At 38.2% G+C, this 72,089-nt stretch overlaps 4 protein-coding genes across 6 annotated transcripts in view; 2 read left to right on the top strand and 2 right to left on the bottom strand.

Moving 5' to 3' along the window:
• LOC133860632 (transmembrane 9 superfamily member 12) overlaps positions 1–723 on the top strand; it is a 3,179-nt gene extending 2,456 nt beyond the window's left edge. Inside the window, exon 2 of the mRNA XM_062296202.1 lies at positions 1–723. This exon is cut by the window's left edge and continues 1,795 nt beyond it. Within this exon, the coding sequence (XP_062152186.1) occupies positions 1–282 (282 nt within the window). The 3' untranslated portion in view covers positions 283–723.
• Positions 724–3,453: 2,730 nt separating this feature from the next.
• Positions 3,454–4,869, bottom strand: LOC133861131 (chlorophyll a-b binding protein 8, chloroplastic). Its single transcript, XM_062296847.1, has 3 exons — positions 4,584–4,869; positions 4,403–4,464; positions 3,454–4,256 (listed from the first exon to the last, which is right to left on the bottom strand). Exons 1-3 carry the CDS (start codon positions 4,734–4,736, stop codon positions 3,641–3,643), a joined length of 831 nt encoding a protein of 276 aa, XP_062152831.1. The 5' UTR covers positions 4,737–4,869; the 3' UTR covers positions 3,454–3,640.
• Positions 4,870–13,607: 8,738 nt separating this feature from the next.
• On the top strand, positions 13,608–19,775 carry LOC133860734 (DEAD-box ATP-dependent RNA helicase 53, mitochondrial-like). Of its 3 annotated transcripts, XR_009898928.1 has the most exons (10): positions 13,608–14,157; positions 14,377–14,504; positions 14,603–15,014; positions 15,448–15,546; positions 15,756–15,980; positions 17,272–17,433; positions 18,296–18,811; positions 18,949–19,069; positions 19,407–19,476; positions 19,552–19,775. XR_009898928.1 is itself a non-coding variant. In XM_062296341.1 (8 exons), exons 1-7 carry the CDS (start codon positions 13,789–13,791, stop codon positions 18,797–18,799), a joined length of 1,899 nt encoding a protein of 632 aa, XP_062152325.1. In that variant the 5' UTR covers positions 13,608–13,788; the 3' UTR covers positions 18,800–18,811; positions 18,949–19,213. The 3 variants fall into 3 exon arrangements, 1 of the variants encoding a protein (XP_062152325.1); XR_009898927.1 differs by having other exon boundaries at positions 19,407–19,775; XM_062296341.1 differs by lacking the exons at positions 19,407–19,476; positions 19,552–19,775 and having other exon boundaries at positions 18,949–19,213.
• A 6,694-nt stretch (positions 19,776–26,469) lies between these two features.
• On the bottom strand, positions 26,470–41,634 carry LOC133860631 (heat shock 70 kDa protein 17). The gene is made up of 15 exons (XM_062296201.1): positions 41,496–41,634; positions 40,467–41,246; positions 39,491–39,723; positions 37,110–37,269; positions 35,840–36,085; positions 35,586–35,719; positions 35,127–35,466; positions 34,797–34,958; positions 34,414–34,488; positions 34,235–34,335; positions 34,026–34,095; positions 28,386–28,442; positions 28,205–28,266; positions 27,147–27,219; positions 26,470–27,058 (listed from the first exon to the last, which is right to left on the bottom strand). Exons 2-15 carry the CDS (start codon positions 41,226–41,228, stop codon positions 26,852–26,854), a joined length of 2,682 nt encoding a protein of 893 aa, XP_062152185.1. The 5' UTR covers positions 41,229–41,246; positions 41,496–41,634; the 3' UTR covers positions 26,470–26,851.
• Positions 41,635–72,089: the final 30,455 nt, after the last annotated feature.

The raw sequence follows: 72,089 nt of genomic DNA, 5'->3' as shown, positions 1-72,089 counted from the left end.
GTGTCAGTGGTCCTCACCTACATGCATCTGTGTGTGGAGGATTGGCGATGGTGGTGGAAAGCTTTCTTTGCTTCAGGTTCAGTTGCTCTTTATGTGTTCCTATATTCAATCAATTACTTGGTTTTTGACCTGCAAAGTTTGAGTGGGCCGGTGTCAGCTATACTATATCTCGGGTATTCACTCATCATGGCAGTTGCAATCATGTTGTCGACTGGCACCATTGGCTTCCTTATGTCTTTCTACTTTGTTCATTACCTATTCTCATCCGTAAAGATTGATTGAAGGTTATCGCCAGTATATTCTTCTTCAATCATTTGGAGAAGACTCCAGTATGTAGGAAGAGGAAATTTTCTTGGTTAAAGTTTTTAGCTTTACCTGTCTGAGGCTGATTGTTTACAGCACATATTAAGAGGCTCTCAGATGATTGCTGATGCTACCAAAGCCTGTTATATTTTCCGTGCATCTCCAGTTTAGAGGACTTCATAATCTTATTTTGCTCTCTTTCCCTACATGATCTGCAGCACACAATCCCCTACCCCCCCCCCCCCCCCCCCCCCACACGTCTTTTTGTGCCCCACTTTGTTTTTTACACTTGCTAGTTTTGAGGTTCATTTGCATTATGTGTTTCAGTTTAATCAAATTGTTCGGAAAAGTTGTAATTGTTTAGACTTTCTATCCTTGTATTATCTTTCCTGTTATAACTGAATAGAAAGATTGTTACAATCCTTGTGTCTCATATGGGTTAGTTTAAATTTGACATGTGTATATAGGTTTTTGGGCACTCTCTCCTTGTAAATTGATTTTTAAGGGTGGGTTTTACTTAAAAGTTTGTAACAAGGTAAGTATTAGAGCCAGGTTTTCATAACCCACAACTTCAAGTTATTGAGGATCGTCTATATCAACTTGTTGACGATAGTATGCAAGAATTCCAAAAAAAAGTGGATGAGTTGTTTGCCAGATTGGATAGCAGTTTAGCTGAACATAAAAATGGAATTCAGTGTTGTGAGCAGCAACAAACGGTGGTAGCTCCGTATCCTTTGCCATAAAAAATATTAGCTGAACTTTCACCACCAAAAATTCATTCGCACCGTTCAATCCACCAACAACCACCATCTCTCTGCACCAACAACCACCATCTCTCTGCACCACACGGGTCTCTGTAGGGACAACCCCAACTGGGTTTTCTCCACAACACAGGAACAAGAAATTTGTTGGTCCGATCCAGGCAGCCTTGTTTTGTGGTTAACCGTTAAGAAGAAAAAGAAGAGTAGGCCGTTAGTGAATCTAAGCATGAGAGCATATACGCAAAAGGTGCATCTACTTGACATCTTAGTCAACAAGGTCAAGTCTGTTAGGAGACTGATCAAGGATTTGACTATTAAACTTACTCGTAGCACAATTTCAGTCAAGGTTGTGATCCGATCCCAATTATTCCCACAATTAGAGTCCTTTTGTTACTTTCACCAAATTTGAAGAGCTTCAGCCATCAAAGGAGTTTTCAACCCATCTGTCCGGCTACATTTCCAGAATGTGGCAAATCCAAGACTACAATTTTCTAAGCTTGATGCAGAAATTATACAATGAAATTTAAGAGCAGGAATTTTAAGACCTGGAGGACAAGGTCCGTTTTAAGGGGAATGGAATGATACGTGTGCAAGCTAGTGGATGGATAGAATTTGTTAAAGAGTTTGAAGTCCTCTAGTCCTTATCATGTGGGTTTTTAGTTTATGTCAGTAATGTTATTTTGCAATAGTGTTAGTTTAGAGATATGATACATTTACAACTTTTGTATAACTTTTTTTTCAAACTAACTATTAGATCTATTTTTCTAACATTAGTTTATAGAAAATGATCAAAACACTCACAATGCACAACAATGATACAACACCAATGCACATTGGGGTCCCACACATTGGGTTCCACCCCAAATGTGACTTGGTGTTGTACCATTGTTGTGCACAAAGAGAGACAACTTTTAATTGTACAACTCCAACGTATAACTTTTTTTCAAACTAACAATTGGATATATTTTTTTACGTGTGGGTCCTACATATCTAATTATGGTTAATTTTAAAAAAAGTTGTTGGAGTTGTATAAGAGTTGTACGTATCATATCTCATTAGGATCGATTTTATTATTATTAGTAGTTGTTATCTCCTTTATTGCTTTAGTTATAGCTGGGTGTTTAGTATTTGTATTTGAGTAGAAGTTGTTTGCCGCAACATATGAGAGTTATGTTTTAATTCTAAAGTCTTAGTGTCAATATCGAGTGTTAGTAGGGTAGGAATAAATTTCTTTACGTTAGTAGTTGAGTTGTAGTCCACCTTGAAACCTCATGTGGGACTCTTTTATTTATACTTTGTTTCCTTTTAAAAAATAAGAAGAAAATAATTAAAAAAAAATCAAGAGAAGACAAAGGCATGGAGGCTACTGCTTTGAAGGTAAGCTTAATTGAAAAAAAAAATGTCAAGGATATATAACGTATGTAAGACTCTAAGTTCAAATCCACTTATTGAGATTTCAAGATTTTTAAGACCTTGAGGACAAGGTTTATTCAAAGAGGGGTGGAATGTTATGTGTAGTCATTGTTTTATGATTAGGTTATTCAGTTTAATAGTGTTTTGTTGTTTTACTAGCCAGTTGTTCAGTTCATTATTTGTTTTATTATTGCTGTGGCGTACGTAGGACTCTTAGTATTAACACCGGGTGTTAGTAGGAATAGATTTAATTATGTTAGTAGTTGAGTTATAGTCCATGTTGAAATCTGTTTCTCATGAGACTCTTTCATTGTATTTTGACGTTATTAAAGTACAACATTGTTATGGAATAAAAAATGAATGAAGTAAATTATCAAACTTTGTATTTGTGAGTTGAGAGCACTTTTAATTGCTCATAGGAGGTCAGGATTTCTCAAAAATCCTACAATTAAATATATTTTTCTTGTTAGTTTCTCATCCAAATATTAAAAATATGAAAAATTGGAGAGCATATATAACCCAATTGCTGTAGGAAGTTTACATCGATCTCCGGTGGGAGAGGAAGTGATTGAAGTTCTTGAGTGGCGAAGCTCGTATTTGCTACCAGCACTTAATTGAGATGTAGACTAAGGTGTGGATAATCTCATTGGTTGATATAATTCTGAGAAACCATTTACGTATGGCCTGGCCTTGAGGTGTCCATCTTAAGATATGGCCTCTCATCATATAGTACTAGACTAATTAAGTCGTGATGGCTTAGGACTTATTCGATCTTATGTGGATTGAAAATTGAGTCTTTGTTGATTTTGTTCCCAGTAATTTCACTTGATCACTCACTCTCTCTCCAATGTTTGGATTGCTTGCCCCGCCAATTCAAGAAAAATGCTCATGAATATTTCTCGAGAAGGATCAAATGCCGCCTGATTCGCTACATTCGATATATGATGGTCCACTCAAGGAGGCATTAAGAGGTCTATTTTCAGTTCTTAACATGCCATTTCTGAGAGAGTAGAGTTACACGAAGATCACAAGTTTCTAACATAACGTTACAAGAGAGAGAGAGAGAGATAGAGACAGACAGACAGACAGACAGAGAGATACACAGGGGTTGGGTTGGTTGTTCCAAACAACGAAGCTAGGGACATTATGTATAAGCCTCTTAATTAATGGAACTTGAGGCTAGTCAAGACGTTGTTGTTGACAGGGTCAGCTAAGTGATCCAGGAGGTTTTGGAAAGGGCCAACTCCTGTGACAAGAGCCTGTACAAAGTAACCCAGTATGGCCAACATGGCCAACCTCCCATTCTTTACCTCCTTCAGCTTCAAGTCTTTCAACGACTTCTCGTCCTTTCCAAAGCCAAGAGGGTTAAACAAGGGTCCCCCAGGGTAGGGTGCCTCCCCAGACCCTCCCAAATACTTCTCAAACCCCAAAAAGTACTGTTTCCCCATCGATCCTGGCTTGGCCCAGTCTTGAAACCTCCTGTGCTCTGCAAATCCCATCAGTGCCATCTCAAACACAAAAAGAGTGTAGTTGTCTGCCCAGTAATTGTATGTCCCAGCCGGCGGAATCACGCCAGTTTTGAACCAAGGGAGGGCTGTTTCCGGAGGGATAAGGCCAAGCTTCCCAAATATCTCCGGTGCTATTGCTCCCACTGCACCCAACATGGCATAACGTCCGTTGATGACCTCGCCATAGGCCAACCATTTGGGCTCGATGAATCCTCCTGTACCTTCAGGATCTGAGAGGCCTAGAGGGTCGAATCCATAGTCACCCGGGAGGCTGTAAATTTATATATATTAATTTTCAAGAAAAGTGAATCAAATTAATATGAGTATATATAGGACGTACATCGAAAGCTGCTGCATAATGCACGCATGCAAGTCTAAATTAATCACAAGGAAATGGAAATTGCATGCATGAGTTACCTGCCGTCCAAGTAAGAAAGGCTCTGCTTGGATGCAAACCACAAGGGTCTATCTGCTCCTTGCTGAAATCAAATTAATCAAGCACATAAACATAGAATGTACATTATATATCCGTAACAGTTTGGACAGAAGAAGGATCTACACTAACCGAATGCTAGTAGATAATAATCAACAAACAAACCTTAACAGGTGGAGTGGCTGCTGCCCTTACTGCAAAGGAAGCTTTTTTTGAGAACCCAATTGGAGATTGGAGTGGTCTTGCTCCTAGTATCTGTCTGGTAGCCTCCACTGACGAGGTAAGAGATGATGATGATACCAGCGCCTGCGTTGCCATTTCCTTCTCTCTCGCTCTCTAGCTACTGCGGTTTTATTATCAAAGTAGTGAGCAGATCGACTGCCAGAAACTGATTATCTAAAGATTGAGATCCAGTTTTAGAACGACAAACAATTTACAGCAAATATGGGCCAAGCTGAGCCACTACTTGTGGGGCTCGGTGGCACTGATTTTCTGGCTGTTATGTTAGCTGACCCGACTTTCAGATTAGGTTAGGATCTGATTCTCCAACAAGCAGTGTACACGTGGCATCATTACTTGGATAAGGGATTTGAAGTACTCCCACTCGATCTCACGTGGCGGCCTCTGTATCATATATTTATATATTTATATTTGCTAGCGAGATTTTTAAACGTGCAATTGTTTTTTTTTTTTTTTTTGGTAATTACTCTAAAGGCCCTTTGAGATTGCATGAAGTTCTGCAATTAATGCAATACGATCCTACAGTATATTAGATATTATCATATTACTGACCATTAAACTCATGCAATAGGATCCTCGATCTTCAATTGAACTCAACCGGAGAAGAGCAAGTTATAAATAAAAGCATTTTGATAATTTTACACAATATAAAATTATTAAAATATCATTTTATATAACTAATCGGCTCTTTTTCAGTTGAGTTCTAGGTCCTAAACTCATGGATGTAGAAGAATATTATATAAAAAATAATGCTTAAGACTAGTGGCGGAGTAAGAATTTTGGCTCAAGGGTCAAGATTTTTAATGAAAAAAATTTAAGTTGAACAAAATTTTATTAAAAATATTAAATAATATATTAACAAAATAAATAAATAAATCAACAAAATTTAACTATTGTTTAAATAATGGTTAACCGGTTGATAAGGTCATTTTCGTAGATATGCTATTTGGATTTGGTCTCTATCATTATGATGGAAATATAATAATAATAATAAAAAAAAAATCTAATCAAAGATCTAGTGACAGATTTGTTAAACCTAAATTGACACGAACTGGTTTAGAATTTAATTAGAGCTCAATGAAATCATTATTGTTTTATATAATCTCAAGTAATTAATTACAATTATATATATATATATATATATATATATATATATATATATATATATATATATATATAAACGATTAATATTAAAGAGGAATTTAAATATAAAAGTTGTTTAATCAATTAAAAATTTAATTGCACATGTTAAACTTTTTTGACAAATTTGGCCAGTTACATAGTATTTATGGTAACTTAGGTTTAAAGTCGGTGACTCAGTGCTTTAAAAAAGAAAATGAGAAAAAGTAAAAAAAAGAAAGAAAGAAAAAAAGGTATAAATTCGGCGCTAAGAGGCGTCAAACAACAGGTCTTTCCTTATTTTATTTTTTTTATTTTTCCTAAGCGGCGTCAACGGTTCTCTTGTAAACAAAACGAGTGTTTTCTACTTTATTTAAACTTAGCGTTTTACCTTACTTAAATGTTGCATTTTGTAAAAAATAAAAGGTCGTCTTCCCTTCTTCCTTCTTCTATCTTCGTTACATAATCTCCTAACCCTAAACAGACTAACAGTTATAAGGAAAAAAAATAATATCGGTGGCTAAGCTTGAATCCTGGTCTGGTGTAAAGTCAATGTCCCTTAATGAGCAACTGGGGGGAATCCGGACATTTGATTGAGAGGTGAGGGGGGCACTTGACCCCTCTCGATTCTTTCTGGCTCCGCTCTTGCTCAATACGTTTATTATTCTTTTATCCTTTTAAATGTGATATTTAAAATTATAATTGAATTAAAATTTAATAATAATTCATTTTAAATTTAATGGTAATTTTTAAATATACATTAACAAGTAATAACTAAAGAACATAGGGACGGCCACAGGTTAATGCTTGGAAGCCCTTTAAAACTTAAAAATTTCTTAAAATTTATATTTTTTATAAGGTGAACTCTCAAAAATTTATTGTTTTCCTTAAAAAATAAAAAAATAAATAAAAAGAAAGAAAAGAAAAGAAATAGTTTTCCCCATTTCTGGTTCCGCCCTGAAAGAACATGTTAAGTCTTAGTCCCCAAAAGGCCAAAACACACAACAAAGGTCAAGAGTCTTCTACTGCTGTTTATTTTTTTTTATCTTTTTTTTTAAAGGAACTTGTGAAACTGCTGTTTAGATTGAAAGACAAATGAAGAATTCGAATTTCCTTAAACACTCAATATGCGTGTGGCCGGATGACAGCATTAGCAATGTAATTCGATGAGTTATATTATACCACTCACTACTAACAACCAAAAAAAAAAAAGTTTTTATCCTGACCAACCGTTGATGCGTTAGAGGGCCTAAAACGTCACTAAATTTTAGTAACGTATTATTTTTTACACGTGTACAACGTTAAGAATCAGAATGTCAAAACTGAAAATTTATTGATGTTTTAGTGTTTCACATGTCAGGAATTTAGTGACGTGGCAAATTTGGCGCGTCAATAATGTTATTGACGTGACAAAAATTTTAACACGGCAATAACTTATTGACATGTCAAAATTTTGCAACGTCAATAATGTCAAAAAATGACACGTCAATAACTTTCTTGACGTGCCAAAAAAAAAAATGACACATCTCTAAATCATGAACAAATTGATTATTATTATTATTTTTGCTTGCATGAATACAATTTTTGGATTTTTTGTGGTTGACCTGATAGACAATTTACATATTTACTTCCAAACGTACATTTCCATCAATTCATTGTGTACAACATCAAAATACTCATTTCCATCTATCTTCAACAATCACAACTATTCAAAATGAATGAAAAAAAAAAAAAAAAAAAAAAAAAAAAAAAAAAAAACTAGTTTTAACAAACATACAATCAAAGTATCTCTGTCATTACCAACAAAGACAAAATATACAAGAACAGATTACAAAATATGGAAGTATATAGTTACATCTAACTATATAAGAGTGTCCATAACACACGTTAAAGAAGAGAAAATGGAAGATGCAGTTAGTACAACATATGACCAAGTCCCACAAAGTGTTCAGCCCAAGTTGTCACCCATCGTAATGATCGAACAACTGTGCAGCATGCTCTGCACTAATTGTGAATGACAAAACAAACACAATTAACAAACAATATGATAGAATCATATTAAGTCCTAAGCATTGAGCAATGTGTGAACGTAAACAAACGTCACCATACTAAAAAAAAAAAAAATCATTATATTAATTATTACCTGATTCGCTGTCGACAAATGATCTCACATTCAAAAGAAGTGGGGAAGCTCTATCTGGCGCTGCGGTATGCTAAGTGACCTCGAGCTCGGATCTTGTTCTAAGCATCATTTCCTCAAGCTGGCGAAAACGGGCCTCATATGTGCCCAATGTTGTTGCCAACTGAGCATCCTTTTCTACAAGTCGTGCCGTCATCTGAGTCTGTGGCGCCAACAACACATCTATCTCTGCTCCGCGTTGTGCCCGCTCAGCCTCTAGTGCTAAGTCGAATAATTTTGAGAGATGGTGGAGTGCCTTGGGTTCTGTGACCGTGCTTGTGAGGGTGTAAAGTATGAGTGTATGGTTCCCTGCACAGGCAAAACATTTGGTCCAACCTGTCGAACTCTACCAGCATACTCGGGCTTATTTTCGTGCGCCTGGGCTTATGCGTCGTTCGGTGCCCAGCGTACCGTCCCTTGTGTCACACTCGACGATGCGGCAGGGTTGGTTGGTAGTAGCTCTTTCATCCTCTCCTGTATGTTGTATTAAATGTTGGTGTGTCAGACAAGTATTAAGCGTAAAGAATTTATCGCACATATAAGTAAAACAAGATATGAAATGTGAGTAGCATACACATCTCTCATTTACTATGTCATTCGGATAGTTTCCATCCTTCTTCTTGTGGGTCTTTATGTAAGCCTCAGCCGAAAAAATAAAACATAAACACATGTTTATATATATATATATATATATATATATATATATATTCAAATGTTTATATCTATATGTATAAGATGTTTACACCTATATGTATAGGGTAAATTACATACATACACTCTCATGTGTCAACCTTGCAAAGCTCTTGGACCCGGTGCAGTGGGGAGTATCGTGCAATGCTCGCAATCTCTTCTTATGAGCAACATACTCCTACACAATTAACATTCTTAATATGTGAGCACTAACACAATTACATGCAATTAATCAAATTACACAAAATAGTAATATAAATCATGACCTACCTGATTTTGCTTGCCACACCATTTATCCAACAACACCTCCAAGTCGACGAGGTCGTACTTAATTGGAGAGATTTGCTTCACCCACTTTTGCTTGTACTATGTCAGGCGTATCGTCCAACTGAATGGCAAGCTTGAGTTTTAATGAGTGTGAAAATAAAATATGACTTTTAAACAACCCAAGTGTGTGTGTTTGTGTGCAACAAAATATCTTAAATGCGAAATTTAAATAAGACAAGATATTTGTTACGAAGTGAAAACTCTATGAAGAGAAAAAACCACTCCAAGGCAGCCAAACCCAAGAACTCCACTATCCAAAAACAAAGCTAGTTACAAGATACTCGTACTCACATACCCTTATGCAGTAGTCATACCTTTAACTTTGATACGAAGCCCATCGTGAATGTTTCCCAACTAGATCTTCCACCTAAATGGGTTTTTGATGGATTCCTTTACCTTAAGGCTGACCCTTAAGATAGACTTCACACGAACGGTTGAGCACACACTGGTAACGGCTTAAGAGCTAGTGGATCTTCAATTCTCCCTAAACACCCTTTCAAAGCACTATGGAATTCACTGTCGAATTCTGTACAAAATACAAGCATGGGGCCCTCTATTTATAGGCTTACAGGAAACCTAAAACTGCTAAGATCGGGCTCTGGTTGTCGAGCGTCTGGACGGAAGTTAGCCACGTATGGACGGTTTTTTGCGATATCCTTTCAGAAACAGCGTAATTTTATCTTTATCAGGTCCACGTCCGGACGGCTTGACCGAGCGTCCGGACTGTCTTCGCTATAACTCGTAGCGTTCGAACTGAATACTGGAATATTCTGAAATGCTGGATAGCATCCAGACGGCTTGCAGAGACTTCCCAAACAATGTTGACTTTTGAAATTCAATTCCGTGTTGAATAAAGATTGACCTATCGTCCGGACGGTGTTGCTCTGACGTCCGGATGTCTTCAATGTTATTTGTTAGACATTGCGGGGCGTCCGGACGCCTTCAAAGGCTCGTTCGGACGGTTACACAGGAACCGGTTGATTTGGCTTGAAATTTGCAAGGACTCTTCATAGACATCTTCTAGAAGCTTGTGATCAGTCACATGCTTTAATTTGAACACTGTTTGAATACATGAAGATTCTGAATTGAAAATCGATCATCCTGTTAATTTGCAACCATTACATAAAGTGTTTTTGTCAACCAGAATATTTTTTTGATAAGTATTTTTGTCAACCAGAATGTTGCCAATATAAAATACTAACAGAGTGCTTCTCACATGTTAATTAAAAAATTATATGCTTTTTACATGCTAATTAAAAAATCAAGTGCTTCTTACATGTTAAGAGACACATAACAGTTTTATAAGAAATAAATTTCCTCCAAACTAGGTGGAGGGATTTTTTTTTTTTTTCTAATTAATGAATAAATTTACATTTCTCTCTAGTTTAAAGACTAGAACACTTGCAAAAAATAATTTGCAACTCACCTAGTGGATATAAAAAAAAAATGCATAACCCACAAACCAATCCCAATCCAAAACCACAAACCTGTAGTGCCAAAAAACTACATGTTACAAATCTGCAGAATCATAGGGAGAAACAAACCAGAGCTAAACACGTACACTTATACACTCACATTACAATAAAAAACCAAATATACACACAAATCAACACAATATCTTTACATGTATTCCCGAACTTTCACAAAAGGGCTTCATATATTTTCCTGTGTCCTTTTAAAACTCCCAATAGAGATGAGCTTTGTCCTAACTTCCCATCTGATTTGAGCAACAATATTCTTTTCCTCTGTATAGATTTGGCTATCATGCCTAATATTATTACATTGCTTCCAGATGTGGTAAATTGTAGCTTCCCATCCAAGTCAGCAAAGAGTATAATTCATATTGTTCTTCCAACTCTTTAAACCCTAATACAACATGCGTTAAAACGGCTCAAAATATAATTAGAGCTGTTTTTTACAGTGTTAGTAAAAACGGCTTAAATTAGATCCGTTTTGTTAAAACAGCTCCAATGAAAACGGCTCAAAAAATCTCTTCTTCTTTTTATTTTTTATTTTTTGGGGGGTAATGACATCTCCCCAACATGTATGAACCTCATCCACCAAGCAGGTTTGCAAGATAATCTGCCAAATGGGTTTACTAAAACCACATCGGAAAAATAAGTGGCCTCTCCCCTCGATCCATACAACTCATACAGAAAACACAAAGAACATACACTTCCATGGTTAACCCATCTTTCCATCCTCTCCCCCGGACCGGCCAAGACAGTCTCTAACTGCAAGCCGTGTAATAAAAGCATGCTGGGGTATGGCCATTGAAGACCAAACAATCTTCCATTATTCGACTTCTGTGCTCTTACTCCCAATATAATTATTAGGCTGCTTCCAGGTCGAAGGAAATTTCTTCAAACTACCTTGGTAAAATTAACCTGTGTTTATTGAGCATGTGCTTTTCACATGTTAATTAAAAAAGTTAGTATTTTTCACATATTAATTAAAATAATTGTATATTTTTCGCATATTAAGAGGCACAAAATTTTTCAAACTTAGTTGAAAAAAATTTCCTCTTAACTAGTTTAGAGGAAATTTATGCCCTTAGCGAGTTAGCGCTAAATGCTACGTCAAGGGCCCAAGGCAATGTATCACTAATTGCAAATGGATCCACTGAAAAAGCAAATACTGAGGAAGACTTTTCCTGCAAAATTGAGACTTTTATCGTACATTATGACCTGTAAAATAATGGATTAAATTGGATTAAATTTTTTTAACACAATATTCATCAATTTTGTTTTTAACACAATTTATAAAATTATTATATATTTTTTAAGCATATAAAAATCATGTGATTCTTACATGCAAATTAAAAAAAAGGGATAACTTTATAAAAGAGTATTGAATTATATACCGTTTTGAGATAAGGGCACTGAACTAGCAAACGTTTCAAATTGGGTATTCAAGTTTTCAAACGTCTCACTTAAGGGTACTTTGTTAGGATTTATTGTTAAATCCTGCAAAAATTTTCAAAATACCCATGCGTTTATTTTTTTTTAAAAAAAAGGGGTAATTACCTTTTCCCCCCATGAACTATCGGCCAATGTCATTTTGCCCCCACGAACTACCACTTCGACCAAAAGAGAGCATCAAACTACCATTTTTACACACTTTGCCCCCTTCTGTCAGTCTAATTCATGCAAAGACGAAAATGCCCTAACTCAATTTTGAAAATGACTGAAATACCCTCATTTTTTTTTTTTTTTTAAAAAAAAAAAAAAAGACTGAATGAAAGGGGTGGCTGCCGCCACCCCTGAGGTGGCCGGGTGGCCTGCGAGCCACCCCAGAGGTGGCTCCGGCCACCTCTGGGGTGGCTTGCGGCCACCCCGGAAGCTGGGTGGCCGCGCGGCCACCCTAGAAATGACCTAGGGTGGCCGCGCGGCCCCCCCAGGTTCTGGGGAGGCCGTGCGGCCACCCCAGGTTCTGGGGAGGCCGTGCGGCCACCCCTTAGGTCGGGGTGGGCCGCGAGCCACCCCAGAGGTGGCCGGAGCCACCTCTGGGGTGGCTCGCGGCCCACCCCGAAAGCTGGGTGGCCGCGCGGCCACCCTAGAAATGACCTAGGGTGGCCGCGCGGCCCCCCCAGGTTCTGGGGAGGCCGTGCGGCCACCCCTTAGGCCGGGGTGGGCCGCGAGCCACCCAGAGGTGGCCGGAGCCACCTCTGGGGGTGGCTCGCAGGCCACTCGGCCACCTAAAGGGGTGGCGGCAGCCACCCCTTTTCCTTCAGATTTTTGGTTTTTTTTTTTTAAAAAAATATATTAATTTTAATATTTTTTATTAATTACTGTAGAGGGTATTTTGGTCTTTAAGTCAAAATTAACGGTAAAAAATGGCATATTCCATCCAAAATTAACGGAATTCCTGACGGAAGGGGGCAACGTGTATAAAAATGGTAGTTTGATGCTCTCTTTTGGTCTAAGTGGTAGTTCATGGGGGCAAAATGACATTGACCGGTAGTTCATGGGGGGAAAAGGTAATTACCCAAAAAAAAAATTTATAAAAATTTTCAAAGATTCAGAGAAGAGTATTTTTGCAAATTCTAATAAATTTTGAAAACACCTAGATCTTAGCAATTTTTTTTTCCTAAAAAAATTAGGGGTATTTTGGGTACTCCGTTAAGATTTAACAGCAAATCTTAACGGAGTACCCTTAAGTGAGACGTTTGGAAACTTGGATACCCCAGTTTGAGATATTTGCTAGTTTAATATCCTTATTTCAAAACATCGTAAAATTCAATACCCTTTTGTAAAGTTATTCCTTAAAAAAAATTTATACTTTTCACATATTAAAATATACGTAACATTTTTATAGACCGAATTTCGCCGGAGTCCGATAATAATAGGTCTCAATCTGAAGTTAGTCTCAAGTTAGTTTTTAGACTGTTATTGGGCCGAGCTAAATGAAGCTCTGACCACATTTGGGCTTGGCCTTGATCAAACTTATGTTGGAGTAGAGAAATCCTTGTGAGAGGCTGAGAGCATTGGTACTGGAGTGTCGCGAATTCACCGGATGTTTCCTCAAGTGGCTTGCTCAGAAATACTTGTGAGAGAAGTAAATGTTAATGACATGGCACAGAAATGCAGAGGAGTGCAGTGTAATGGGGAGAAAGCCGACCGCAGATGATCCGGAGCCCATAAAAATCCTTGCTAACAAAAACCCGTACCATAAGTCATAAAAAGCCCATCTGCTCGCCTCTCTCCGGCGTCACTCCCCCACCCCCCGAAAAACCCCAAGTGCTAAAACCCTAACTCCCGAACATTTAAATCTGTCTCTCTCTCCGCAGCGTGCAGTCTCTTTTAGAAGAAGAAAATGGCGAGTATCATCTTAAAAAGGTCTTCTTCGATAATCTCCAGGCGGGCTCTCGCCGCCTTCACCACAGCCACCCTTCCAAAACTATACCTTCATCAGCACCATCCGCTAGCATCATCGGCATCCGACCTTCTTCCTGGAAATGGAAGTATATCTTTCTTCCATAAAGCCAGGGACTTCCATGCCAAATCTGGGCCCTTGTATTTCAGGGTCTCGTTGCCGTCGCAGGCCGAGTACGCTGCCGTAGACGATTACGAGGTGAACGCTGCCGCTGATGACGAGGGCCTCGAGATAGCCAAGCTCGGGATTTCCTCGGAGATTGTCTCTGCTTTGGCCAAGAAGGGCATCACTAAGCTCTTTCCCATTCAGGTCTTATACACAACATTTCTCTCTATTTCTTTTCTTCTTTCTGTTTGGTTCGTTTTCCTCTCGATATAAATAAAAACAAGAATCCCTATCTTTTCAGCCTAGTTTCTTTATTTTTGTGTGCCTTGCCTCACCCCTACTGATAGTGGGTTATCCTTGTCATAATCACTAATCATCTCTTTGTCCCTGTAGCAATTAATTGTGGTTTTCTCTTATATGTAGAAAGCGGTGCTGGAACCAGCAATGCAAGGGCGTGACATGATTGGTCGAGCTAGAACAGGAACGGGCAAAACTCTTGCTTTTGGAATTCCCATTATGGATAAGATCATTCAGTTCAACGCTAAACATGGGTTCGTTTCTTTGATCCATTTTTTCCCTTGTTGGTTGAGTGATAGAATTCCAACTGTTTCCTAAAAGTACATGTTTTTATATATGTTTCATCATACAGGCGGGGCAGGTATCCGCTGGCGTTGGTTTTGGCCCCAACAAGGGAGCTCGCCCGCCAGGTTGAGAAGGAATTTGCTGAGTCCGCGCCAGGATTGGATACAATTTGCGTTTATGGCGGTACGCCCATCTCAAGCCAAATGAGGCAGCTTGACTATGGTGTTGATGTAGCTGTTGGCACACCTGGTCGCATTATTGATCTTTTGAACAGAGGTGCTCTGAACTTGTCAGAAGTTCAGTTTGTTGTTCTTGATGAAGCTGACCAGATGCTTCAAGTTGGCTTCCAGGAGGAAGTTGAAAAAATCTTGGAGAAGTTGCCGCGGGATCGTCAGAGTTTGATGTTCTCTGCAACAATGCCATCTTGGATAAAAAAACTCACCCAAAATTACCTAAAAAATCCACTAACAATTGATCTGGTGAGTTTGTAGCTTCATTTTAGTCAATCATCAGATTATAACGTTAACATACTATTTGTCCTCGTAGTTCTTACTATGCCAACTTTTAAGGGTATGCTTGATGGATCCGATTCTATGCTTTCTTGCATTATTACTTTTCTGTGAGCTTGATTTGATTCTGTAGCTTGTAGTCGATGTCATTAAGGAGTAGGAGTTGGAGATAAAAAGGTTTAATCTCGTATGTTGTTCATATTATAACGGTTTTAGTATTTGTCACTGCAACTTGAGGTCTATAGTTATGACTAAGTTATTTCTGAATCATGGCATCAGTATGTACTAAAATTCGAGGAAACCCTTTCTGGTCCGTTCTGTGTTTGGACATCTAGTGTAACTGCAGAAAGTTGGGGTTCTAGTGTATGGCTACAAGCACATTAACGGCTTAACTGTCCTGTAGGTTGGAGATTCTGATCAGAAGTTGGCTGATGGAATTTCTCTATACTCGATTGCATCAGACAATTATGGAAAAGCTTCAATTATTGGACCTCTGATAACAGTATGGTTCCAGAACTTATAATATTTATATGTATTTTTAAATTTTCTCTATGTTTGATGGTCAATGTGCTTATTTAATTATTTTAATTATTAAATTCTTTTAAACCTTCATTTTGTTTTCTTCTTTGCAAAGGTCAGAGAACTTTGTGAGTTCTTGTTTTAACCTTGTTCACCATTGCTTCCATTCTCACCATCAGATTTGTTTGTCAGGAGCATGCAAAAGGAGGAAAATGTATTGTTTTCACTCAAACAAAACGTGATGCTGATCGTTTGGCATATGCCATGGGAAGAAACTACAAATGCGAGGCTTTGCATGGGGATATCTCTCAAAGTCAGAGGGAAAGAACACTTGCAGGTTTCCGAGATGGGAATTTCAATATTTTAGTTGCCACTGATGTTGCCTCTCGTGGCCTTGATATACCTAATGTTGATCTGGTAGATTTTTTCTCCATTCTTCTTTCTTATGTAAATTGTTTTTGCGTGATTATTAATCCTTCTTGGCTAGAAATTAACTCAGTGTCATTCTTAGAGCATCTCTAGCAATGATAGATATTTTACCCACTCACTTTTCAATACAAACTCAAACAGATTCTCTATTTTATTATCTACTTTTTTTTAAATATTATTATTCAGTTATTTTTTATTCTCTCTCTCTATTTTTTTTTTCTCACTCTCGCTCACCTAAACCGCCACGGCCTCTGGCCCTCTGCAACTCCCCGCTTCCCTTTCCACCCACTGCCTCTCTCTCTCTCTCTCTCTCCAAATCCACAAATCCCTTCTCCTGGAGATTATCTAATGTTCCTGACCATCAAGGTTACAAATTTTGGAGAGAAATGGTAGGCCACTGATGGCGTGTTGAGGCGTGGGTGATGGTGTGTGTGTTTTGTGAAAGTGGGTTGGCTTTGTGGCTGTTCTTTGTTTGAGGTTTGAGCATTGAGGGAGAGAAGAGAGATAAGGAGAGAGATGATGACTTGATGAGCGACAGGGAGAGAGAGAGAGAAACTGAAAGAAAAAGAATAAAAAATGCTTCTAGGGTGCTACATTGAATAGCAAAATATTGCTATTCACTGTAGCAACATATGCATTTTAGCTCCTCTGGGGCTAACCTGCTGGAGATAAAAATAGGCTCATAGTAGCTAAATATAGCTATTTTGAGCCTTTTAGCTACTCTGCTGGAGTTGCTCTTAGTTGACAATAGATTAATCCGCTTAGTTTGTAATTGATATATTAACTTGTTTCTCTGCTCCCCATTCTTTTCCTGTATGTATTATTCTTTTTGTTTTTCCATCTTTGCAGTTGATATATGTAATGATGGTTCATGTACTTTGCAATTCGGTATATCCTTGATTTCTAATATATGAGACCATGCTGCAAGCAGTTCTCCTGATTGGCCCGGCTAAGTTTTGAAAAAACTGGCTCAATACTTGTGCCAATTGAAAGTTTTGTTGCTAGCTGTTCTTTGACATTTCTTGGATAATTGTCTGATCAGTTACCTTTTATTTATTTATTTTTTAATTTATCACTTCGTTATCATTTATTGTCTGTATGCATGTGTGTATGAAAAAAGTATGTATAATTTCTAATTTCTTGGGATTGTTGCTTTGAAATATCATTCTAGATAAATAGAGTAATTTATATCATAGAGGATTTTGTATGCATGCAAGTGTTTTTTCTGGTGGTTCTATTTGTTTTTGTTGCTCAACATTTAAACTCATCTCTTGATTAGGTAATACATTACGAGCTTCCCAACAATTCGGAGATATTTGTTCATCGATCAGGCCGAACAGGTCGTGCCGGGAAGAAAGGAAATGCTATCCTTATTTACACACAGGACCAGGCAAGGGCTGTCAGAGTTATAGAGCGAGACGTTGGATGCAGATTTACAGAGGTTTGGATTTATCTCCATTTCCATTTGCATCATCCTATTTATTCACTCTGAGTTTGATACCTGTTTGACAGTGACACAACGCTTTCTTTCTTTCTTTTTTAACATGGGTTATAGGATGTTAATCTGGTGAGATAGAATATAGGTAGAATGCTTTTAAGAATGAAATGCAAGTCTCTTGTTAAACCAGTGGGGTCTATATGCTTGATGCAACTTCCCTCATTACACAAGAATTTAGTTCTCATGTTGCTGTGGATGTGGATAGCAATGCGGATAATATTTTTACTTGAGTAGATGTCGCCATATGTTGGTTTAAAAATAGTGCTAGTCTGGTTGTGAAGCACCATGTTATATGATAAGGATAAGCGATCGAAAGTACTGGGGAGGTAGTTTTTTGACGGTATTGTGTTTAGAATTCTATGGCCGATCTGAATTGTTGGTTTACTCTGAACTACATGAGCAGCAAACTAGCTATTTTCATATCATAGATATACATGTGCATATTCTGCACAATGCATGCATGATGACATATATGGTGCTGACTGAAGTACTCATAAGTAGCACATCCTACTACTCGTGTGACCTACATCTCTTTAGATAACTAAAAGAGCTCTCTCTAGAACAATTATGTGCATATAAAATCTACAGTGTGGGACTGATTTCCACCTTAGCAGATGTTTTATGTTAGACTGATTGCTTGGATACTTGTTGGTTATCAGCTACCCATAATTGCTGTGACCTACATCTCCTTAGATAACTAACAGAGCACAATCATGTGCATGTAAAATCTACAGCGTGGGACTGATTTTCATCTAAGCAGATGTTTTATGTTAGACTGATTGCTTGAATACTTGTTGGTTATCAGCTACCCAAAATTGCTGTTGAGGGTGGAAGTGGGGACATGTTAGCTGACATGGGTGGTGGTGGTAGATTTGGCTCTCATGGAGGCATGAGGGATCGTCGGTCTGGTGATAGTGGCTTTAGCCGCTTTAGCGGTCAAGGGCGTCCTGGATCTGGTCGTAGCGGTGGCTATGGAGATTCCTATGGTCAAACAGGCTCTGGACGTTTTGGTTCCTTTGGTGGCCCTGGCTCACACAAATCTGGAGGTGGTTTTCCTGGCTCTAGCTCAAACCGATCTGGGAACTTTAGTGGTTCTGGGTCTAGTCGTTCAGGTTCTTTCGGCGATTTTAGTAGTTCAGACCGTTCTGGTGGTTTTGGGGGCTTTGGTTCAGGCCGTTCTAGTGGATTTGGTGACAACCTATCAAGCCAAACCAGCAGTGGCTTCAGTGATTCTCGTACTAGACGTTTTGGCAGCTTTGGGGATGATAGAATCAATGATGATCAGAACACTGGGAGAAGAGCATTCTGACTTTGTTGAATGGTAAGCTTACATTTCTTCATCACAAGAAAAAGTTGGAAGTTAATTTGGATGATTGTTTTATTCTTTAATTTCTTTATTTGTTAATGTATTTTTAAGTTATGGGGCAGCCAGTAACAATAGGATACTTCCAATGGCAGGTAAGGAAACAATTGAAGACAGCTATCAATGCGGAGATGAATACTGAGAGACAATGATTTATTTGATTAATAGTGTTTCATGGGAGGGGCAAGCGGCTTATAGGGAATTCTGCACCTACAAGTACTAATATTTCTAGTAACTCTAAGACGTAGTGTTGAGATATTTTGTTGTTTATATTCTAGCTATGCCATTATCTAAAGAGAATAGTCGCATCTTCTTAGAGGAGGCATATGTAATTTATTTTGAAAGTCAGTTTTTCGTTTTTCTTTTGGCCTCTTTATTTATTTTCCTTTTCATCTGAGTACTCAATTGCTGAGAATGGACTGCTTTCCTTGGTATTGTTTAGATAAAATTATGGAGCACAAAAGTGGATTAAGAAAGTTGAGTTTACCAAAACAAATCATCATACTATATATTGTGAAAATGGTGTTTGAAACATTGTGAATGTCTTTGACAGGATAAACAATATCTGGGATCCAGCAGGAAAAAGGATAAATGGAAAACAGCCTTCATATATGCAAGTTGATGTATGGAAGATTATTGGTGTTCTTTTTTTATTTAAGTAGTTTGTTGAACATTTGAAAGAGTTGGTTCTCTTGCAGTGATGGACTGTACCATTTGGCGTATTATGAGGAGCACGAGCATGGGTTGGAGTGCGTTTCTACTTCTTTCCCTGTTATTTCTTCTTCTACCTACCTTTGTGAAATGATTCATTGGTAAAAGTAAAGCTTAGGCGTTATTTGGTTTGCGGAATTAGTATTTCATTGGAAAATTGAATAGTTATTATCATTTACTGGGAATAAAAGAGAGTGTAATTGAATGGTTATTTCTACTCTTAAATTTGATAACAAATCATATTCTTTAATTGTAATCTAATCAAAATTACTAAAAAAGGCCTTACATTATTCCTTTTTTTTTTTTTTTCTAAGGTTAAAAAAAAACACACAAATTATATAAAATAAAAAAAATAAAAAAAAAAAATTGAAAACTAGTGGGTGGCTGACTACCCCAATAGGTGGTCGGCCACCTACCAAAAAAATCAGTGGTGGCTGCAACTACCCGCCCAGCTATTTGGTGGGTGGCCGATCACCCCGGTGAGAATCGGAGGGGCCTGTGCCACATTGACAAGTTTTGGGAGTGGTGTGACTATCCTCGGCTTCATACAGAGTCAACCACCCATAAGGTGGGTTTTGTTTTTTTTCTAAAAAATGTAGTCTATTCTTTTTCGTAATGGAATATGTATTCCAATAAATAGACTCCTATCAAACAAAGTAATGACTATTCTTATGGAATATTTATTTCATTTTAGGGGTATTCTGCGAACCATATGATGCCTTAATTTTGAATATTAGAGTTACCTAATTAGGCATTGAATTTTCCTCTTTCCTAGTCCTTTTTTTTTTTTTTTTTTTTTAATTATATATATATATGTATATATATATCTTGCCCAGATAAGCAGGCTTGTATTGTCCTCCGAAGATTCTTCTTGCCAAGATGTATCTAAGCTTGATCTGGGTCTTGGGTTGAGTTATTTATTTTATTTTTTTATTTTTTAGAGTACGAAAAAGAAGAACAAGACATTAAGGAACTAAAAAAGAAAGAAGAGGAAGCCTTTCCAAAATAGGTAGGAAAAAAAGGCCCAACAAGAGGGGAATAAATGAGAATGCAGCCAGAGTGAAGTTCGGTTGTGTTATGTGCGTATCAGACATAGCCGTTAGCTGCTAGAAGCTTGTTGAGGTTTGAGAAGATAAATGAAGGCTTGTAGATAGATGATTCTGGAGACGTGGCAACCTCTGTGCACTCAAGTAGGAAGTGAATTACAGCTGGTGAGCAATTATCTAGAAGGTGGATTATAGCTGGCGAGGATTGAGGGAAGATTAAAGTTAGTGAAGCAAAACTGGTGCGTTTTGGGGGAGAGAATATCACGCACGTTGCTGTTAAACAGGAACGTGCGTGGGCCTGAAATTTAGCTGGAATTTTAGGGCCAAATTGTTAGCTGTCAACCTGTCATTTTTGTTTGGGCTTTAAGTAGTTTTTATGGAGCATTGTAAGAAGGCATTGAGAGTTTATTCTTGTTTTGTAACCCGGTGACTTTGGAGAAAGTGGGCTTCTCGAATTGCTCATACATATGTCTCTTGATTCTGTTCAATATAGCTATTCACAATATTCAATCCATTCTATTCTCTAATCTTTTCCATATACACTTCCATTCTCATACGAAATTATAGTGAAAGAAAGTAAGTTCTTTACAGGTTGCGGCCTAGGATGCCACATGATGGGCACAGAAATTTGCACTTCGGTTAATATGACTAGCTGACCAGCTAGTAGTGGTGGGGATGATGGAATGGATATGAGAGATAATGAAAGCAATACGCTAGTCTTGTGTAATGGTAGGATTCTGAAGAGCCAGAGTAACAGTGAGAGAGTCCCCTTCTAAGATAAAAGAAGAAATATTCAGGGAGGTAGCTAACTAAATTGCTAATAGAGCCGCACAAGCTTCACCAAAGAGAGTTGAGCATGGAGAACTGATAATAGAACTACAAGAGATAACTGATTCAAAGAAGCTTTTGATGACCGCTGCTTGGGCGGAAAAAGGACAGATAGCTGTATTATAGTTGACCTTGTAGAAAGGGGAGCATGGTTTCTACCAAACCTCAGGATTTTGAATCAGAGAAGAAGACCAAGCAGAGTAATGTTTCAAGACAAGATTGTTAATAGTTGCTGAAATTGCAAGGGCATTTGGTACAAGTTTATCATGATGAGCCTTGTTCCTAGAAAAACAAAGTTGATCACAAGCCACCGTAGCAAATACTTGAAACATATGAGTAGTTGTGTGGGGAATACCAATAGTAGCTGGGTTGAGAATAATAAGTAACCAATCTATAATATCATTAATAGGCAAAGCAAGACTATCCAAGGGCCAAAAAGGTTGGCGTCAAACCACACGAGCTATAGGGCAAGAGAAAAAGCGATGATGAATGGAATCAATAGGAAAAGAACAAAGAGAACAAGAGGTATCCTGGGGAGAGGAATCGATAGTTTGAGAAATACGAAATTTGGTAGGAATAATATTCCAAACCATTTTCCATAAAAATAACTTTAAGCGATGATTGAGATTTAATTTCCATAAAGCTTTCCAATGGGATTTGGAGAGAGGGGAGGGGGTGACGGGGATGGAAGAGGCGATTAGGTGGTGGGTAGATTTAGTAGAGAAAGCGTCATTGGTAGAGGGGGTCCAAAGAACCGAATCATGAAGTGGGAAAAGAACAATTTTCAAAATTTCAATGACAGTGGATGGGTGAAAAAGAAAAAAACAAAAGTGTGGAATTCCAAGAGGAGGTGGAGGGAATGAGAAGGTCAGAGATAGCCAAAGGATAAGAAGAAGTAAAATATGGTAAGTGGGGAGTAGGGATAAAATGTAAAAGGGTAGGAATCCAGGGAGAAGTCCAAATGGATAAACTTGAAAATTTGCATGGTAAAAAACAAACATCTTTAATACCATTCCAAATCCAAGATTTAGAAGAAAGAGGTGAAGATAAGAGGTCACCATATTTGATGTATTTGCTCCGGAAGAGAGAGACCTAGGAGCTGGTGTGATTAGTGAGAAGATTCCAACCAAGCTTTGAAATGAGAGAGAAGTTAACATCTTTCATGAGACAAAATCACAAACCACCTTGATCTTTTGGCAGACATAAAGAACTCCAAGATTTAAGTGAAAGGTTATGAGACTTATCTTTTGGGAAACCCCACCAAAAATTCTTGAAAGCTTTATCCAAGTTGTGACAGAAACCATCAGGGAGAAGAAAAGAACTCATAGCATAAGAAGGAATGGCAGAAGCAACGACCTTGACCAAAATTGTTCTACTAGCTTGAGACAAAGTTTTTGAGTGCCATCCTTCAATTTTTCCTTGAACCTTTTCCAGTATATCAGAGAAAGCTGCAGATTTGGACTTACCAATAAGAGGGAGACCCAAATATTTAGCAGAAGCTGGAGTACGGTCATATGGGAGAATAGATTGTATAGCGGAAATAGTGGCAGGAGCAGTGTTTTTGAGTCTTAAGTGGTGCTTATAGGACCCAACAAGGTCCACGGGGTCAATATGCTAGGATTTTGACGGCCTAGGATTTTCCGTATCTGGGTTCTTTAGCTTCACCTCAGCTTCTTCATCTTCGTCTGCATCTTCATCATCCTCTTCTTCTTGTTCTAATCCTTCATTGAGCAGATCTAATGTTACAGCTGAGACAAAGAGAAGTTATGATTCTGTCGCTGTTGTTAATGGTGCCTGGATACGCTTTTTGTTTTTAGCCCATGGTTGTTTGGGCTCTTGGTATCTTTTGTGCCGAGAACCTACGGTTGGGATTCTAGGCTTGCGCCAAAAACCAGTTTACAACTGCTCGTCACATGCTCTGTTCGCCCGTTACACGCAACCAAAATAGAGGTATGGACTTGCAACTTCTTTAATGTGGGTGTTTGTGGTGTATTATTGTATATAATATGAGCGTTTGTTGGTTGTTGGGACAGTCTTTGAATCTCGAATACTTGTAAGTTCTAACGTGGTTTGACTCTCACCCTAAGGAGTCAGTTATTAAAAAACTGCGTTATTTCCTTCAGTAGAGTGTTTCTGTATCCAATATCCATCACAGTTGAGAAAAGGCGATAAACCCAACTTCTGCTAATATAAAATAAAACAAGAAGGAAAATAAAAATCTCATAGCTCGCCAAAATCTCAGTCATCACTCTCGCCATTTTCTTAGTGAGATGTGGCGAAAGTGAAGGTGGTGATTTTATAGTCAACAGCGGCACCAGAAGCAGCAGAACTAAAATAAAACAGGGAGTGATGGTAGCGAAGCTGATGCCCAGCAAAACCCAAGAGAGCATATACATGATCACTTCAAGGAGTTGGAGATTGTGTTCAGGGGCTGGCTGGCCAAGCATTCTCTGCCGATGGAGGCCGCCACCAGCGACGCCCAGGGTGCTGCCATAGGCTTGGCGCCTTCGTGGGCACTCTCACAGACTTGTGTATCGAAGGTTGTGAACTTCCAAAACAGACGGCGTCAATGGAACAAAACAAAACACTTTTTTTTTTTTTTTTTAAAAAAAAAAAAAAAAAAAAAAATTGGGCTGAGCCCAAATATATATATATAACCAATTAAGCACGACTCTGAAATAACATTTGTTAGCTCTACACGGCATTTTATGGCTTAAAAATACTAAATAAAATCTCAACTGTCTATTTTTTCAACAGGAAATGTGTTGTAGATTTCTAAAGCACCTAAGCTGGATTTTTATTAGGAATAATGTCTCCAACCCTAGACGCCACGCTGTACGCCCATAGAACATTGTTATATAACATTTTTAGAGAAATGATTCATTTCCTTCTTTCTTCCATCATTTTACTTTTCAAAATCACCATTAAATTTGTAGGCAATGTATATCTCACACAAAACTACGTTGATTAAATTGTGATTTTGAAAAGTGAAAGGATGAGAGAAGGGACCAGGGGATCAAGGGCGAACCTATTCCTCTGGCTCCCCCCCAAGTCTTAATTTTTTTTCAAAAAAAATAATATTAATAAAAAATTAAAATTTTACCCTTTTTTTTTTTTTTTTTTTTCCTTCAATTTGGCCCTCCCAATTTGTCAATGCTGGGTCCGCCATTACAGGGGATGATGTATAGCACATCTCAACATCCTTAACCATTTGACTGCGGGTGGACCAGTGGCCCAGAGATGGCAAGTCTTATGGCCTGTAATTTTTGTCATTTTTCTAGCCGGTATTACTATATAGAAGTTTGTCAAACAAATCAGTTGTAATGAGAATAAAACCCCACTGATTTCGTAAAAGAATGAATGTAATGATTCTTACAGTGATGTGATGAATCAATGGTGAAATGGTGGAGAAAGGTGTTGAATGAAGGATAAAACGGTGTAGTGTAGTAGGGTGCGTGTGTATGGAAGAGAAGCAGACAGTAGAAGCTAGAAGATTCACGAGAAGAAAAATGCTACACTCATTTCCCACTTTCATACTTTCTAACGTGACTTTTAAAATCACCATTCGATTTAAGATGGATCACTATTGAATTTGAGAAATAATTCTCCAACATCTTTCATACCCCTCATCCTATGTAGTATCATTTTTTTTTTTTTTTTTTTTTTTTTTTTTTTTTTTAAACCCAAAATGCGTTGGGGGAGAAATGATTCTCCAAACTTTTGGGTGGCTTGAGGTTGATGGCTTATGATGTTGGCAACGATGAATAAGTTTATTGACAATGGCATCGTGCAAATAATTTTTTTTTTTTCTTCCAATTTTTGTCAATAAACTGATTCACCATTGCCAACATCATAAATCATCAACCTCAAGCCACCCACAATTTTCCTTTCATCAATCTAATCGGCCAACATCCAGAAAATTAAACAATATAAATAATCAACCAAAAAAAAAAAACCACCCCAATCGGCTAACATCCAGAAAATTAAACAACATAAATAATCAACCAAAAAAAAAAAAAAAAAACCCCAGTCGGCCAACATCCATAAAATTAAACAGCACAAATAATAAACCAAAAAATAAAAAATAAAATCGGCTATATATACATAAAAATCCAGCATAAATCAATCAAAAACTAAAAAAAATAAAAAATAAACTGCATAAATAATCAAGAAATGAAAATTACAACTGATGGTTAACTGTGGCAGTGGGTGGAGAACGTCGGTGGAGAGAGAGAGAGAGAGAGAGAGACGTTGGCGGGGGTGGGGGGGGTGACTTAATTTTCCTCCCAACGAGTTTTGGGTTTTTATTTTTTTAAAAAAATAAAAATAAAAAATAAAAAATTGAAAAAAGGATGCCACCTAGGATGAGGTGTGGGAGAAATGTATGAAAGATGTTGGAGAATCATTTCTTATTGAATTTTGATTCAATTGTGATTTTATAAGCCACATCAGAGAATGAGAATATGAAAGTAGGAGTATGTGTAACATTTATTTTCACGAGAAATGAAAGAAGATCGTAGGGTTGTGTGAGAGATATTTATGTATATGTAGTCCTCAAGTATATGATTTAGGTGTGTTAATGAGAATATCACATATAAGATCTAAACCATAATACCATGTGACTTGTAAACTTGAGTTCATAGCAAGTGATATTAGACATTCCATCTGATAAGACTTACACATCAATCATAATGCTGATTGATATGTTAGTGTAATTCAAGTACACTAAACTAGACTATGTAAGTATTCTTTAAACTATGATTGATCGAATAATTTAAACTCACGACTACTTATATCATTAACTCTTAATTCTAAGAAAAACATGAACTCAAATATGAAGTATAAGTCATTTTAATATATTTAAGAGTAAAATCTTATATGGTCCAAATTTCATGTATTGGATAATCACATGCACCTAGCATTGTAGTAACAAGGATGAAATTCATAATCAAATAAATATTTTTTCATTAGTTATTGCCATGACATTCTACACGATCATCTTACATGCCACATATACCACTAACGTGTCACTTAATTGAAAGTTTTTATATTTCAAGAATGAAGTTCGAATATATGTCAAATTCCCTTTCAAATAAACAGACATAATCTCTCAAATCCCTTTCAAAAATCTCCAACAAGGGCTAGTGAATAAGGATACACTCCACTTAGTTACGGTGGAATAACAAGATCGCGTTATAATTAACAAAAGGATTTTCCAACTATTCTTCAAACTCTGTAAAAAAAAATTCTCGAAGTTATGATAACCACCCCTCCTAAAAAATAGGCTCAGCTCTGTATTCTTCTGTGGTACAAAAATTTGCAGCATCTGCACTATCTTCTAGCGCTAATTCATATATTTCCAATTATGAAGGTAGATTCCCCAAAATAAGACATTAATTACATCCTTCATCAATCATAATTCATCGTGAACCTTGGGCTCTGGGTCAATATTTTCATTCGATGAGCCATCGGGGTCTATGGTTGATTGGCCACTTTGGTTTAAATTATCCTCAAAAGTCGAGTTGGGATTAGTCGCATTCTCCCCACCGCTCTCAGTTTCATTCTTTATAGGCTTCTCAATTTTAGGCTTTGGCTTGGGAATTCTATTAATGCTAGTAACCTGAAAAAATATCAACTAATTATGGAAGACGGTACGACCAAAATATAGAAACATGTTGTACGCTATAGAAAGGGAATTAGAGTACTACCTTGTCTTGCAGATTGAAAAACTTCGTATATACTTCTTCAGACGTGAATACCGGAGCACTGAAACCAGAGGTCCTTTGGGAGAAAAAGAAAAAGAAAAACCAGCTGAGTATATAGAGAAGCTTATAAGTGGCAGGCTGAACATCAGCAATCAGGGAAAAATCATATTCGAACTTGTCAAACAAGGGCTTGGCTCCTTCCATTATCAAAGAAAGTTAGTTCAATATACTGTAGATGTTAGTACCAAGAGCTTTGCAAAATGCTAGTTCAAGGAAATAGATTAATCGTTTAATTCTCATGTTTAGCCAGCAGTTGTTTTGACGTAAAACATTTTCTAACAAAATATTTTTTGCTAAAAACATTTTCAATGAAATTATGATTAACACTTTTGAAAATTATCTTGAAAACATTTTCTGACGTTTATTTCACACTGAATATCATTTATATTTGTATATAACCTCATAAAATTAACACTTTTATTCGCAATCAAATATAATAAAAACTAAAAGATCAATTTAATAACTGAATAAGTTGATTTATTTTCATAAAGAAAACAATAAAAATTGAAACATTTGGTAGCTTGCTTATATGTGTGTGTCAGACACATCTAAACATATATACATGCATGTATATAAATATACGAGATATAAAGGACTTCTAGAAAATATATCCTTTAAGAAAAAACGAGCTTTCTGAATTTATTTTTTTATGAGAATACGAGTATGTAGAAGTGTTAAATGCCTCATTTTCCATTGATTTCAAAGATTAATTCTGTTTACTAATTTTTCCGTCCGCAGTAAATACTAAAAAATACAAAAAACATTTTTGAAAAAAGTTTTTAGTCGAAACAAATGGAGCCCTATATTTCTACAAATTGTCCAATGACTGCAAATGATGCTGCAGTATCAAAAAAATATCATATAGAATCTCGTTTTGATCCATTTGCATGACTCCTTTTTGTACATGAATGCATGGAGCGATTGCCATAAGCAAAAAAGTTACACAAAGAAAGTTAAAAGAAATAAAAATAACACAAAGAACAAGAACATAAACAACTTACCTCTTCTGCTCAGACTCTTTTTCATCCAACCAAATCCTGAATGTGTCGGCATCACTCAAAACCTGAATTTACCAACATATCAACTCCCATACCAAAGCAAGACAGGACAACAACTTGAAGTCATCCCAAAAATTGAAACGGATTCATAAAGACAATGCAATTGAGTAAAATGATTGAACACCTCATCTATTTTATCTTTAGGAAGCCAAGATTTGTTTGTCTTCCAGCCATGTACTATCTGCAGATGCTCACGAAAGAAAATCATCAATGAGCAGGTCACATTACCTCACAGCTAATAAAAGCACAATAGGAAATAGAGAAGTTGGAGAAGAAAGATTCATGGCCATTCCATTTTAAAATGGCAATCATTTTTGGGTCTTTAATCTAAAAGACATACATTTTTGTTAAAGTATTGATTAAGTGATTAAATTTACCTCTTCCTGTCAGCTTAAACTTTTAAGACAAATGGTAGTTTAACATGGTATCAGAGCCAAAGGTCTTGAGTTCGAACATTGATTCTGTCATTTACCTCCCATTTCAATTAAATATTTCACATATTGGGCCTCACCTATTAAAAGGAAGTCCAAGCCCACACGTGAGGGAGAGTGTTAAAGTATTGATTAAGTGATTAAATTTACCTCTTCCTATTAGCTTAAGCTTTTAGGACAAATGGTAGTTTAACAATTTTGACGGAAGAAAGAGCAAAAAAAAATTATATGCAAGCCAATAAAGCAAATGTACTTTCATAAGAGCATTCTCACACGCCCCTACCCCCAAAAACTTTCTTCACTTCACTCAAAAATAAAACAAGAAAGACAATTATTACCTGTATAAGATGGTCACCTTTTTTATTTTTACTTATCAAAAAAGGAACATCGTCAACTTTTGTGAAAATATTTTTGCAATTAAAGAAAAGAAAAACATATCATGTCAAACGACCCTCTCACTCCACTCTCCCACTCATTCTGAGGTTTTTGTCTCAACTTGTACGTTAAATGGCCAAGTTCTCAAACAAATTTGGACTTTTCAAAATTTTCGAAAATTGGAACAATTCAAGATTATTAAGTTAAAATCCAAGGCAATTTTTTTTTGTGGACTAGAATTTTGTTTCTTTCTTCATTCGTCATTTTATGAGCATAAATGGTACTCCACTCACTTCTATAGGTGCCCGTGTAACCTAGTACAGTGGTAAAAACTCATCTGCTGTAAGCACTAACAAGCACCATTATCTACCTCTTTTTTTTTTTTAATGAATGAGTAACTTTCATTTTCAACAACGTATCTTACAAAAAAACCTTAGCAAAGCTAAAGCAAAAGACAACCCACCTAAAGAATTCAAGAAGAGTATAGAAAGAACATACGCAACAAAATCAAACTAAAATCACATCTAAACCCCAAATCCTGCAAAGGATAACATTTCCTTTAGTGGCCTTAAACTTACCTTTAGAGAGAATCCTAGTTCTAACCTTCCATACAATTTGTTTGAGCAATTGTTCTTCAGTTTCGGGATGATTAACATAACAGATAGCATTACGGGTTCTCAAAAGGTTGTAAACAACATAACCAAACACCAACTGATAAAGATAAGCTTTCAACTTAGCACCTTTCCAACTTTGCATCCCCAAATCAACAATATCATCCCAAATTGAGGGGGGGATTCAAGACATTACAAAGGCCCATAGCATGCTTCCAAACTCGACTACTAAACCCACAAAAAAAAAAATGACCCGTCCTCAATGCCATACCGACAAAATACACACTTCACCTCACCCTTATATCCCCAAGTTAAAAGCTTTCTACCGGTGGCCAAAACATCCCTCATCACCAACCAAGTCACAAAAGCTTGTTTTGGGATGAAGAGAGAAAGCCAAACTAAATCCCACCACTCCGCTTGGTTGTGTTTAATACAGATTGCATTCCAAGTATCCGAGCAACCTTGTAGACATCATAATCCACTACTTTAGAGTCTCTCTTCAGTTAAGGGTAAAGGTACATGATCACCATTTTTAACTGAAGAATATTTAGCTAAGAAAATCTTTCAAACAGGGAAATCAGATCTAGAACTAACGTCATCGAAGGAATATTTTACACATCAATTATTCCTTTCAGACCATACATGCATCCACCAAAACACATTTTTCCTGGAGTGTCAGTGACATATCAAGCTGCACCTATGGATTTTTTCATAAAAGCATTATCAGCATATACCAAGGTAAAAATGGAATAAAAAAAAAAGGGTATTATCCAATACGGTCCCCCTGTCCCAAGTTTATTCAATAAAGTACTGTTATGTCAAGATTTATATAGCCAATTGATTAACCTAGTGCAAAAGATTTTATAGGATGTCTTAAAACTTAATACTGTGACTTGGTAACAGCAACTATAGTGAACGTGATATAAAAAGAAGGTTAAGTGAAATGTTTTTTAAATAAATGGTATCAACACCAAAGGAATCTAATTTATAGTAAAAAATATTGACATTTAAATTATAATCTATAAGTAGAGTCATTCTTTCATGCCAATCAGCCAACCATCATATGCTTTTTTTACACAGGATGATCAACTGTTCCTGTTTCTCAAGAGGGTCACTTTGGTTCCAAATATACATTTTTTTTAATAAGCAATTGAAATACATTAAAAGCGTAAGGCGTCTTCAGGTACAAATGAAGTATATAAAAGAAAACATTTAGCTAGGAGCAAAAGAACAAGAAATGATAACTAATCGGCAAAGCAGAAACTAAAGCAGATGCCTAAAGATACAGAGTATTGAAGAATAAAGACTAAATCTCCTCCAAAGTCATTTCATGGTCTTTAAAACTTCCGTCATTCATTTTCCTTCAAAGACACCACAAAAGGCATGAAGACACCATTTAACACACATCCACATTCTGAGTGCTACTTGTAGTCCACCAACAAGCAAACAAGTCGACTACTCGTCTAGGCATAACCTAAGACATCCCAAATTGACCGAAGAAAACATTCCAAATGCCACAAGCAATCTCACAATTGAGGAGAAGATGGTCCATGGACTCCCCATTCCTTTTACACATGCAGCACCTATCGACATTTGACTACAATGACGTGCCACTTCCTGAGATTATCCATGGTAAGGATCTTCCCTAGGGCTGTTGACCAAGCAAAAAAGGTCGCCTTCAATGGAACTTTAATCCGTCAAACACTCTTCCATGGAAAACAAAAGCCATCATTACAACCCATGGCACTATATAAGGATTTAACAACAAACAACCCTGTTTAGGAGGGGACCCACCACAACTTATCTTCACCTTCCCGACTCACTCTTATGAAACACAACACCTTGAGCAGCGAGGCAAAAATATCCACCTTCTAATCATGAGCCTCTGTATTAAAGCTCACATTCCACTGAATGAAACTATTAGAAAGCTCCAAGAGAGTCGTAACAGAAGTATCATTTGAGTAAGCAATACCATGTAAATCTAGAAAGGCTTTTTTCAAGGCCTTATCCAACACCATAGGTCATACTAAAATCTAACCTTGGAGCTATCTCCTACCTCTCAAATCTAGTATGATTTGAAAACTTCCCCTTACCCCTCCTGATATTCTTCCATAACCCCAACCCATACGCCCCAAGATTCTCATTAGAACACCAGCCACCCCATGAACTTCCAAATGTAGAGTCTACCACCACTCTCCACCAAGCCTCTTTCTCAAGCCCATAGCGCCAAAGCCATTTTCTTAAAGAGAGCACGATTGAACATTAGCAAGTTCCGAATCTCTAACCCTCCTTTAGAGATTGGCGAACAAACCTTAGCCTAGCTTACCAGATAATATTTGAACTCTTTGCCTAGCCCACCCCATAAGAAATTACATTGAAGCTTCTCGATACGGTAAGCTACACACCCGTAGGGAGAGGAAAGAGCAACATGAAGAATGTTTGTAAACTGGAAAGTTTGCTCTTGATGAGGGTAACTTGGTAGGCCTAGATACTTCAAAGGCAGAGAAAAAACCCCACAACCCAAAATACTAACGAACTCCTCCACATTATCAACATTTCCCACATGAGCCAATTCCGATGTTACGTATCTAGGGTTATGGGTAAGGGCATTCATGGAATTATATATTATGCCTCATTGACTAAATAAAAGATATTTAGGGAATTCTTGCTTATGAGCAAGAATCCCTGATTTAAGGGAATTATATCCCATTATATTAGGTTTTCTATTAGGAAGGAAATAAGGAAATTATTTATCCCATTAGGTTTAGTAATGTTTATTTAGGGTTTTGTAATATTTATTTATTTATCGTTTCCGTATTTTCAGCTTTGTAACCCTATAAATAGGGTATTGAAGAATGAAATAATATCAAGAAGAAAATTATTAGACAACTCTTGTAGTTGCTTGGGAGTTTTTTAGGGTTCCTCGAATAATCCTAACATTAGGAGGCCCAATATACCTCGAATTATCCTACTCAAATCTATCCAATTTATCATTGTTCATCCCTTGTTATGGAGGTCCGTAACATCTTGATATCAAAGCAATATCTCCAATAGGAAAATAAGGGGTTTGTCTCCCTTTAGAATTAATATTTATTATTTAGGGTTTGTAATATTTATTTAATTATCGTCCCGTAATTCCAGCTTTGTAACCCTATTAATAGGGGTATTGAAGGATGAAATGGAATCAAGAAGAAAAATTGAATTCAACTCTAGTAGTTGCTATGGGAGTTTTTTAGGGTTTCTCGAATAATCCTAACATTAGGAGGCCCAGTGTACCTCGAATATCCTACTATCACACGCACCCCCATCTAAATCACCATTGTCCATTCCCCGTTACGAAGGTCCGTAACATCCGACTTAGCCAAGTTTATCTTCAAGCTCAAAATGCAAAACATAAGAATAAACACGACAAATGGCGTAGATGATTTGGGTCAGCCCCAAAGAAAATCAAAGTATGATAAGAAAACATAAGGTGACATATATCAATCCCACCAACATTCCTTGTCCCCATTGAGAAACCAGACAACAAGATCCCACTCATTGCAACATAAATCATCCTACCCAATGCCTCCATCACAATGACAAATAGCAAAGTAGCCAGAGGGTCCTCTTGTCTTGGGACACGAGCTACTAAAAAAACATGTGGGAGTGCCGTTATCCAAGAGCACCATTTCCCCCCAAAACCGCACCTCCTCAGCACGTACAACAGAAAATCCTAGTTAACATGATCATAAGCTTTTTCTAAATCCATTTTGCAAATAACACCCTGTTCACCGCCGGATCTTATTCTACTATCAAGGCATTCATTGGCAATATCTAGGATCTGCCTACCTCGGATGAATGCAACTTCATATCTTGTGTAGTTCCACTTGAATGGTTTCCTAGCACTTCATACAACTCCATTTGGTTTAATTGTTTAACACAAATATTTGCTTCCTGCCAAACACAAAGTAAATTATCTAACTATATATCTTCGCTGGCCGCCTCCTCATTCTGAACTGTTTATCAAACATCACCTATGCAGCTCATGCACCATGCTGGTCTCCTGCTAAACTATCTTACGTACCTAAAGTCAAGAGATTGATCTAGTGGTTCCTCGAACTCGTGATTTTTCATTGTGGAGTCGAGAGTTAAACTCTTCCTACTAGCATTCAGTAGGTTCTTTGGCAACCCAGGGTTTATCCAAGTAGTTGGCTTGTGTGAGCGGGACCAAGATAACAAACATGCCCGAGGATAAGTCAGTGATGAAAATGTTTTGGACGCCTCATTAGAAAAAAAAAAAAAAAAAAAAAAAAAAAAAAAAAAGGGGGGGGGAAAGAAGAAGAAGAAAAGAAAAGAAAAAGGTACCTGTTGAAGCTCAATAAGATATCTTCGAGCATGTTCAGTTGCTGCTGGCCGTGCAGTAAGCTCTTTCAGTCTACACCAAAAGTTCATCAGTTCAAGCATCACATCAAGCTTTCTCTAAATTTGTTATTAGTAGCAGACACTCTCAAACTGAGTTCAACTCGGGAATGCCTTAATTTCAACTACAATCTATTATAAGACATGTCACATACCTAAAGAACATGGGGCCACTGGCATCTTTTAACATATCTAGGCGCTCCTGAAACTCTGTAGCAGTAGCATCTTCACCGTCGGTATACAACCAATCTTGCACCTGAGGCAACACAAGTTGTTCAAGTCAAAAAAACCAACTGCGAGCTATATGACTACAAGCATTATAATAAAAGCTAACCTCATCAAGCTTTTCATTAAAAGATTGGCGTTCCTCATTAGTAGAAACTTGTTCCAACTCTTCAGATGATTGAAGCTGGTACAAATAAAAAACTCTCATCAATTGGGGACATGCAAAAGGTAAGCATAACATCATATAAAAATGGTTTAAGCCTCTCTTACATCTCCAGTAAAGGCATAGCTAAGAAATGTTTACTTTTTTTGTATACTTAATTATCTTTAATAAATGAATTAAACAAAAGAGAATGGAACCCAAATAGAGTAAATATGGAGTCAATACAAGTAATATTTGATCTTTAAAAGTCATCACGAGGTATGCAAAAAACTAATATATTACTCTTACATGAATAAAACAATTAAATTTATAAAAGAAAAAATTTCAACCTTTTCTTTAGTGGCATAAATATATCCTTCCAAGTTATTTTTTAACTCCGCAGTTCTTCTTCGCTCTGCATCCTTTTTATCCAACGCTTCTATTTTACGTTTAGCTTCAGAAAGATATTCTTTTGAAAGAGACATTCCAGGTCCCATTGTCTTTTCAACAATCTGTAAATAATAAATTAGAGAAATCAAAAAGGAAGATGAGTAAAATGGAAACTGAATATCAGAATATTTTTGTTTTTAAAAAAAAAAAAAAAAAAAAAAAATCAGTCCTTGATTGAACCGTTAATAGAGTTACTAAGAAGACATTTTAAGACAATCACTTGTTTGTACCTTAAGTGGAATCCTAAACGTCCTCTTTTTCAGCTTCCTTTCTGTACCAAGATCAATGGTATTATGTTCTTCTACGTTAGAGCTTGATGTGTTACTAACCCCGCCATCCACATGCAAGTTGTCATTACTTTCTTCAGAAGCAGTTTTTGCATCAGCTTCAACTGATATGTTGGGGGAAGAAGTAGTTGAATTATCCAGGGTCAGATCCTTTTTAGGAACTTCTACCCATTCTGATATTTCAATAACAGCATCTGCCCGATCCAAAGAAAGAATTCCACTTCTACTGAGAGAGAAATGCAAATTTGTCTTGATGGGAGAGGACAAATTCCGGAACAAATACCTGAACAATATAGATACAACACAGACAAATCCAAATCAGAATGGAGAATAGGTTGCCACTGCTTCAAGCATCAAAGCAAAGGCATATCAACATAAGATTCAAGAATTTGCTAATCTTACTTCTCACTTGCATCTGTCAAACCAGACACATTGTACTGAGCAAACATGGGAGAGGTAACACCCGGTGGTAAAAGATCATTCTCATAAGCAAGTGAAACTTCAAAATCTTTGTTGTGGGTAATGGATCTGAAAATCTGTTATTAATAGCCAAGCCCAAACAAAGTAGCAAAGTTAGAGAGGGAGAGTGTTGTTGAACTATTTTTCTAATTTTTCCCATCTCTTACAGCATAAATTCGCATTGCCTTGTTATTTACCTTACTGGGAAGTTTCTTCATTCGTTGTACAAGTAGCTGCCTAGTGCTCTCATCTTTCATAAGATCAGGGCCGTCTAACTCAAAAACAAACCCATAGGAAGAACCATCAATCATTCCAAGCTTACGATTCAATTTGATGCCATCACTTAGATTCGCAGCATGCAGGGCTGCACCAAGAACTATAGCTTCATCAGCATCCAGATGTTTGTCCAGCTCTTTTCTCCCAATAAATTCCTGGAGCTTGGCCTGTTATTAAACAAACATAGATTTTCTTTTGTCAATTCATCCTTTGTCAACGAACGAAAGCTCGGATATAATTATTTCAAGAGCTAATATACATAACAGAGTCAAATATTTTGAAACATTAAGACATCAATATATAACAAATCATACTAGGGTCAGGTGACATTAAACTGATACCTAATATGCAGATTGGCATGGTAAACATTACCATGCACCTTCATCCTGACAATTTAAAACCTCATAACATGCATCATGGAACCCACAAACAATTGCATGCAATTGCAAGCACATTAACAAGTAGTTTTTTTTTTTTATAAACAAGTAGTTAAGACGTTTCTCTTGTATACTCCCTGTGTACCTGAGTTGCGGATTGTGCTTCTAATGATATTACGCTTACTTGTAAAAAAAAAGAAACTAGTTAAGTTTTATGATCACATAAATATCTAGTTGAATGCTTCTCTTGCAAAATATGTGCGTATGACAGATAGTGTAAGTTTCATTCGTCACTTTAAACGAACAAAAAAACCCCTACAAAGATTTGGTATCCTCTGCAGCACTTTTTACATTTATGCCACAAAGAATTACATCATCCTGTAAACGTAATAGTGTCAACTGTATACAAATCCTTCATATTAATTTTTTCTTTATTTTGTTTACAAGTACAAATCCTTCATATTAATCCCCAAGGAATCAATGAGAATTTTGACAGAGCATCAAAGGGTTGGTCATTGGTTTAATATAGTAACCCTAATAGTTCAGAAATGAATATGTCAATAAGACAAAATCCAATCGACACGGAAAAGTAAAAAATGGAGAATGAATCCTTAACACTAGCACAGGACAAGAGATAAATGTTTTAACTGAACAAGTGAAATCAATATAATTCTCTCATGGAATTAAGTTCAGAACTCCAACTTAAATTGAGCCTCCTATGCAACTACCCAAAAGCAATTATTGTTTCACTGCTTGAATATGAGATCAGATTCTGTGCCACGAGTAAATTTATCACGAAGAAGACAATACAAACCTGCAACTTTGGGACCCTAGTACCACCTCCTATCAACTCCACCGCATATATTTCATCCACCTTCAAACCAGAATTCTTGAGCACTTCTTTCAGAGGAACAAGAGCTTTCTCCCACAGATCTTCACAGAGCTCTTCAAACTTCTCACGAGATATGGTGCTCCTGGGGGAGGGGGAAAAGAAATCATATAAACTACTAATAGTTTATCAGTTTCATTACTTGGGGGCCAACTATCAGTATGCATGATCGTGTGATACAGGGAAAAAGATAGGTATGTCAACCATTTAACTTGAACTATTTTCTGAATACATAGATGGGAATATCAAGAAGCATATTGAAACTTATATCTACTACCTGCATAAGCAATTAAAGAATGACCAACAAGTGAAGCTAAAAATTATTTATCCAATGCAAAAGAGGCTTCAGGATGACATCTACAAATACATGCTGGCCACAGGGCTCAACCAGACAAGAAATGGAAGGATTGCCACACCATCAAGAAGAAATAGCTTATCAGTTTGACAGCGTCACAGCTTCTATGTTCAATAATAGCCACATATACACATGTATAAGCATACATATGAAAGTTATTAAGGTAACTCTTAGTTATACTAAGGGTCTGATTGGGTTTGTGATTTCAAAAAGTGCGATTTTAAAATCGTGATTTTAAAATGTATGATTTTAAAAAAATGATTTTAAAAAAGCAGTTAAGCGTTTGGCAAAATCGCAGTTTAACATTTAAAATCGCAAATTAGCCTTTAAAATTATTTGTTTTCAAAAAAGCATCATCTCACCTGCGATTTGAAAAAGCAGATTTTCTGCATTTTTAAATCGCAATTTTTAAAAACGCAGTTCCCAAACGATTTATGTTCTACGATTTGGTTTAAAATCACACTTATTGTCTACGAAATCGCAATTCCAAACGCACCCTAAACGAATAATAATTCCTAATTAAGTTCGCTATGTCAAATGGATGGAACAAAGAAGTGAGGTACCAATTCAGATGGATGATGACGCAAAAGAGTTTTCGGTTCAACCCCCTTTGAAACCCCACCTTCATCCATTTCTTTGACAACATACCATGAAATCAACTACCCATTTTCGTACTTCACTTGTTTTAGTAGAACGTCATATAATGCTAAATGTCATACTGCTGCTGCATTATTTCAAATCAAGTATTTCATCTTTTTATAAGTAATCAAGATTTCATTAAAAGCGTAAGGCGCCACAGTACACAGGAAATATACAAAAGAAGTCACCTAGCTAGTAGGAGCAAAAAGAACAAGAAAAGGGAATATAGGTGCTTATTTTAATAGGAGAGGCAATGGTCACAAAGAAATAAGCTCAGGTATCGTGGAAAAGAAAAGCAAGAGAGGTGAAGATTTGGTAAGTATGTCGAATAACAACTAGTATAGTAATTAAAAGAAAAGATGAAACATGAATTTAATTCTCATATGCAACAAATCATATAATTTTAGTGAAAAAATCTCTCTTTACTAAAAGAGAAAGCATTTAACTTTTTGAACTAAAGCAACCACTGCCACTAACCCATCCCAACATTGCCATTGACTTTTATAACACACCGGTCGGTACAAGAAATAAGTTATAAACTATAACACGAGGTAAAAGTTAATCTGGTTACGATGATTTTTTGCAGTCACAGTTTATAGACACAAAATAAAAACTTGACAATCAAAATATTTAGTTTATAGACACGAAATAAAAATTTGACCACCAAAATATTTTCCCAGTAAGTTCATAACATTTAAGCTTTGAAAAGAAAAATGTCTACAAAATTCTATTATATAGGTTATTTATTGGACAACCTATCACATTCTTCAGGAACCAAAATGCTGCAAATTCATGGAAAAGGTTATCAAAGCTTCATCCATAGCAAAAAAGAGGAGACATAGTGCATTTCAGGTAATTGAGGATTGAAGCCATTAAAATTTGTTATAACATACAGTCAATCAAAAATTAGTGGAACACTTTTAATAACTATGTTAGAATATTAAATTCAAAATTTTCTATCAGCTTACGCTTTTGAGACAACTAGTGATTTAACAAGTATTGCAAATGATTACCACTTACCAATAGCAACTCATTGAAAATAAAATAAAAAGTTCAAAGTCTCAATCATGAATCCAGAATTTTTGTGTAAATCGCTTGGGCAATTTCATTTGTTCGACTGAACTTTGGTTGATGAAAAGGGACCCATAAGATGCTGTATCATATGCTTAAGACAGGATTCACCAGGTCATCACAAAGCAAGCTCTCTTGACCGTATTGCAAAGTCAAATCACTTCTCTCCAGTAAATAGAACAAAAACATCATAATAAACTTTTTAACCTGGAGTGGACAATTTGCTTAAATATCCACCTACCTGAAGTCTCGATCATCATAGAGGGATTCAACTGATATTGGAGCCACTGTGTTTGCACTTAGAATTTCTTTTGTACGTTTAACCTGTTTCTTCAATTTAGCCATTGCCTTGGAAGACTTGCGCACATCAACCCCATTTCCAACTTGTTCATTGAACTCATCTGCAAAGTACTCCACCAACCGTAATTCCATACTCTGACCCCCAAGCTCTGGGTCCCATCTAACATCCTTGACCTGCACACAATGTATGACATTACAACAGGCTAAAAACACCAAGATATGCAAGTGTGTAAGCAATGACACAATAAGGAGTATAGAAAACAAAGACAGATGTTTTAGAATCAGAGTGTTAGAATCAAAGTGACTAGAAGCTACTAATATGAAGTCTAAGGAAGTAAAGAGTGGTTTCATTGACATCTATTGCATTTCAAAGCAAAGTAGCCAACATAATCTAAACCATCAAAATTGTCAAACTCCTGACCATCATATGTTCGCCTAAATAGAAAACTTAGAGCAATGACATACATTTCAAGACATAATTCAAAATAAATTGATTCTCATGGAACTACAATCTTAGATTACTTGTTTACATACCCTCAGTCTTGGGCCAAAACCATTATGTTGAAGAATAGTTTATGAAATCCAATGGTATTATACACTAACAACCCATAAAGAAGGCATTTCAAACTCACCAAATATATATGAATAAGACAAACGTAGCTTTGACTGATACTAGCAAATTTTCAACCCAATTTTCCATTTTGGGGAGTTTTCTCATAGGCAACACTTTCTCATTTGTCAAAAATGGTCATGTTTAGATGTAAAATATTTTCTCGGTGTAGTGCGCACCATTTTGTGGAATGAACCTAGATAACCAGCCAAGTATTCACAAGAAAATGCTCCAGTTTCAGACTTAACAATTGCAACACATATTTCCATCCTATTCCTACCGAAGTTTACATTGTACCAAAGCTCACCTGGAATTGGTTGACTGACACAGTCTTCCCATACTCTTTAGCACTATATGCCGAGTAATGCACAAGCGCAGCATAAGTACTGCTTGAACCCATATCATAGAGTATAACCTGCCTCGAGCCATTTGAGAAATCCTTATCAATGCCATACTGCAACGCTGCCCCCGAATGCTCATTTACCAATGAAAGCACATTAACCCCAGCCAAATGCGCCGCCTGAAGCAACCCTCTCCGCTCCGCTTGCCCAAAATACGGTGGCACTGTAATCACTGCGTCTTTCACCTGCACCTTCGAATGAACCTCCGCCAAATTTACCGCGTAACCCAAAATCATCGCTAGTAACTCCTCAACTGAATAAATGGAAGCGTCATCATTGGTTTTAAAACTGACAGCGCCTCTAGGATCTTCTATAATTGTGAACGGTAAGTACACTGAATCCAGAAAGTTCTTTGTGTAATTATAGGGCTTTCCAAGTATGTCGCGGATTTGAGAATAGACTTTATCGGGGTACCGAGCGACAAGCCCAGCCGCTTCTTCGCCGAGGAGGCGAGTACCGGACTGGAATGACACAAAGGCCGGGGATTTACGTTTCGACATCTCGTTGATCGCGATCGAGATTGGGCTCTGTCCAGGTTTTAGGTTCACGACCGCGACTTTTAGCCATTGGGAGCCCAGATCTATGCTCGAAACCGCAGATTGGGACCGTGGAAATACAACGGAAAGCACTGATAAGACTAGCACCAGCTTGAATAAGTTGGACGCCATTCTGGATTATACGGGCCTCTGAGTAGCAGAAAACAAAGAGTTTTGACAGTCAGTTTGGTTGCTGCGAGAGTAAAGCAAAAACAGCACTAATTTTCGGGATCTCGTGCTGTTTTTGTCAGAAAACTGGAAACCCTTGACTAAGCAAAACACAGCTCAACAAGTGAAATCGAGCATTAATTTTGTTTAACTTTAAAATAACAGTTGAGAAAATGAAAATAATTATGTATAAAAGAAATAAGAGATTGAGGCAGGGAGAGAGAGAGAGACCAGTAGGTTGCGGATCGCATTCTCCAGAACACAGAATGTGGCGTCTGGAACGGTTCCGGTTTGGTTGACGAGAAACGTACAGAAAGAGCTGAGGAAGATCGTTCTGGCCCTTCTGGGTCATTATGAGCAATTGTGGGGCTCCCTATATAAGGTTAGCTACTTGACAAAGCCTACGTGGAGAGTTGGGGGATGGACCTGACCAGTAAGATCGCGCCAGTTGTTTGAAGGTACACGTGGTGGGTTGTGAGACGAGTAATTGTGTTGTTGACACGGTTGCCTTAGATCCTTAGTATAGGAGGGTATCTTTGGGTGTGACATAATATTGTATTATATTTTAAGAAAAAATTAAATTTAGCTTTTCAAATTATTACTCTTTTTTTGGATGGCCCCCTAAATTATCAAAATTTACATTTTAGGCCTCAAATTACTAAAACTATTGAAAAAGACCAATTTTGACAAAATATTCCCATAATACCCCTTGTCACGTGTCATTTTTCAATTAAAAAATTAAAAAAAAAAAAACTAAAATTTTATTTCTTGTTTTTATTTTTTTAAAAAAAAAATATGAGTGTTTAGGGTGACGTTATTTTCAAATCGCGACCCAATCTTCTCGACACCCCTCCGGTCATCGTTCGTTTGCAACGTTGAGATGACCAAATTTATAGCTCGGCTTAGCAAGTTCCAATTTGCAATCATCAGCTCGCTGATCTCGTCCAAGCTAAAGCTCGCCTCAATCAGGAAAATATCCTCCACTTGGGAGAAAAGCTTGTAATCATTAAACTCTAGGTAACTATTGGCCAACGTTTTGAAAGCTAATAAATCATAGAGAGGAAAATGGATATGAATATCAACAAACAAGCTCACGGCCATTGATTTCTCGGTTAGAAACCGATCGAGATCTTCCACAACGATGATAGACTTGCTCGTCAATTGTAACAAAAAGAAAAAGAAAAAGAAAAATTCATATTACTAATGTCCGATGCAGAACGCAGTGTGAATCCCAATAGGAAGAAACCTTGAACATACAACTTTTATCATCAAATTTTTTGGGTCAAACGGAACAGAATTGGTACAACTCCCATGTTTCTAATATTTTAAGAGCAAGAGATATAAGTGTGAAATCTTTCCGGTACACAAAAATTTGAATTACAAACATTCGATGCAAAACGAGAGTGTGAGTCTCACTAGGAAGAAACGTTGAACATACAACTTTTATCATCAATTTTTTTGGGTCAAATAGAACAGAATCGGTATACCACCGGTGTTTCTAATATTTTAAGAGCAAGAGATGAGTTTAAAATCTTTCTAGTACACAAAAATTCGAATTACTAACATCTGATGCAGAACGCTACTGTGAGTCCCAATAAAAAGAAACCTTGAACAAACAATTTTTATCATCAATTTTTTTTGGGTCAAACGGAGCAGAATCGGTATACCCCTGTGTTTCTAAAATTTTAAGAGCGTGAGATATGAGTTTGAAATTTTTCCAGTACATAAAAATTCGAATTACAAACGTCCGATGCAGAACTCCAGTGTGAGTCACAATAGGAAGAAAACTTAAACATACAACTTTTATCATTAATTTTTTTAAGTCAAACGGAACAGAATTGAGACACCCCAGGTGTTTCTAATATTTTAAGAGCGAGGGATATGAGTTTGAAATCTTTTCGGTACACAAAAATTAAAATTACTAACGTCCGATGCAGAATGCCAATTTGAGTGCCAATATGAAGAAATCTTGAACATACAACTTTTATCATCAATTTTTTTGGGTCAAACGGAATAAAATCGATACAACTCCAGTGTTTCCAAAATTTTAAGAGTGAGATATATGAGTTTAAAACCTTTCCGATACACAAAAGGTACACAAAAATTCAAATTACTAGCGTCAGATGAAAAAAACAAGTGTGTGTCCCAATAGGAAGAAACCGTGAACATACAACTTTTACCATCAATTTTTTTGGGTCAAACGGAACAGAATCGGCACAACTCTGGTATTTCTAATATTTTAAGAGTGAAAGATATGAGTTTGAAACCTTTCCGGTACACAAAAATTCGAATTACTAACGTCCAATGCAGAACAAGAGTGTGAGTCCCAATAGGGAAGAAACCTAAAACATACAACTATTATCATCAATTTTTTTTGGGTCAAACAGAACAGAATTGCTACAACACTGGGGTTTCTAATTTTTTAAGAGTGAGAGATATGAGTTTGAAACCTTTCCAGTACGCAAAAATTCGAATTACTAACGTCCGATGAAAAAAGCGAGTGTGTGTCCTAATACGAAGAAACCGTGAACATACAACTTTTATCATCAATTTTTTTTGGGTCAAATGGAACAGAATCGATACAACCCCGGTATTTCTAATATTTTAAGAGTGAGAGATATGACTTTGAAACCTTTCTGGAACACAAAAATTCGAATTACTAACGTCCGAAGCAGAACGAGAGTGTGAATCCCAATAGGAAGAAAATTTGAACATACAACTATTATCATCAACTTTTTTGGGTCAAACGGAACCGAATCGGTACAACCCCAGAGTTTCTAGTATTTTAAGAGTGAGAGATATGTGTTCGAAACCTTTCCAGAACCAAAAAATTCGAATTACTAATGTCCGATGCAGAACGAGAGTGCGAGCCCCAATAGGAAGAAACCTAGAACATACAACTTTTAACATCAATTTTCTTGGGTCAAATGGAACAGAATTGGTACGCCTTCGGTGTTTCTAACATTTTAAGAGCAAGAGATATGAGTTTGAAATTTTTCTGGTAAACAAAAATTCGAATTACTAAAGTCTGATGCAGAACAAGAGTGTGACTCCCAATAGAAAGAAACCTTGAACGTACAACTATTATCATCAATTTTTTTGGGTCAAACAGAACAGAATCGGTACAACCCCAGTGTTTCTAATATTTTAAGAGTGAGAGATATGAGTTTGAAACCTTTCCGATACACAAAAATTCGAATTACTATCGGCTGATGCAAAAAGCGAGTGTGAGTCCCAATAAGACGAAACCGTGCACATACAACTTTTATCATCAATTTTCTTGGGTCGAAAGGAATATGGATAACCCCAGTATTTATAATATTTTAAGAGCGAGAGAAAGGAGTTTGTAAACTTTTCGGGACAAAAGAAATTCGAATTACTATTGTCCCATGGAAAAAACAGGTGTGAGTCCCAATAGTAAGAAATCGTGAACATTTAACTTTTATCATCAATTTTCTTGGGTCAAACGGAAAAAAATTGTGACAACCTCGATGTTTCTAATATCTTAAGAGTGACACAAAATTCGAATTACTATCGTCCGATGCAAAAAGTGAGCGTGAGTCCCAACTGGAAGAAACCGTGACCATACGACTTTATGATCAGTTCTTCTGTGTCAAACGGAATTTAATTGGGACAACCCCGGTGTTTGTAATATTTTAAGAGTGAGAGAAGTGTGTTTGAAACCTTTTCGGGACATAACAAATTTGAACTACTATCATCCGATGCAAAAAGCGTGCATGTGTCCCAACTAGAAGAAACCTTGACCATTTGAATTTATGATCAATTTTCTTATGTCAAATGGAATTTAATCGGGATAACCCCAACGTTTGTAATACTTTAAGTGCGAGAGAAATGAGTTTGAAACCTTTCCGGGACACAAAAATTTGAATTACTGTCGCCCGATGCAGAAAGAGAGCGTGAGTTCCAACTGGAAGAAACCGTGACCTTACGACTTTATGATCAGTTCTCCTGTGTCAAACGAAATTTAATTGGGACAACCCCGGCGTTTGTAATATTTTAAGAGTGAGAGAATTGAAAAAATAATATGGACTTCTAATTTTAACAAGTGTGTGTGAACAGTGTGCAACAAAATATTAAATGCGGAATTAAAGGAGACAAAAATTTTGTTGACGAAATGGAAACTCAATTAAGAGAAAAACCATTCCGGGGCAGCCAAACCTAGGATATCCACTATTCAGAAGACAAAGCTAGATATAAGACAGTAACACTTATATACACCTGATGCAGTGGTCGTACCTTGATATCTAATGTGTAACCCAACATAAACGCTTCCCAACCAGGTCTTCTACCTGAAGGGGTCTTCAATGGAATCTTTTACCTTAGGGCCAACCCCTAAGATAGACTTCACAGCTGATCAAATCACACACTTGGCAAAGCTAGAGAGCTAGCAGATCTTCAATATCTCCCTAAACTCCCTCTCTAAGCTGTAGAGAATTCACCACCGAATTCTGTGTTGAAAGCATGCCTCAAGCCTCTTATTTATAGGCTTAGGAAACCCAAAAATGCGTCTAAAGCGGAGTTTGAAACACGCGCATCCGGACGGGAGCCTTGGGCTGTCCGGACGGGTCAAGTTTTTCTTGTCCGGAAAGTAATTCTGGAATTTTCTATAGGTCCGTCTGGACTGGAAAATCTTTCCGTCCGGATGCTTATAGTGGCCGTCCAGATAGTTAGTTGACAGTATTTTTTGTCAGCTTTCTAACGATGCTAATTTTGTCCAAATCTGATATTTGAGTAAAAAGTTATGATCAAAATACCTGAGGGCGTCCGGACGGCTTGACCGAGCGTCCGGACGGTCAACTGTAACCGCCTTTTCAAAATAGTACTGAAAGCTCCCATAATAAGGCCACGTCCGGACGGTGTTGCCCTAGCATCTGGACGGTTGCACTTTGACTGCACGTAATTACCATAATAAGGCTTTGGAGCATCCGGACCTTGAAGGGTGACGTCAGACAGTTGAATTGGTGCACGCAATTTCCATATATGAAGCTTGATCATCCGGACCATGAATGTTGACTTCTGGACGGTTGAACTTTGTATGCACGTCTTGCCATATGGAGAACATCGTCCGGACGGGATCACACATCGCTCGGACGGTAGCAGCCGTCTTCCCATAACTATGTCTTGAGGCAGAAACCCTAATGCTTGTCAAACCCTGAATGGCGTCCGGACGATATAACCATGTCGTCCGGACGGATGCACTGGAACACTGGGATCTTCTCGAACTCTGAAGAGCGTCCGGACAATTTACCATTACGTCCGGACGGATGCAATCTTGAATTGTTCGAAGCTTCTAGACACTGATGGGCGTCCGGACAGAAAGTTCTCGTCGTCCGGACGGATGTTGCTGACTGATGAGCGTCTGGACAGAATTCCACGTCGTCCGGACGGCTGCCAGGGAACTGAAATAAATCCTTGAAAACTTCACAGAATCTTCTCGAAGAACATAGCTGAAGAGTAGACTCTGGATAAAGTAGCATCCCTGTGAAAGCAGCAACATTACATAGAAACGATTTTCTCCAACAGAATGTAGCCAACACAAAAACTAACAAGAAGTGAGTTTGAAACCTTTCCGGGACATAAAAAATTCGAACTACTATCGTCCAATGCAAAAAGCGAGCGTGTGTCCCAACTGGATGAAACCTTGACCATACAAATTTATGATCAATTTTCTTGTGTCAAATGGAATTTAATCGGGACAACCCCGACGTTTCTAATACTTTAAGTGCGAGAGAAATGAGTTTGAAACATTTCCGGGACACAAAAATTTGAATTACTATCTCCCGATGCAGAAAGCGAGCGTGAGTCCCAATTGGAAGAAACCGTGACCATATGACTTTATGATCAATTTTCTTAGGCCAAACGGAATTTAATCGGGACAACCCCGGCATTTCGAATATTTTAAGAGCGAGAGAAATGAATTTGAAACCTTTCCGGGAGACAAAAATTCGTATTACTATCGTCTGATGCAAAAAGAGAGCGTGACTCCCAACTAGAAGAAACTGTGACCATATGACTTTATGATCAATTTTCTTGTGTCAAGCGAAATTTAATAGGGAAAACCCCAGCGTTTCTAATATTTTAAGAGCGAGAGAGATGAGTTTGAAACCTTTCCGGGACACAAAAAATTAAATTACTATCGTCCGATGCAAAAAGCGAGCGTGAGTCCCAACTGGAAGAAACTGTGACCATACGACTTTATAATCAATTTTCTTGCATCAAACGAAATTTAATCAGGACAACCTCGGCGTTTCTAATATTTTAAGTGCGAGAGAAATTTGTTTGAAACCTTTCTGGGACATAAAAATTCGAATTACTATCGTCCGATGCAAAAATTGAGCGTGAATCTCAACTGGAAGAAACCGTGACCACACGACTTTATGATCAATTCTCTTGTGTCAAACGGAATTTAATCGGAACAACCCCGACGTTTCTAATATTTTAAGAGTGCGAGATATGAGATTGAAACCTTTCTGGGACACAAAAAATTGATTTACTATCGTGTGGTTGAAAAAGCGAGCGTGAGTCCCAACTGGAAGAAACCGTGACCATACGACTTTATGATCAATTCTCTTGTGTCAAGCGGAATTTAATCGGAACAACCTCGATGTTTCTAATATTTTAAATGCGAGAGAAATGACTTTGAAACCTTTCCGTGACACAAAATTCAAATTACTATGGTCCGATGCAAAAAGCGAGCGTCAGCCCCAACTGGAAGAAACCGTGACCATACGACTTTATGATCTATTCTCCTGTGTCAAACGGAATTTAATTTGGACAACCCCGGCGTTTCTAATATTTTAAGAGCGAGAGAAGTGAGTTTGAAACCTTTTCGGGACAAAAAAAATTCGAACTACTATCGTCTGATGCAAAAAGCGAGCGTGTGTCCCAAATGGAAGAAACCTTGACCATATGAATTTATGATCAATTTTCTTGTGTCAAATGGAATTTAATTGGGACAACCCCGACGTTTCTAATACTTTAAGTGAGAGAGAAATGAGTTTGAAACCCTTCCTGGACACAAAAAATTGAATTACTGTCGCCCGATGCAGAAACCGAGCGTGAGTCCCAATTGGAAGAAACCGTGACCTTACGACTTTATGATCAGTTCACCTATGTCAAACGGAATATAATTGGGGCAACCCCGGCGTTTATAATATTTTAAGAGCGAGAGAAGTGAGTTAGAAACCTTTCCGGGACATAAAAAATTCGAACTACTGTCATCCGATGCAAAAAGCGAGCGTGTGTCCCAACTGGATGAAACCTTGACCATATGAATTTATGATCAATTTTCTTGTGTCAAATGGAATTTAATCGGGACAACCCCGACGTTTCTAATACTTTAAGTGCGATAGAAATGAGTTTGAAACCTTTCCGGGACACAAAAATTTGAATTACTATCGCCCGATGCAGAAAGCGAACATGAGTCCCAATTGGAAGAAACCGTAACCATACGACTTTATGATCAATTTTCTTAGGCCAAACGGAATTTAATCGGGACAACCCCGGCATTTTGAATATTTTAAGAGTGAGAGAAATGAGTTTTAAACCTTTTCGGGACACGAAAATTCGTGTTACTATCTTCCGATGCAAAAAGAGAGCGTGACTCCCAACTAGAAGAAACCGTGACCATATGACTTTCTGATCAATTTTCTTGTGTCAAGCGGAATTTAATCTGGACAACCCCGGCATTTCTAATATTTTAAGAGCGAGAGAGATGAGTTTGAAACCTTTCCAGGACACAAAAAATTGAATTACTATCGTTCGATGCAAAAAGCGAGCGTGAGTCCCAACTGGAAGAAACCATGACCATACGACTTTATAATCAATTTTCTTGCGTCAAACGGAATTTAATCAGGACAACCCCGGCATTTCAAATATTTTAAGTGCGAGAGAAATTTGTTTGAAACCTTTCTGGGAAATAAAAATTCGAATTACTATCGTCCGATGCAAAAATTGAGAGTGAATCCCAACTGGAAGAAACCGTGACCATTCGACTTTATGATCAATTCTCTTGTGTCAAACGGAATTTAATTGGGACAACCCCGACGTTTCTAATATTTTAAGAGTGCGAGATATGAATTTGAAATCTTTCCGGGACACAAAAATTTGATTTACTATTGTCTGGTTGAAAAAAGGTGTGTGAGTCCCAACTGGAAGAAACCGTGACCATACGACTTTATGATCCATTGTCTTGTGTCAAACGGAATTTAATCGGAACAACCTCGATGTTTCTAATATTTTAAATGTGAGAGAGATGAGTTTGAAACCATTCCGTGACACAAAATTCGAATTACTATCGTCCGATGCAAAAAGCGAGCGTGAGTCCCAACTGGAAGAAACCGTGACCATACGACTCTATGATCAGTTCTCCTGTGTCAAACGGAATTTAATTGGGACAACCCCGGCATTTCTAATATTTTAAGAGCGAGAGAAGTAAGTTTGAAACATTTCCGGGACATAAAAAATTCGAACTACTATCGTAAGATTCAAAAAAGCGAGCGTGTGCCCCAACTGGAAGAAACCTTGACCATATGAATTTATGATCAATTTTATTGTGTCCAATGGAATTTAATCGGGACAACCCTGACGTTTCTAATACTTTAAGTGCGAGAGAAATGAGTTTGAAACCTTTCTGGGACACAAAAATTTGAATTACTGTCGCCCGATGCTGAAAGCGAGCGTGAGTCCCAATTGGAAGAAACCGTGCCTTACGACTTTATGATCAATTCCCCTGTGTTAAACGGAATTTAATTGGGACAACCCCAGCGTTTGTAATATTTTAAGAGCGAGAGATGTGAGTTGGAACCTTTCTTGGACATAAAAAATTCGAATTACTATCGTCCGATGCAAAAAGCGAGCGTGTGTCCCAACTGGAAGAAACCTTGACCATATGAATTTATGATCAATTTTCTTGTGTCAAATGGAATTTAATCGGGACAACCCCGACATTTCAAATATTTTAAGAGTGTGAGATATGAGTTTGAAACCTTTCCGGGACACAAAAATTTGATTTACTATCGTCTGGTTGAAAAAAGGTGCGTGAGTCCCACTGGAAGAAACCGTGACCATACGACTTTATAATCAATTTTCTTGTGTCATACGGAATTTAATCGGAACAACCTCGATGTCTCTAATATTTTAAATGCGAGAGAGATGAGTTTGAAACCTTTTCGTGACACAAAATTCGAATTACAATCGTCCGATGCAAAAAACGAGCGTGAGTCCCAACTAGAAGAAACCGTGACCATACGACTTTATGATCAGTTCTCCTGTGTCAAACGGAATTTAATTGGGACAACCCCGGCGTTTCTAATATTTTAAGAGCGAGAGAAGTAAGTTTGAAACATTTCCGGGACATAAAAAATTCGAACTACTATCGTAAGATTCAAAAAAGCGAGCGTGTGCCCCAACTGGAAGAAACCTTGACCATATGAATTTATGATCAATTTTATTGTGTCCAATGGAATTTAATCGAGACAACCCCGACGTTTCTAATACTTTAAGTGCGAGAGAAATGAGTTTGAAACCTTTCCGGGACACAAAAATTTGAATTACTGTCGCCCGATGCTGAAAGCGAGCGTGAGTCCCAATTGGAAGAAACCATGCCTTACGACTTTATGATCAATTCCCCTGTGTTAAACGGAATTTAATTGGGACAACCCCAGCGTTTGTAATATTTTAAGAGCGAGAGATGTGAGTTGGAACCTTTCTTGGACATAAAAAATTCGAATTACTATCGTCCGATGCAAAAAGCGAGCGTGTGTCCCAACTGGAAGAAACCTTGACCATATGAATTTATGATCAATTTTCTTGTGTCAAATGGAATTTAATCGGGACAACCCCGACATTTCAAATATTTTAAGAGTGTGAGATATGAGTTTGAAACCTTTCCGGAACACAAAAATTTGATTTACTATCGTCTGGTTGAAAAAAGGTGCGTGAGTCCCAACTGGAAGAAACCGTGACCATACGACTTTATGATCAATTTTCTTGTGTCATACGGAATTTAATCGGAACAACCTCGATGTCTCTAATATTTTAAATGCGAGAGAGATGAGTTTGAAACCTTTTCGTGACACAAAATTCGAATTACAATCGTTCGATGCAAAAAGCGAGCGTGAGTCCCAACTAGAAGAAACCGTGACCATACGACTTTATGATCAGCTCTCCTGTGTCAAACGGAATTTAATTGGGACAACCTCGGCGTTTCTAATATTTTAAGAGCGAGAGAAGTAAGTTTGGAACCTTTCCGGGACATAAAAAATTCGAACTATTATCGTACGATTCAAAAAAGCGAGCGTGTGTCCCAACTGGAAGAAACTTGACCATATGAATTTATGATCAATTTTCTTGTGTCCAATTGAATTTAATCGAGACAAACCCGACGTTTCTAATACTTTAAGTGCGAGAGAAATGAGTTTGAAACCTTTTCGGGACACAAAAATTTGAATTACTGTCGCCCGATGCTGAAAGCGAGCGTGAATCCCAACTGGAAGAAACCGTGCCTTACGACTTTATGATTAGTTCCCCTATGTTAAACGGAATTTAATTGGGACAACCCCGGCGTTTGTAATATTTTAAGAGCGAGAGATGTGAGTTGGAACCTTTCTGGGACATAAAAAATTCGAACTACTATCGTCCGATGCAAAAAAGCGAGCGTGTGTCCCAACTGGAAGAAACCTTTACCATATGAATTTATGATCAATTTTCTTGTGTCAAATGGAATTTAATCGGGACAACCCCGACTTTTCTAATACTTTAAGTGCGAGAGAAATGAGTTTGGAACCTTTCTGGGACACAAAAATTTGAATTACTATCGCACGATGCAGAAAGCGAGCGAGAGTCCCAATTGGAAGAAACCGTGACCATATACGACTTTATGATCAATTTTCTTGGGACAAATGAAATTTAATCGGGACAACCCCGTTGTTTTGAACATTTTAAGAGCATTAAAAATGAGTTTGAAACTTTTTCGGGACACAAAAATTCGTATTACTATTGTCCGATGCAAAAAAGCGAGCGTGACTCCCAACTGGAAGAAACCGTGACTATACGACTTTATGATCAATTTTCTTTTGTCAAGCGGAATTTAATCGGGACAAACCCGGCATTTATAATATTTTACGAGCAAGAGAGAAGAGTTTTAAACCTTTCCGGGATGAAAAATTCGTATTACTATCGTCCGATGCAAAAAGCGAGCGTGATTCCCAACTGGAAGAAACCATGACCATACGACTTTTTGATCAATTTTCTTGTGTCAAGCAGAATTTAATCGGGACCACCCCGGCGTTTCTAATATTTTAAGAGCGAGAGAGATGAGTTTGAAACCTTTGCAGGATACAAAAATTTGAATTACTATCGTCCGATGCAAAAAGCGAGCGTGAGTCCCAACTGGAAGAAACCGTGACCATTCGACTTTATGATCAGTTCTCCTGTGTCAAACCGAATTTAATTGGGACAACCCCGGTGTTTGTAATATTTTAAGAGCGAGAGAAATGAGTTTGAAACCTTTCCGGGACAAAAAAAAAAATTCGAACTATTATTGTCCGATGCAAAAAGCGAGAGTGTATCCCAACTGGAAGAAACCTTGACCATACGAATTTATGATCAATTTTCTTGTGTGAAATGGAATTTAATCGGGACAACCCCGGCGTTTCTAATATTTTTAGTGCGAGAGAAATGAGTTTGAAACCTTGACGGGACACAAAAATTTGAATTACTATCGCCCGATGTGGAAAGCGAGCGTGAGTCCCAATTGGAAGAAACAATGACCATACGACTTTATGATCAATTTTCTTAGGCCAAACGGAATTTAATCGGGACAACCCCGACAGTTCTAATATTTTAAAAGTGTGAGATATGAGTTTGAAACCTTTTCGGGACACAAAAATTTGAAATACTGTCGCCCAATGCAGAAAGCGAGTGTGAGTCCCAATTGGAAGAAACCGTGACCATACGAATTTATGATCAATTTTCTTGGGACAAACGGAATTTAATCGGGACAACCCCTACGTTTTAAATATTTTAAGAGCATGAAAAATGAGTTTGAAACCTTTGCGGAGCACAAAAATTTGAATTACTATCGTCCGATGCAAAAAGTGAGCGTGAGTCCCAACTGGAAGAAACTGTGACCATACGACTTTATGATCAGTTCTCTTGTGTCAAGCGGAATTTAATCGGGACAACCCTGACATTTCTAATATTTTAAGAGCGAGAGAGATGAGTTTGAAACCTTTCCGGGACACAAAAAATTGAATTACTATCGTCCGATGCAAAAAGCGAGCGTGAGTCCCAACTGGAAGAAACCGTGACCATAAGACTTTATGATCAGTTCTCCTGTGTCAAATGGAATTTAATTGGGACAACCCCAACATTTGTAATATTTTAAGAGCGAGAGAAATGAGTTTGAAACCTTTCCGGGACAAAAAAAAATTCGAACAACTATCGTCCGATGCAAAAAGCGAGCGTGTGTCCCAACTGGAAGAAACCTTAACCATACGAATTTATGATCAATTTTCTTGTGTCAAATAGAATTTAATCGAGACAACCTCGGCGTTTCGAATATTTTATGTGCGAGAGAAATGAGTTTGAAACCTTTCCGGGACACAAAATTTGAATTACTATCGCCCGATGTAGAAAGCGAGCGTGAGTCCAAATTGGAAGAAACCGTGACCATACAACTTTATGATCAGTTTTCTTAGGCCAAACGGAATTGAATCGGGATAACCCTGGCATTTTGAATATTTTGAGAGTGAGAGAAATGAGTTTGAAACCTTTACGGGACACAAAAATTCGTATTACTATCGTCCGATGCAAAAAGATAGCGTGACTCCCGACTAGAAGAAACCGTGACCACATGACTTTATGATCAATTTTCTTGTGTCAAGAGGAATTTAATCGGGACAACCCCGGCGTTTCTAATATTTTAAGAGCGAGAGAGATGAGTTTGAAACTTTTCTGGGCGTGTTGAAGATTAACCATCCGGACGGCCATCCCCCTTGGTCCGGACACGCGAAGCCTTATTTGGAAATTATTTGCAGCGGACGTGCAATCGTTCGGACGATAGTGCCTCACCGTCCGGATGCGACTCTCAAACAGGAAAGATTTTCAGCGAAAATCTCTAAATTTTATGTCGCACAGTTGTCTGTCTGGACGACATCTGTACTTATCACAGCAGTCACTCATTTGAACCCTCAGCTTATAAATAGAGGCCCCTGGGCATTGAGAACTGCAAGAATTCGGTATAGAATTCCATCAGAGCTTAGAGAGTTATTTTGTGATGTTATTGGAGCTGATTTGTTCTCTCTCAAGCCATTGCAAGTGTGTTGTTGCAGCGGTATAACTGAAGTCTATCTTAGGGGTTGGCCCTAAGATACAGGATTCCATTGAAGACCTCTTCAGGTAGGAGGCCTGGTTGGGAGACGTTCGTGTAAGGTTACACGTTAGAGAGCAAGGGCCTGGTTGGGAGGCGTTCATGTTGGGCTACACGTTAGAGAGCAAGGTACGAACACTGCATTAGAGGTATGTGAGTGTTACTATCTTGTATCTAGTCTTGTCTTTTGAATAGTGGATATCCTGGGTTTGGCTGCCTCAGAGATGTTTTTCTTATCTTGAGTTTCCACTTCGTTAACAAAAATTCTTGTGTTGTTTATTTTCCGCATTGTTTATGTTAGTTTTTGTGTTGGCTGGATTTTGTTGGACAAAATCACTTCTATGTAATGTTGCTGCTTTTCACAGGGATGCTGCTTTATCCAGAGTCTACACTTCAGCTATGTTCTTCAAGAAGATTCTGTGAAGTTTTCAAGGAAGTTTATTTCGGTTCCTTGTCAGCCGTCTGGATGATGTGGTATTTCGTTCGGACGATGAGATTGCATCCGTCCGGACGTAATGGCAAATCGTCCGGACGCTCTTGAGAGTTCGAGAAGATCCCAGTGTTCCAGCACATCCGTCCGGACGACGTTGTTATACTGTCCGGATGTCATTCAGTGTTTGACAAGCATTAGGGTTTCTGACTCAAGACACAGTTATGGGAAGATGGCTGCTACCGTCCGGACGATGTCCTCTATAAGGCAAGTCGTGCATACAAAGTTCAATCGTCCGGACATCAACCTTCATGGTCCGGACGATCAAGCTTCAAATATGAAAATTGCGTGCACCAGTTCAACCGTCCGGACATCAGCCTTTAAAGTTCGGACTCTCCAAGCCTTATTATGGTAATTACGTACAGCCAAAGTGCAACCGTCCGGACGCTAGGGCAACACCATCCGGACGCGGCCTTGTTATGGAAGCTTTCGGTGCTATTTTGGAAAGGCGGTTGCAGTTGACCGTCCGGACGCTCTGTCAAGCCGTCCGGACACCATCCGGTATTTTGGTCATAACGTTTTACTCAAATATCGGATTGGGACGAAATTGGTGTCGTTGGAAAGCTAACGAAAAATGATGTAACTTGACCATTCGGACGGCAATTATTAACGTTCGGACAGCCCCCGTTCGGACAGAAACATCTTGCGTCCGGACGGCTCTGCGAAAATTCTGGAATTGCTTTTCAAAAGTTGCCCTTTCGGATGGCCAAGGCTCTCGTCCGGACGCGCGTGCCACAAACTCCATTTTTTACTCAAATTAGGCCTTCTAAAGCCTATAAATAAGGGGTTCTAGGCATGCATTCAATACATAATTCAGTGGTGAATTCTCTACATCTTAGAGAGGGTGTTTATGGAGATATTGAAGATCTGCTAGCTCTCTAACTCTTGCTAAGTGTGTGATTTGATCAGCTGTGAAATCTATCTTAGGGGTCGGCCCTAAGGTAAAGGATTCCATTGAAGACCCCTTAAGGTAGGAGACCTGGTTGGGAGGCGTTCGTGTTGGGTTACATGTTAGAGAGCAAGGTACGACCACTGCATCAGGGGTATGTGAGTGTTACTATCTTGTATCTAGTCTTGTCTTCTGAATAGTGGATATCCTGAGTTTAGCTGCCCCAGAGTGGTTTTTCTCTTAATTGAGTTTCCACTTTGTCAACAAAATATTTGTCCCCTTTAATTTCCGCATTTAATATTTTGTTGCACACTGTGCACACACACTTGTTAAAATTAGAAGTCCAATATTTTTTCAGTTTATTTTTGTTAACACTTGTGCACACACTTGCTGTTTATTTTAGAAGTCAATTCAATTTTTCAATTGGTATCAGAGCTTGGTACACTCTGAGAAGATTAATTTCTTGAGTGTTATTTATTTTTTACTTCTTTTATTTATAATGTCTCAAACTCTTAACTCTGTTCATGCCTTTGACGATAAGAACTATGGCTATTGGAAGGCACATATGCGTTTCTTTCTGAAATCTATTGACTGTTGGAGTATTGTTGAAACTGGTTGGACTAAACCAGAGGATGCAACACTCGAACTAGTCACTCAGAAAAACGCACGTCTTTCAAATGATAAAGCCCTCCATGCTCTGTGCCAAGCACTTTCACGATTTGAATTTGCAAAAATTTCAAATTGCGAATCAGCCAAAGAAGCATGACAAATTTTGAAAACAACATATGAAGGCACCAAACTTGTAAAATCTGCCAAACTTCAAATGTTGATTTCAAAATTTGAAGAGATTAAGATATTGGAAGATGAGACATTTGGAGAGTTTTACTCCAAGATAAGTGACCTGAGAAACTCCATTGTGAGTCTTGGGAAGCCTATCTTGGATTTAAAACTCATCCGAAAAATTCTAAGATCTTTGCCTGAGCGTTTCAGGATCAAGGTAACCACCATTGAAGAAAGCAAAGATCTAGAAGAGATGAAAATTGAAGAGTTGGTGGGATCTCTTCAAACATATGAGCTGTCTCTCCCCCCGGTCAAGAAATTGAAGACCATTGCCCTGAAGGCTTCCAAGAAGAAGGTAGAAGCATCATCTGAAGATGACTTTGAGGAAGAAGAAAAAGTTGTGGCTATGCTAGCCAATAATTTTAAAAGACTTATGAGAGATGACCGATTTAAAAAGAAGTTTTTTGAAAAGGTGAAGAAAGCTCCCAGAGAAGCTGAACCTGAGGAAGAAGAAAAGAAGGATCCCAAAGGGCCCAGATGTTTTGAATGCTCAGGGTTTGGGCATATCCGAGCCGATTGCGGGAATTTGAAGAAGGGCAAGGGGAAGGTGTACAATGTGACTCTCAGTGATGAGTCAGAAGAAGAAGCTCCAGAGTTTGAGAAATTTCAGGCCTTTGTAGCCCCACATGTTGAGGAGGAAGACTCTTATTATTCGGAGCATAGTGATAATGAGAAAGAGCTCAATGAGGCTTACAAGACACTCTACATAGAGTATGAGAAGCTGAGGGAAGGTCATAAGCAGCACCTTGATGATCTGAACAGCTTGCAAAGTGAGAAGAGTACATTGCTGCATAGAATTTAAGAGCTCGAGGAAAAGCTACTAGAGACGTAGCTCCAGTTAGAAAGAGTCACTGATGAGAAGCTAACCGTATGCTATCCATCTAGAAGAGCCCAACTGACAAGACCGGTCTCAGGTATGTAGCTCCCTCTTCTGATGCTCCCTCTACTTCAAAGACTGTATTTGTGAAACCTATAGTCCCAGAGCCTCCTCACACTGCTGAAGATAAAGGGAAGGACAAGATCAATGATGATGTTTCAGGCACTCAGAAGCCTCATTCCATCAGAAGATCTCCCATATGTCATCACTGCGGTCTAAGTGGGCATGTTCGTCCTCAGTGCTCCCTCCTGAAGGCTCAAAAAGCCAAGGCCAAGAAAGAAGTGCCCCGACAGGCTAATCATGGCACTAGACCTGTGGCCCAGTTTCAGACTTCATGGTATCAGGCTCCCTATTATCAAGCACCAAGATATCAAGCTCCTTGGTCTCATGCACCACGATACCAGGCAGCTTAGCATCAGCGGCCTCAGCAGCGATTTGTACCAACCAATCACAGTGGCACCTCCAAGAACAAATCCAAGTAGTTTAGAAGGCCTCAAAAGGTGGAAGAAGATCAGTACCACAGTGAGCAACCTATCTGGATGCAGAGCATGATGGAGTGGATGATGAAGTTCTGCCAGCAACCACCCACAGGAAGGCAGGCTTGGGTCAAGAAGGACAGTCACCCCATGAGGGGGAACAGATGCACCTAGCAAGATCAGGTGTTCATGCCTAGGATTTGGTTCCTAATCCTACAGCATCAGGTTTGATTACTCATTTCACTTGTTATATTTTGTATGCAATCTAGGAATCAGTTGTGTTTTTGCCCCCTATTTCTCTTGAGAGAATTTTGCAGGTATTTGTTAGGGAAGACAGAAAAAGCAGGTCGAGCGACTGTTTTTCTGTATTGGCATCATCAGGTTTGATCTTGCCTTGCATATGATGTTTTTCCATATTGCATTTTTTTTTCATATATATATATAAAAATTGGGGAGAATTTGCAGGATTTTTCTTTTCTCTTGGCATATCAGATAATTGCATGTATTTTCTCCTGATATCTCAATTCTTTGGGTATTAATTTACTTTGCTTAGATATTATTGAGAGTTTTTGATTATAATTTGCCAAGTGTTTTCCTATATATGCAAAAGTAGGATGGCTTCTTTTCTTATGCGATGAAAATTGTGCACTATCCACGACTCCCCTAAAGGTACATCTTTCCTTCTCTGACTTTTTACTTCTAGAAATTCTGGATAAGAGAAGAGGATTTTGATCAGATGATCAAATTGACCACATGCTAGTTGAACCTAGAACCTAAAAACTCTGGCATTTCCTCTAGGTTGCAGCACCGTAAGAATCAAGCAGTAAATCATATGAATTTTGTGCTTTAATTATATATTCACTGCTTATGTGATGAATTTGCTTTATGCCTTGCCCTCTACGTGCAAGTAAAACATTTACTTTGTCCTTCATGATACAAGTAAAACAATTAGGTGCTGCATCTCAAGGGGGAGTGTATCAGATGAAGGTGGCTAGGCCCTAGTAAGTTATAAGGTTTGACTTTTGACTAATCTTGCATTGATTTTCTCTCTTGTCTAGAAAATCTTGTTGCTCTTTGTCATTATCTGTGATAGTCATACCTTGTGGGTTAAGTCTTCACACACACACGCATTGCATGAGTTGAGTTGTCTATTTGAATTTTCTATATCTAGGAAAATATTTGTGCTGATTGAAATCTCAACTCTCTTTTATATCTCTACTTAGTTTTGAGATGCTCTTTGATTGTGTTATCAGTGGATTATACATGCGTGTTTTGAAACTGACTTGAGAAAAATTGATTTCTGAAAATTTTCCTCAGTTTTTTGATGTTTTAGTGTGGAGCATCCGAACGATTACTCTTGGCATCCGGACGAGTGGAGCTTAGTCGTCCGGACGGGATCAGGTTACGTCTGGACGCACGCAACCTGTCCGCTTGTTTCCAATGCAGCGTGCGTCCGGACGGGGACCCCACAGGCCCTATATATAGACAGTTGCCACTTGTCCTCCTTACCCCACCAAAATCCCTCTTTTTGGCATCTTGTGAATCAATTCTTGTGAGCTTTTGGACTTATCTTGATCTTTCTTGTCTTTTTGCGCTTTATTCTCACATTCCAGGTATTTTCCTTGTCTTTTTCTCTTTAATTTATTTTTTAACTATTAGAGCATTAATATTTTTTGGAATGTTGTTGAGATAGTGAGATGCATTTATCTGCTGTGGTGATATTTTTAGGGACTACAATGTGATAATTTTTGTCTATAATTTTTTGAAAAAGTCATTTTTACTGCCGTTATAATGCCAAATTTTTGGTGTGATCTAACAAGAATATTTTTGGATTATTTTTGGCTATCTTGTTGGTGTCTTTTTGCAGAATCATGTTTCCAGGCAGTCCACAGCGCAGGGTGTAACGCCCCGCTTTTACAAAAAGCGTAAGTGAAAATTTTTCGATTTTCACGTGACATTTATAATTATATATTTGGTAAGTTATTTATAAGGTTTTGTTTTAATGTTTTATAAGTGTTTTTGTAGAAATCTAACGTTATAAGTTGTGTTTTAGACGTGGCTTTTCAAGTGGCGCAAATGATTTATAAATCACGCTGTTATAATGTCCGAGTAAAAAATCACTATTTTACGAAAGCGTTGTTACGCCGTCCAAATATTTTAAAGTATTTTAGGTGTTATTAATACTAGTGTTGTTATTCTGCCTCGATTTTATAAGAATAAAATAAGGTTTTTATGTTTATTTGATATAAAAATAAATATGTATGATTTTTAATGTTAAAGCTTTTATAATGCCATTTTAACTAAAATTGATGTTTTGGTCATTATCTATAAATGATGTTATAATGGCCACATGAAATATGTGGCATTATAATTAATCAATTTTATATGTCGTGGTAATGTTCAAGCAAAAATAGGAGATAATATTTAAATAGGATTAAAATGTATGTTTAGTGAATTATGCTAATTCACTATTGTCTGTATTAAATTATATTGCAGTGATTATATTTGTTAACATTTCTTGAAGCTTGAAGAATTGTTGTGAGTATTTCTTACTCACTGAGGATGATACATGTGGTGGTTTTTGATTATGTGTTGAAGTCTGCTTTATTTAATTGTATGCATATGGTTTGACATTTTATATGTTTAACATGCTCTTGTTGGAATTATGTATATGATGTTTGCATAATCTGAGTTATGAATGGGTAAATAAAAAGACTGGAGGTTTAAGTACCAAGGCGTCAGTGATTGAGGAGACCAACGGATGAACTGAGGTTTACAAACCAAGGCGTCAAGTAATTGACTAGACCAGCAGGTAAACCGAAGTTTAGGTACCAAGGCATCAATTCACTGATAAGACCGACGGATAAACCAAAGGTTGAAGGATTAATAACAAAGCGGGTGAGCATAGGCCACCAGTAGGAGCATAGGCCCTTGAGAGATTTAATGAAGCATAGGTTTCCATTAATAAGCATTGAGCATAGGCTCGTAATGAAAGAAGCATAGGCTTCAATCTAACGGAGCATAGGCTCATAATAAGTAAAGCATAGGCTTCAAATGGATGGAACATAGGTTCTTATTAAGGTTAATGCGTGAAGTATATAAGGTTGTGCATGTATTTATATAACTGTCATCATTTGATTGCTCAGTGTACTTTTAAATAATGCAGTATCTCACTGTGGTCAAGGACTGTTGACTCACTTGACCACAGCATGAGATTGTGGTGATAACTACAATCTCATGCGAGTTTTTGCAGGGTGAATAGAAGGTCAAGACTATTGGAATAATTATTTTAATATGTAATATTTGTTGGAGAAGACAATAATTATGTATTTATTAAGTGCCGCATGTGGCACATATGTTATTATTTTGGATGTAATTATTATATCAGAACAAATGTTATTATTTTTATATAGTGAGATTATCTAGTCAGCTCTGATGTGTCATTGTTAAAGAAAAATTATATTCCGTTGCTAATTTATAATTCTGATGAGTTAGTAATGTCACGTGGAAATCGAAAAATTTTCACTTATGCTTTTTATAAAAGCGGGGCGTTACAGAGTGCTCTAATAATTATTCCAATAGTCTTGGCCTTTGATCCACCCTGCAAAAACTCGCATGAGATTGCAGTTATCACCACAATCTCATGATGTGGTCAAGTGAGTCAACAGTCCTTGACCACAGTGAAATACTGCATTATTTAAAAGTACACTAAGCAATCAAATGATGACAGTTATATAAATACATGCACAACCTTGTATACTTCTTACTTTAACCTTAATTGAACCTATGTTCCATCAATTTGAAGCCTATGCTTTGCTTATTATGAGCCTATGCTCCGTTAGATTGAAGCCTATGCTTCTTTCATTATGAGCCTATGCTCAATGCTTACTAATGGAAGCCTATGCTTCATTATATCTTTCAGGGGCCTATGCTCCTACTGGTGGCCTATGCTCACCCGCTTTGTTATTAATCCTTCAACCTTTGGTTTATCCGTTGGTCTTATCAGTGAATTGATGCCTTGGTACCTAAACTTCGGTTTACCCGCTGGTCTAGTCAATTACTTGACACCTTGGTTTGTAAACCTCAGTTCATCCGTTGGTCTCCTCAATCACTGATGCCTTGGTACCTAAACCTCCAGTTTTTTTATTAACCCATTCATAACTCAGATTATGCAAACATCATATACATAATTCCAACCAGAGCATGTTAAACATATAAAATGTCAAACCATATGCATACAATTAAATAAAGCAGACTTCAACACATAATCAAAAACCACCACACGTATCATCCTCAGTGAGTAAGAAATACTCACAACAATTCTTCAGGCTTCAAGAAATGTTCACAAATATAATCACTGCAATATATTTTAATACAGACAATAGTAAATTAGCATAATTCACTAAACATACATTTTAATCCTATTTAAATATTATCTCCTATTTTCGCTTGAACATTACCACGACATATAAAATTGATTAATTATAATGCCACATATTTCATGTGGGCATTATAACATCATTTATAGATAATGACCAAAACACCAATTTTAGTTAAAATGACATTATAAAAGCTTTAACATTAAAAATCATACATATTTATTTTTATATCAAATAAACATAAAAACCTTATTTTATTCTTATAAAATCCGAGCGGAATAACGGCACTAGTATTAATGCACAAAAATATTTTAAAACAACTGGGCGGCGTAACGATGCTTTTATAAAAATATTTATTAAGTGCCGCATGTGGCACATATGTTATTATTTTGGATGTAATTATTATATCAGAACAAAAGGTTATTACTTTTATATATTGAGATTATCTAGTCAGCTCTTATGTGTCATTGTTAAAGAAAAATTATATTCTGCTGCTAATTTAAAACTCTGATGAGTTAGTAATATCACGTGGAAATCGAAAAATTTTCACTTACGCTTTTTGTAAAAGCGGGGCGTTATACAGGGTCCGCTAGAGGATTGTGGAAGATTGGGCTGCACTTCAAGCCAAAACTATGGACTGCACAGTCATAGCCGAGCGGAATGTGGTCCGCTCTGACATCATGGTACCACCTCTGGATAGCATCCACGACATTATCCAGACATACCATTGGGGATATCTTCACACCTGCGCCTGTGTGGTGTACACCAGGCTAGTCAAACTCTTTTATGCCAACCTAGAGGTGGTGCAAGACGATTATCGTGGATTGGTGCTTCAGTCCACCGTTGCAGGCAATATCATCATTGTTGATCCCCAGGTCATCAGTCACTTCATCCGAGTCCCTGTGCTCGAGATTGCTGGCAGCCCTTATAATGAGGTAGTACTCCCTCCCTCTCTAGATGATCTTAGGGAGTTTTTCCATGCTGTTCCACAAGGTGAGGAGTGCGCCACCACCATCAGGATCGGTGCTTTATCCCCCTCACACCGCATGCTGGCCAAAATCATTAAGCAAAACATATGGCATGTTGCTCGGCGCAGTGATTTGATTCTAAAACGGGCCCAGTTTGTCAATGCGGTTCACCTCCGCTTGCCTTTCTGCCTGTGCAAGCTTATTCTGGGTGTTATGCTAGAGGCCCGTGATGAGGGAAACACCGGTCTACCCTTTGGGTGCCTACTCACTCAGATCATTCTTCAGTCGGGAGTCAATGTTACTGGAGAACCAAAGATGAAGATTCAGCAGCCCATCAGCAAGCAGACTTTGATGAAGTCCAATGCACAGCTGCTGAGGGATGGCTCCGATGATGAGGTGCCCATACCTGCTGCCATGCCTGTTGGTTTTTCGGACATGGCTTCATCCTCTCATACCGTCCCACCATCTGAGCCGGAGGTCAATTATTTTCAAATCATGGAGGCCTTGGCTGCCATTCAGGGGGGATGAGCACTATGCAGGTTTCTATGTCCTCCATGCAGCAGTCCATCACCACTATGCAACTGGAGGTGCACTCCATTAACAAGCGTGTGGAGCAGAACCAACTGGACCTCAAAGAGTGCCTCAAGTATCATCATCCTTCCAGCAATGATGATGAGGATGATGCGCCTAGGGATGCACCCATGGCAGAGGATGCTTGAGTCTCTTTTCTTTTCGAAGCTATGTTTATTTGTTTTTGAGACATTTGGTTTATATTTTGCTATGTTTTGTTAAAAATGTGGACTAATATTACTCTATTTACCCTGGTCCTTTTGAGACCTGAAAAATTGAAATGACTTCTAAAAGTAAAGTGTGTGCAACAAGTGTCAACAAAAATTAAAGCACAGCGGAAAGTAAATGACACAGAGATTTTTGTTGACGAAGTGGAAACTCAGTTAAGAAAAAAACCACTCCGGGGCAGCCAAACCCAGGAATTCCACTATTCAGAAGACCAACCTAGATACAAGATAGTAACACTCACATGTACCGATGCAGTGGTCGTACCTTGATCTTTGACTTGTAACCCAACACAAATGCTTCCCAACCAGGTTCACCTACCTGAAGGGGTCTTCAATGGAACTCCTTACCTTAGAGCCGACCTCTAAGATAGACTTCGGTTTACAGCACAGCACACTTGAAAAATGGCTTCAGAGGAGATATCACGTCTCTGAGCTCTAATGGAATTCACACCGAATTCTTGTAGCTCTAAGTGCCTAGAGGCCCCTATTTATAGGCTGGGGGTCAGAATGGGCGTCAGGCAAAATAAGCCTGTGAGCCGTCCGGATGGTGGACCATGGCCGTCCGGACGGACAACTATGCGACGGGATTTTCTGAAATATTTGTGGAGAAATCTTTCCTGTATAAGAACATCGTCCGGAAGGGATGGCTAGATCGTCCGGACGGACGCACGTCCGCTGCAAGTAATTTCCATAACAGGCTTCACGTGTCCGGACCAAGGGGCAGGAGCGTCCGGACAGCTAAACTTCAACACACAATTTCCATATACGATGCACCAACGTCTGAACTACAGCTGTCAGACATCCGGACGGTCAAATTTGAACTGCGATTCTTGCCTTATGGAGATACGCGTCCGGATGGTATACCACATCGTCTGGACGGTTGATTGATCTTCCGTTTCTTGGAACTTGGAAAGAATCAGAGAACCGTTCGAGAACTGAGTAGCGTCCAGACGTGCTGCTGAAACGTCCGGACGGAAGCAAGTTGGCACAGAAGCTTCTCGATACGATGTAGGTGTCCGGACGGAAGAAACACGTCGTCCGAATAGATGATGCTTGTTTGTCTGACGTCCGGACGGAATGACACGTCGTCCGGACGGATGGAACAGTAGACAGATGGGCGTCCGGACGGGATGACACATCGTCCGGACGGCTGACAGGGAACTTTGAAATTCTTCTGACTTCACTCTGATCAGTGGAATCCATGTTTGCAGCATCCTTACATATAAGTGATTTTGTCCAAACACAGAATAAGGCCAAAATACTAACAAACTCCCCTTTTGGCCATTCTGGGACAAAAATCACTTGACCGGTTTGGAAATACATTCTCGGTCTAAAATAAAAATTACTCCCCTTTTTTGTCACAAAGAGACAAAGGGTAAATTAGAGTAAAAATTAACTGTCATAAAAATTACTCCCCCTAACGGTCTCAGAAGGACCCTGGAAACAGAGTAATATATATCCAAAAAGTTTTAACCAAAACAGAAATTGTCTCAGAATAACAAAAGATAAAACACTACAAAACATAAGAGGGAATCAAACATCCTTAGGCATAGGTAAAATCCCGTCTGCATCATCCTCATCATCACTGCCACTAGGATGATGATACTTCAGGCACTCCTGAAGGTCCAGCTGGTTCTGTTCCACGCGCATGTCGATTGAGTGCACTGCTAACTGCATGGAACACATAGATTGCTGCATGGAGGTCATAGACACCTGCAAGCTGCTCATCCCTCCCTGAAGTGCAGCGAGAGCCTCCATAATTTGAGCATAATTGACCTCTGGCTCAGATGGCGGCACAGTATGTGAGGATGAAGCCATATCTGGAAAGCTGATTGGCATAGTAGCAGGTGGGGGCACCTCATCATCGGAGTCATCTCTCCGCAACTGCGCATTAGACTTCACCAAAGTCTGCTTGCTGATGGGCTGCTGGATTTTCATCTTCGGTTCGCCATTAACATTGATGCTCGACTGAAGAATAATCTGAGTAAGGAGGCAGCCAAAAGGGAGACCAACAGTGCTCTCATCACGGGCCTCTAATATAACCCCCAAAATGTGCTTGCATAGGCAAAAAGGCAAGCGGAGGTGGATAGCATAGACAAACTGGGCCCGTTTCAGGATCAGATCACTGCGCCGGGCAACCGGCCAAATATTCTGCTGAACGATCTTGGCCAGCATGCGGTGGGAGGATGACAGGGCACCAATCCTGATGGCAGTGGAGCTCTCCTCACCTTGGGGAACGGCACGGAAGAATTCCCTAAGATCATCCTAGGATGGAGGAAGCACCACCTCATTGTAAGGGCTGGCCGAAATCTCGAGCACTGGGACTCGGATGATGTGACTGATGACCTGAGGGTCAACAGTGATGAGATGGCCTACAACGGAGGATTGAAGCACCACTCCATGATCATCATCCTGCACCACCTCCAGGTTGGCATAGAACAGCTTGACCAATCTGGTGTACACCACACAAGCACAGCTGTGGAGATATCCCCAATTGTACGTCTGGATGATGTCATGTTGTCCAGCGGTGGTACCATGATATCAGCCCGAAGAACGTTTCGCTCAGCAATGACGGAGCGGTCCATAATTTTGGCCTGAATTGCAGCCCTATCTTCCACAAGCCTCTGACGGACCCTGCGGGGTGGACTGCCGGCAGACATGATTCTGCAAAAGATCCAACAAGAATTGTCCAAAGAAAAATATTCCAAAAATATTCTTGTTAGGATAACAAAAATTTGGCAGAATAATAGCAGTTAAAAGGACTTGTGAAATAAATACAAAATAATATCACAACTAAGTCAATTTCAACATGGCAGATATATGCATCTCATATTCCAAAAATAGATAACATTCTAACAGTTTTTTTTTTTTTTAAAAAAAAAGAAAACTGAAGAAGAAAAAAAATACCTGAAATATGAGAGATATATGCAAAAAGCCAAAAACTTAAAGCCAACCTTACTCACAAACGAGTTCGTCTATACGGAGGACGAGGGTCAGACCCTCGTCCTCCGTGGCAGGTATTTTGGTTTTTTTTATTCGTTTTTTATTTTTATTAAAAAAAAAAAGAAGAAGATGAAAATGCGGGTCGACGAGGCTTCTAAACATATTTCAGTTTTTGAGTTTTCCAAATTTCCCCCCATTTCCCAAATCCCCCATTTCCCCACCGACCACTGTCCCCCTCCCCCACCGACCGAGCGCCGCCCAACGTGAAAGCCTTTCCCTTTTCCCCTATTTCTTCCTCCAATTCCCCTAAAATTTTCAAAATCTCCCACACTGCTGCTCTGTCTCGCCCTTCCACCTTCCTCCTCCACCCACCACCAACCACTTCCCCACCGAATGCACCGGCGACGCCCACACGGCACCAGCTCGAAATCCAGCGACGCCCATCGAACGCCACCCGCAAACCACCACCCGCATCGACACAGGCCACGCCCACAGTCCAAAAATTGACCGGCCGAACGCCACCCACGGCACCAGCTCAGAGTCTCACTGACATTACGTCGTGTACCGGTAAGAAGAAGGTATGTATACATGTTTACATATCGGTTTGATTTGTGTTACCGTTTTTGTTTTGATTTTGGATTTGATTTTCTTTAAGGGATAGTTGAATTCAGGCGTTCTGATTTTTGATGGCTGGTTGAAGTTTACCAAGCAGGTCTGGTTTTGAGTTGTTTTTGGTTCTAGGTGTGCAGTTGGAATTGAGGAGTTTTCTGGGGATACTTGTTTGCTGTTTTTGGTGGTTTTGGTTTCAGCTGGGAGCTTGGTTGAGTTTTGGTTTCTGCCTATGCTTGTTTTTTGGAGTTGGCTTTCTTGCTTTGTGTTGGGTTTTCGGGTCCAGGTGTGCTGCTGGTATGTGGTTCTTTTTGGAGCTGTTTTCTTTGTGAGTTGTATAGCCAGAAGTAGTTTTTAGCTTTTCTGTGTGCTTTGTTTTGAGAGATTTTTGTTATGGCTTTTCCCTTTGTAGCTTGATGGCTTGAGTTCCAGCTTGATTGATGGAGTGTGTAATTCTTTGGTTGGTTGTTATAAAATTTTCATTCATCCAAAAAAAATATATATATCTAATTGCTACTCAACTCATATTCTTTTTTTTTTTTTTTTTTTGGTGAATGAAATTTTTTTATAACAACACAAAGAATACAATATCTCTGTAGCAGAAACCTGCTCGAATTCCAGATGCAAAACATGTATCTTGTTACAACCAACACACCTCCAAACAATCTATACAACCTATATAGATGCAAATCTCAATCTTCTGACTTCTGAGATTAAAATTTTATATATCAACAAACTACAAACCCAAGTAACAAAAGAAAACAAACCATCTAAAATAGCATAGGAATAAAAACCTGCAGCCTTCTCATAGCACCCCCAACAGCAAAGACAGCTGCTCCACCAAATTTGCAAAGTTCTCGGCCTCCAAAACTTTCCTGCCAATCCTTCCAACGACCAACAACAAGTGGTCACACTCTGGAAAGATTCAACCTTGTTCTTTGTTTCATTGTCTTGTCTTCCAAAGTATTTGGTATTGTTCTTGAAAGTTTGATTTTTTTTTTTTCCTTTTCTTTAGGCCCGTATTGATGTTGATTTTGATTTTATGTTTGCAAATTGCAATCTCTGATTGCCAAGGAATTGCATTTTGCATATTGTACGCCAAAAAAGACTCGTGTTTTTTGTAACGCGATTGATTTGGAGAATTCGAGCAAGTTCGAAGATGTCAAACCTCCCAATGCTCCAAAACAGAGGCAAAAGAAGAGGAACAAGAGGAAAAGGTAAAATTTTAACTAATTTGAGTGGAATTTTTTGTTTGATTAACTTAGTTTCTAAGTCGTGTTGGTTTATGTTTGTGTCAGAAAAAATAATCCAGCCGAGGGTCTTAATCTGTTGGTGGAAGCGATGGAGCAAGCGGTAAATGAAGAACAAGCTGTTGGATATTAGATTGTAAAGTTAAGGAGTTAGGATCTAGGAGAGTTGTGGAGCTTTGACCTGATCATTGTAAATAGCAAGCACAGGGAGGAATATGTAAAAACTTTTATTGAGAGTGACTTCTATTTCAGAACTTAGGTATCACATTTTGCACAAGATTTTGGTGATATTCTTTGCAACTCCAGGGTATGGTGCGCATGCTAGTAGTGCTTTTTTGCATTTGGTGGTGCCCGGAGGGTTTGGATGTCTTGTAACAACAATATCATTTGGAGTTAGGCAATATCATATATGCTTGTACTTCCAAAACTTTTCTGCATTTATTTTCTAATCCATAACAAGAATATTATTGATATTCTCTATTGTCATATTGATATTTTGTACAGGGAGCATGTATAAAACACTTATTTAATTGTACGTGATGAGGAAAAGCTTGTGTCTACTGTCTAGCTAGCCCTCCTTATTCTTTAGCAAGAGAGTATGGCTTGACTTGATGAGTAAAAGCTTGTTTCTTAAGGTATAAATTGCATTGTGTACATTTTAGGATGATGTGCTCGTGGAAATGGAAAACAAATTTATGATAAAACAAATTTAATAGTACTCCTTGTGCAATTAGGTCAAACAAATTTACCGATTTAGTTGCGTCCCAATACAAGTCCCGTGCATGGTCATAGGAGTGGTTTTCTTCTCCCATTGTTCCGTCCATTTTCGTGTTGCTAGAGGCTCCAGATCTTGCCTTTGTTGTTGACCGGCTATGCTTCAATGTTTGATCATGACATACCTTCGTTGTTGGTTACAATATGTACTTGTCAACAAATCGGACATCCTTTTCATCAATGGATTGATGGTCTCAGGCATGTGAATGTGTGATTTGATGATTATATCAAAAAAAAATTAAATCAAATGTAAAGGTTAATTTAAATAAGGATAAAGAGTCCTTAATGTATTTAAATCTTAATTTATTGCAAAGAATAAGATTTTTTGAACATGGTACCACACCAAAACCTACAAGAACAATTACATCAACAAAAATTACATCAATGCAAATGCTAGGGAGCGCCAAAAAGAAATTACATGAACAAAAAAGCTAAAAAAACAACACCGAAATCCATCCAACATATAACACAACGCCTACTACTTCATCAACGACAACAACAAACTCAAAAACTGCAAAAAAGAAAAAAGAAAAGAAGAAACGTTTGAGTTCCAAAATGTCATATGATAACCTCCATCTTTGGATACCAAAATATTTTTTTGATGAGCTTCTCTGGCTTTGGGCTTCACTGAATCACTAGCTATTTCTTCTTTTCTGAACTTCTCTGGCTCTATTCACAAACTTCAATCTGGCTCTGTTCATAATCTTGCATGCATAAATATTTCATAAATATAAGATAATTGTAAGTTTAGCTTCTTGGCAGTAACTACTACATTTTAACAGAAATTTTATCCCAACTCATCAACCCAAAGCTCAACAACGATTTCTCCTTATGGTTGTTATTTGACAATCTCAGAAGTTATACACTATGTTAATGGTTTTGGACACACAATCAATCAAGGAATCTACTAAACAGCTCTGTTCAATTAAAAAAAAAAAAAAACAGGTCTAACGCAAGCCAAAAACAAAAAAAAACTAAATCTGCCAGTGAGCCACCATGGAAAAGAACTAGTCCTCCAAACCATCCATGAAAATGAAGTACTACACACATGAAATCGTTAAGGGATCACCAATACCAAAATATAACAAATCAACCAAATATGAAAAGCAGGGAATTGGGACCGATTAATCTCCTTCTCTTCACGTGTCCACAACCTGGACCGATTGAGAACTAGGAAAAACCAAAGAAATTATTTTAGGGCAAAAGCATTCTAAATGTCTACAGAAAATAGCAAAAGCATTCTAAATGATTGTTAATGCTCGTACTTGCAACCAGATAATAGCAAAAGCATTCTAAATGTCTACAGAAATCCTATTCAACCAGGGAAAAAAGGTGAAAAATATATACAAGAACCACTTGGAAAAAAGACCCAAATAGCCAAAAATTTGAAACGCCACACAACATTGTAGGGAGGAAATCTAGGGCTAGTACCAGATCTGAGGTCGCTGGAGGTTGAGTCGGCGTAATCACCGGTGATCGGAGGTTAGGTCGGCGTTGGGCGGCGTTGGGAAGGGGGAGAGGGAAGATGGAGATGGAGGGATGAATTTTTGGGTGAAAACCAGATCTGAGGTCGTCGGAGGTTGGGCGGCGTGGTCATCGGTGCTTGGAGGTTGGGTTTTGATGGTCCCCGGTGGGTGGCTTTCGACCGGAGGTGGGAGGGACCGAGTGAGAGGGAAAATGGAGGAGCGTCGGAGAGGAGATGAGGAAGGGGAAAAAATTTTGGGGAATGAAAAATGTTCAAAAAGAAAAAAATAAATGATGCATCAGTTTTTCGTTTTTTGTTTAAAAAAAAAAAACAAATAAAAATAAATAAAAAAACCTGCCACGTAGGACGAGGGTCTGACCCTCGTCCTCCGTATAGACGAGCTCCTCACAAACAGCCAAAAATTCTGATTTTGTGGGGTATGAAGTGAAATCGGCGATCTGGGCATTTTATAGCCGCTGTGGGGTCCCCGTCCGGACGGTGGATTGATGACGTTGGGACACTCGCTGCCTCGGAAAGGAGCAGAATGGTCGAGCGAGTCCGGACGATATAAAGAAACTGTTCGAACGATGATGACAGCGCACATCCGGACTCTGTCAGGTCCTGTCCGGACATGTGAGCTCCATCTCCGTCCGGACTCCAAGGGAGAGCCGTCCG

This window comes from Alnus glutinosa, chromosome 2 (genome assembly GCF_958979055.1).
Source record: "Alnus glutinosa chromosome 2, dhAlnGlut1.1, whole genome shotgun sequence".
Lineage (NCBI taxonomy): Eukaryota > Viridiplantae > Streptophyta > Magnoliopsida > Fagales > Betulaceae > Alnus > Alnus glutinosa.
The sequence above is the reverse complement of the archived record's forward strand: the minus strand, read 5'-3'. Positions and strand labels throughout refer to the sequence as shown.

What these genes read in the sequence shown, in the direction of transcription:
- LOC133861131 (XM_062296847.1), bottom strand. Translation starts at nt 4,736, where the DNA reads ATGGCAACGCAGGCGCTGGTATCATCATCATCTCTTACCTCGTCAGTG. An exon ending in CAGCCACTCCACCTGTTAAG is followed by an intron (nt 4,465 to 4,583) that starts GTTTGTTTGTTG and finishes ATTTGATTTCAG; the next exon opens with CAAGGAGCAGATAGACCCTT. An exon ending in CTTTCTTACTTGGACGGCAG is followed by an intron (nt 4,257 to 4,402) that starts GTAACTCATGCA and finishes ATAAATTTACAG; the next exon opens with CCTCCCGGGTGACTATGGAT.
- LOC133860631 (XM_062296201.1), bottom strand. Translation starts at nt 41,228, where the DNA reads ATGGCGTCCAACTTATTCAAGCTGGTGCTAGTCTTATCAGTGCTTTCC. An exon ending in TATGATGATCGAGACTTCAG is followed by an intron (nt 37,270 to 39,490) that starts GTAGGTGGATAT and finishes CCCCTCCCCCAG; the next exon opens with GAGCACCATATCTCGTGAGA. An exon ending in AGTGGCCCCATGTTCTTTAG is followed by an intron (nt 34,096 to 34,234) that starts GTATGTGACATG and finishes CTTTTGGTGTAG; the next exon opens with ACTGAAAGAGCTTACTGCAC.
- LOC133860734 (XM_062296341.1), top strand. Translation starts at nt 13,789, where the DNA reads ATGGCGAGTATCATCTTAAAAAGGTCTTCTTCGATAATCTCCAGGCGG. An exon ending in ATATACCTAATGTTGATCTG is followed by an intron (nt 15,981 to 17,271) that starts GTAGATTTTTTC and finishes TCTCTTGATTAG; the next exon opens with GTAATACATTACGAGCTTCC. An exon ending in TTGGATGCAGATTTACAGAG is followed by an intron (nt 17,434 to 18,295) that starts GTTTGGATTTAT and finishes GTTGGTTATCAG; the next exon opens with CTACCCAAAATTGCTGTTGA.